Source organism: Peromyscus eremicus, chromosome 2 (genome assembly GCF_949786415.1).
Source record: "Peromyscus eremicus chromosome 2, PerEre_H2_v1, whole genome shotgun sequence".
In the NCBI taxonomy this organism is placed as follows: Eukaryota; Metazoa; Chordata; class Mammalia; order Rodentia; family Cricetidae; genus Peromyscus; species Peromyscus eremicus.
The window spans coordinates 128463645-128525781 of NC_081417.1; the positions used below are offsets into that span (position 1 = coordinate 128463645).

Sequence of the window (62137 nt, forward strand, 5' to 3'; positions counted from 1 at the left end):
AAGATTCTTGGCAGGAGGCTCTAATGGCCCCAAGATGAGTTGCAAGTGTGTGGATGGGAGCCTGAGGGTGAAGGGGAGCCCAGGGCCAAGCCTGGGTGTTCCTCCTGAGGCTGTGGCCTTTGTGGGAAAAGGCAACATTGGAGAAACCTACACACAGAGGCAGTATTCCCAGGAAGTAGGGTTCAGAAGGCTTCAAAAGCAGAAACCAAGAGCTGAACAATGTCCATTAAGCTCAGTGACAAGGGGTCACTGATGACGTTGTGAATAGTGAGGCAGGAACATGGTGGGACAGATATCAGACGGGAGTGGGTGACTTGGGAAGGAAGTGAATTGTGGAGTATAAACCATGCATTCAAAAAGAGGAGAGACTGCTACCTCAAGACCATGATTGGGTTGGATTGAAGATGGGACAGGCGACAGTTCCGGGAGGAGGTAAGGTCCCCTGAGGGGGTTGGTGAACTCAGGCCAGAGAGGGGAGTTGTGAAGATGCAGTCACAGGTATACAGCGGGCTGGTGTGGCCCAGTGGGGTTTCCTCTCATCTCCCAGGCTTCAGACTTGGGGGAAGACTTGAGAAGGCAGGAAGATGGACTGAGACGGGGTTGAGCCTTGCTGGTCAGTACTGGCGGGACAAAGAGATGAGACAAAATCACAAGAGTGACTGAAGTAAAGTGTGGGTCACAGATGGACACAAAGAAGCAGAGACTTAGGGACCATGACAAAGAGGTAGGGCTCTGGGGATTGCATGCCATCAAAGAACAGTTACAGACTCACAGTTACAGCAGGGCAGTGTGCCATCCCGGAACTGCACTGCTTAGGTACGGACATACAGTTACAGCAGGACAGTGTGCCATCCCAGAACTGCACTGCTTAGGTACAGACTCACAGTTACAGCAGGACAGTGTGCAGTCCCGGAACTGCACTGTACAGACTCACAGTTACAGCAGGGCAGTGTGCAGTCCCGGAACTGCACTGTACAGACTCACAGTTAGTTACAGCAAGGCAGTGTGCAGTCCCAGAACTGCACTGGTTTAGGTACAGACAGACAGTTACAGCAGGGTAGTGTGCCATCCCGGAACTGCACTGGCTTAGGTACAGACAGACAGTTACAGCAGGGTAGTGTGCAGTCCCAGAACTGCACTGGTTTAGGTACAGACAGACAGTTACAGCAGGGCAGTTTGCAGTCCCGGAACTGCATTGGTTTAGGTACAGACAGACAGTTACAGCAGGGCAGTGTGCAGTCCCGGAACTGCACTGGTTTAGGTACAGACAGACAGTTACAGCAGGGCAGTGTGCAGTCCCGGAACAGCATTGGTTTAGGTACAGACAGTTACAGCAGGGCAGTGTGCAGTCCCGGAACTGCACTGACTTAGGTACAGACTCACAGTTACAGCAGGGCAGTGTGCAGTCCCAGAACTGCACTGGTTTAGGTACAGACAGACAGTTACAGCAGGGCAGTGTGCAGTCCCGGAACAGCATTGGTTTAGGTACAGACTCACAGTTACAGCAGGGCAGTGTGCAGTCCCGGAACTGCATTGGTTTAGGTACAGACTCACAGTTACAGCAGGGCAGTGTGCAGTCCCAGAACTGCATTGGTTTAGGTACAGACAGACAGTTACAGCAGGGCAGTGTGCAGTCCCGGAACAGCACTGGTTTAGGTACAGACTGAGGAGAGAGAACCTAGACTTTAGACCTGGCTCTACCATGTGTTACCACCAGGTTTATGTCCTTAAATAATTAATTTAACCTGAATCTGTATATTCTTATTTGTCAAAAACGGATGATAATATGTTTACTTCTTAGGATTGTCATGGAATTAAATGAATTAATATATATTAAGGGCTTACATCACTGTCCATTTTCCATTGCTATACAGAATACCTAAGACTGTATCTTACAGTAACTTACACTGTTCTGGAAACTGGGAAGTTCAAGAGAAGGGTGCTGGCCTACAGTCCCTAATCACTTTTTTTCTTATTGAGACAGAGTCTCACTCTATATACCAGGCTGGTCCCTGCCTCCTGAGTACTGGGATTAAAGGCAAGTTCCTCCTTGCCCAACTCCTAATCTCTTTTTAAAGCGATGGGCCTTACATCCCAGCCCCACCACTAAGAAATCTGATTTCTTCATGAGTTTGGGAGGGACAAGCCATACCGGAACCATAACAGCTTGGAACATTGTTGAGCACACAGTAAGTGCTATCAAAGAGTTTGTACAGCGATGGAAGTGGGGGTATAGTGGAGAGCTGGATGTCAGGCTCCTCCAAGGTGGGCTGATTCAGGGTGATGCCAGGGATGATAAAGTCCTGGAGGGCACAGCGGGGGTGCAGAGTAGCTGAAGTGGGGTGAAGTAACTGGGCAATGGGGATAAGAAGTCAAGGAACTAATGGAGCAAGGGCCAGGAGGACTGCAGGCCCCCGGCAAGATAGTAGAGAGGAGCGGGGAGTGGAGCTAGTCACAGCGCCTTAGGACTTGAAGGAAGGGCAGCTCCACTCCAGCGGTGGAAAGCCCCCATCGACCAACCCCCTGCTGCTCCAGGTAGCTCAATTACTGTTGTGGAGGCAAAGCCTGACTGTCTGCCCACACGTCCCCTGGCTCGGGACTAGGAATGCATCAGAGAGCATCAGGAAGAACTGAGAACAAACAAAAGACCCGGGCAGCAGAGCCACTGTTGTCTGGATGGGGACAAAGGTTGGTCCAATGGACACAGGGCTGTGACTGATGCAGAATCCTGTGTCCCTTGGGCCATCCACTGTTAGAAGGAGAGCCTGTGAAGCCTGTGGAGGCCTTCCAAATGGGATTCCTGCCTCATAGGTAGGGGGAGTGTGGCAGTGGAATAGCCCACGGGAGCTCTGGGACTGCTTGCTGGCTAGAGGCACGAAGACCCACTGTAAACAGGACGGCATCGCAGGAACACATGACGCAGAGCTTCCTCCCCCATCACCTCTCCTGAGGCCACAGCTCTCAAGCACCTCACTCCCCTCCACACCACGATGACACAGGACGTATCTAGAGATACAGCTGCTAAGCAGAAGCTCACCTCCACCAGATAGGAACGTGTCAGCCTATGTCTGCAGTTCTGGGTATGCGGCAGCATTGTGGGTATGTTTGGCTCCTGAGTGTGCATGTAGTGAGTTAGGGGGTGGTGGGTGTCACACCCTGGGAGACCAGATCAGAAAGCCCAGAAGTCACACACACAGACTAGGAAGCCAGGCTTTCCAAAATTCCTCCTCAAACATTTCTAGGTTTGTGTGTGTGTGTGTGTGTGTGTGCGTGCGTGCGTGCGTGCGTGTGTGTGTGTGTGTGTGTGTGTGTGTGTGTGTGTGTGATTGCATATGTCAGAGGGTGGGGAAGGTTCTGGCCATTAACTGGAGAGGGATGATGGTTCTCTCTGGGCCCTGGGGAGGCACAATCCATTTGGCAAGAGCAGAGAACTTGCCGTGTAATGAATAAGCCCCAGCAGGCAATGAGTAACAGTGATGTAGGAGGCTCTCTGAGGATGGGGTAGAGTTGAGGATAGAGTGACCATTAATCTGGGGTCCCAGAGGAGAGGCCTTGCCCAAACTTTAGGGACTAGTTAAGGAACAACAAAAGGCTTTGACTGAGCAAGAAGTCTGGAACACACATGGAGGACAAGGCTAGGGGCAGAGGCTAATATCTTTACCAAAGTCCCTGGGCTCTTACCCAGAGGCTCTTGGAGCAGGAGCCAGGGTTGGGAGGCCTAGCAGCTGCTGCTGGCCAGGCAATTGCTTTTATTCAACACAGAAGTCTTAGAATCATGGTCTGGGACAGGTTGATACAGAGGCTTCAGGCAGAAACATCCACCCCCACAAGGAGCTCTTAGCTCTACCTACTGATGACCACCCCAAGCTTGTTGATGGTTACCTGGGTAATTATAATCAACAGCTACAGTCTTTAAGAAAAAGTGTGTGTGTATGTGTGTGTATCTGTTTGTCTGTGTAGCTTCTGAAGAATTTGAGGTTTCCTCTGACCTAAACACACGTGCACAAGTACACACACACACACACACACACACACACACACACACATACACGGAGAGGGAGAGAGAGTGTGTGTGTCAGAACCTGGGTGCAGCAATGACTTATTTGGGAAACAGCTTAACTCAACCCAAAACAAAGAATTTGGAGAAATGTACAAGTACAGTCATATTACTGATCAGTGTGATCCTTTTATGATACCTTGCGATATTTTGATAGAGACTTCTAAATAGGCCCCTATTTCTACCTTCACAAACCTCAGGTAGTTAAGCAAGAGGCATCAGGTTGACAAAAGACCTCAGTTCAGAGATAACCATCCCCCTTATATCCCTCCCTTCATGTTCAGACAGCTGAGGTACTAGGAGAGGCCCCAGTTAGTCCAAGTTGCCTATCAGCTAAAATCCAAACTTATGGTCACCTCTAAGGCCCACTCCCAAGTTCCTGCCCCTGCCTCTGTCCCAAACTGCTTCTATACTAGACTCCCAAATAGAGATCACAAGGCCTTCCTGGCCAGAGGCAGGACAGCAGCGGGGGAACAGCTTAGCCAGGCTCATGGGCAGCAGACATCAGTGGTCAGAGCCCTATCTGAAAATAAAAATAAAAGCTGTGTTCTGGCTTGGCACAGCTCCATGACCTCTCTCATTCTAAGCCTCAGTTTCTCCCATCTATAGAGGACTTGGTTATGGAGTGTGGTAGTACATGCCTGTAATTTCACCTCCTCAGGGCAGAAGGATCACAAGTTCAAGGCCAACCTGGGCAGCTTGGCGATTTAGCAAGACCCAGTTTCCAAAAAACGTCTAAGGATGTGGCTCAGTGGTAGAGAGCTTGACTTCCATATATGAAGCCCTGGGTTTACTCCCCAGCACAGGGCTCAGTCTAGGTGGTCTCCACGGACTCACTAAAGCAAGGTTCTTTTAGTTCTCACAACTCAACATTCAGAGCAATGGTCTTTCCTGTGCTCAAGTGCTGGGCTTGAGGGCTTTCAGGGTTTACAGCAACAGAATAAAGTCGAGAGGGTCTAGCTTCCGAATTCAGTAGTTTGGCTTAGTAATGACTCATCACAGATCTTTGCCCGGGTGGGACAGGCTGCTTTAATGGGTGCTCAGAAGAGGGGCAGTTCAGCTGGACCTGGTAGGACAGGTCTGTGATCCAAGCTACTAAGGAGGATTGAAAGTTCAAGGCCAGCCTGGGTAACTCAGTGAGCCTGGGTCTCAAAGAGTGAAGGGGGAGGGGAATAAATGGCTCAGTTGTAAGGCTCACCTAAGCCTAAATTCGATCTCCACCACTACCAAAAGAAAAACAAAATGAAACAAATCAGTAAGATCTGAAATACCTAGTGAACAGCTTGAACACCCCCACGACATTGCTAACCAGAGTCCTCACAACAAAATAGAACCAGGGGCATCTGGGGTCCTCAGATCCTATATAGGCAAAGAAATGAGATCCTCAGGCCTTTCGGCCATCCAAGGCTCCCTTGTCCAATGTCAGCTTTCAAAGCTGGGGTGAGTGAGGGACCAAAATCCATCAGTTCTGCCTGAGGCACCATCACTCAGCCTCCAACTGAACCTTCACTGCAAGAAAAAAGACTTTGCCTTTGCCAGAGAATGTCAGATACTGATAATTGTGGGGAGGGGAACAGGCACGGATAGGAAAGAGGAAGAAGAATTGGACCTCCCGAGGCTAAAACTCTGAAATATAACAAAGGCTGTGCACAGTGGGCACCTCGTTGTCTGTTCTCGACCTCTGCTATCAGGTATTTTTTCCTTTTAGTCCACAAAGCTCCCATCCACTTCCCTGTGTGGGCCTCTGTTTCCCCGGCTGTAAAATGTTGGTTATTAAGTGTCAAGTGGCTGTAGGAGTTCAGTGATGATGTGGGTGTGAATGCCCTTACAAATTCAACAGCTGCGCACTTTTAGTGACAGTCTGGAATCTGATTGGGCCACAGGGTTGGAAGCTTCCTTGAAGCAGCTTAGATGCCCTCAACAATCTTTGTCAGGAGTTTGGGCAAGGAAACTGCTGTTTCCAAACTTGACATGATCCACCTCTCAGAGCTGAGAGTTCATATCTACCTTCTTCATCGTGCTTCATGTTCATTGCTTATCTTTTAGGCATTTTACTTAGCTTAAAGCATTCAACTATCATTACAACTTATGAGGTATCTATTAGCCCTGACAGAACCTCATGGTACCCTGTGAGGTTGGTTCTATTAGCCCCACACAGGTGAGCACAGTGTTAGGCTACCTTTTCCAGCGCCCCCCCCCCATTCCTCACCCTGCATCCCCATCTATGGAGCTATCTAATTTCTCCTTTCACTGCTGAGGACCTTTTTCTGACATTGCTCCACAATTTCAACACAGTTCACAAACTATGCTTTCCCGGGCCTTGGTGCCTGTGACCTCATATTGTAAGTCAGAATTCCCAGATAGAAGTCATAAATGCTGGAGTTTGGTTTGCGGTTTTTGGTTTTGGTTTTGTTGATTTGAGACAGTCTCACTATGTAGGCTGGGCTGGCCTGGAACTCACAAAGATACACCTGTCTCTGCCTCTCAAGTGCTGGGATTAATGGCATGTCCACTCTTGTGGGACAGTGAATATGTTGCTCTTGCTTCTGCATAGATTTCCAGAATTTTACCAATCCAGTTCCCAGAACCAGACACATCTAGAAATCCCAAGAAAGGGATTATAACATCCATAGATTGGATTTTTATTCTTAATTTATTTTGTGTGGACATGTGTAATTGTGGGCGCATGCATGCATGCATGCGTGTGTATGGAAGTCAGAGGACAACTTTTCAGTTGGTTCTTTTTCCCCCTGCTTTACGATGTAGACTCTCCTATTTCTGCCACTGTGCTGTGTACTCCAGGTTAGCTGGGCAGTGAGCTTCCAGTCGATTCTCCTGCCCCACCTCCCATCTTGTAATCAGGGTGTGGGATTACAGAGGCTGGCCCACCACATCTGGCGTTCTGCTTGTTTCAGGGCCATTTTACTTATGTTCCAGGGATCAGATTCAGGTTGCCAGGCTTGATGAACAAGCAGTTTTACCTTCTGAGCCATTGCCCCATAGATGAGGCTTTTGAAGCTGGATCCAACTGCAGAATCCTGGGTGGTGGAATGGAGGTAGACCTGGAATTTACTAGAGCGCACTGTCTAGAAAGGGCTCAGGAGTTGGGTCATGGGAAAACCGCCCCTTCAGTGGACAGCTGAACATCAAAAGCTTCATCACTGTCACAGAGCCTCATCTAATATTTAAGAAAGTTAATATTATTGTTATGCCAACCAGAGAATAATGTGAAGCAGCAGCCAGTCTCATAGGTCTTGGGTCTGCGTCTGGGTAAACTGCTAGACATCTCCATACTTCATTTTCTTTACCCAAGCAAGAAGAAACTAGACCAGATTATCCCCAGGTCTCCACCACTTGGAGGTCAGGGGGTGGGGGTGGAGGACTGTGTAAAACCCCAAAGCTGCCCTCTGATTAGGACTATGGAATAGGGGGAGGAAAGAAGGATCATTTGACCAGCAAAACCTGCCAAGCACTTTATAGCCTGAAGGCTTCCTGGAGGAGAGGTGAGGGTAAGATTTGCAGAAGCGGACTCCAGGGACTGACTGGGTGGGAAAACAATCTGCAGATTCTTCACATTGGATGAGTTGTTTCCCAGGGCTGTTCAAGATGACCTGGGCAACTTGCAGACAGTGCAGACAGCCACAGACCTGAGCCCAGGTTGGAAATTGATAACCTGCCTCCCCTCTGACTCGCCCTCTTGCTGTGTGCCCGCAGGACCACCACGAGCTTGCCCTGACATGTGTGCTATTCTGGGCAGGCAGCCAGACAGAGCTTGAGGCGTGCAGGGCGTGAGCGTGCAGATGCCTCAAGCAAAGAAGAAAAGCACAGCGCCCCTGACCCCAGCGGCCCCAGGCCGTGTCCAAGGCCGACTGCGGAGCCTGCTGTCTCCCGCGCTGTGCTGCGCCTGTGGCTTGTGCGTGCTGCTGGCCGGCCTGAACGTGACCCTGGTGGGAGCTTTCGCAGCCTCCCTGCCTGGGCACAGCGCGCCACTGGTGGTGGGGCCGGCGCTGCTCGTGCTGGCGCTTGGATTCTTCGCTGCCTGCTGCGTCTGCAGCCGCCGGAGGCCCGTGTCCCGGGCGCGTTCCTCAGCCACCGCCGGCCAGGGTGGCAGGAGCGCAGGGACCGTGGCACTGGAAATGGAGAGCAGCGAGCGCACAGCGCAAGACACCACCGCAGTGCAGCTCAGTCCTGCCGCCTCGGCCGCGTCCTCTGGCCACTCCAGCCCAGGGCGCGGTGATCTCTTCGCCCTGGATCCTCCTGTGCCAGCAACCTCGGCCAGCTACTTGCCGCACACCGAAGGGACCCAGCTCAACTTCCCTAGGGACCTGGTTGCCTCGTAATGGGCCAGGAGAAGTGGGGAGAGGTAATGAGCATAAGTGGCCTCATCTGTCCCATCTCTAGAGCTTCCAAAAGGGAAAGTGTAGTAATGGCATTGGCTCTCAAACCCCTAAGAAGACGCCAGACTTTGACCTCTTAGGTGGGGGTCTCTAAGCTCTACTTCATCCTCCCTTCTCCTCTCCACATTGATCAGGTACCCTGTCCCTCCCCATGGTGTTTGAGCACTGTGGAGGAAGCCTCCTCCAACTGAGAGGCTCTAGTCAGGCCCTCGGGGTGGAAAGAGGGATGAAGGTTGAACTAGCAATACCAGACCCTGTGCATTGTGACCGGCATCTAGCCCTTCTTTCTGCCCTTTGGGTTTGTTTGGGGAACAAAGGCTCTGACGCCAGGATGGTCCCTGGGAAAATCTGGATGGCGCATACCTACCCAAAGGTCGGGAGACAAAGGGACAAAGGTCAGGAGAGCTGAGGCTGGGGTCCTCAGTGGTGAGGAGGCTTTCCAATCCTGAAGGGCCCAATGTGATTTTCACTGCCAGCAACACCCATCACCATGGCTGTGCCACACTGTGCATTCTAGCTGTGCCTCGCTCCTCAATAAAGCACCTTCTGAGTCAGTACTCTGTGGTGCGCAGGTGGAGGGAGGTGTTGACTGGGACCCTCTGAGTGCCTGGGAAGATTCTGTGACTCTGAGCCAGCCTCTCCTCTCATTTAAGGGATCCAGTGCTGGCCCACCATCCCTGGACAGCGGTAACTCCTTGCCCATCCACTCTGGGCTTCATAAGCCTTCTTTCTCTTTCCATGGTGGGCTCTGATGCTCTTCTGCCATGGACCAGGTACTTCCCAACAGCTCTGAGGCCCTTTCTTCCTCCATCTACTGCCTTGTCCTACACTCCTCTCCTCCTGTCTCCCCATTCCAGGGACATAAAGGAAAGCAAATTTACCAGCAGGTGTTGAGTAAGTCATCCTCATTAGTTCACATGGGTCAGTAGCCCCTAATCTTTGAAGCACTCAGCACTTGGAAACACATGGCCTCTTCTTACAGCATCTTGTCACCTCTATTGAGTATCTGTTTGTATGCATGTGTGTATGTACATGTGTGGGTGTATGTTTGGTCATTCCCAGGCTCATACTCTTGTGGATCAGTGCGCTGCAGTCCCAAACACCATCTGCTTCCACTTCCTTGAAAGTAGCCAAAGAGAGGGGCCCCCAGTGATGCTGCCTTAGGTGTCATCTGGACCCCCTTTCTCCCAGCACCTTATAAGGAGACACCCCATACACTCTACAATGCTAGGCCCAGTCCAAAACCCTCCCAGTTGACAGATGCCCCAAATTACACCCTCAGGACTCTTTCCTCCACCACCACCCCGCCCCCTCCCACACACACAAGACTTTCTGATCTTGTTGCGTAGCTGGCTACTGGAGAGGAGAAATGGACTTCAGATAAGGATTCTGATCAGTGGATCAATAGCTCAAAAAATCAGTGCTGTGCCAGGTGGTGGTGGCCCACACCTTTAATCCCAGCACTTAGGAGGCAGAGGCAGGTGAATCTCTATGAGTTCAAAGACAGCATGGTCTACAGAGTGAGTTATAGGACAGCCAGGGCTACACAGAGAAACCCTGTTTAAAAAAAAAAAAAACCAGTCGTGTGAGGAGACTGAGGTGGACATATGGACTCCCTAGAGTCCCTTCCTGCCACCCCCCAGCTGAAGATGAACTCAGCTCCATCTCCTCCCTCCATCTCCTCAGTCACACAAGTGCCCTGGGGCCCACTTCCCAATCAGTGTCAGCAAAGAACCCTCAGGTCTCCAGACCTGCTACGCCAGGGTCTCCTCCCTTCATACGGTTTCTCTAGTGACAGCTAAGGGACAGACCCTTTCAGGGCAGTATGGCCAGTAAGAACTTGGAGCAGCCCCACTCCGTAGACACAGTAGAGCCAAAGATAAGCTCTGCTCTCACATCTCTGCAGGCCTCTCCCAGGCAGGCCACTGGGAGACTGTTTCTGTCAAGGTGAGGATGGGATTCTAAAAGCAAGTTCCCTGACTGTGAGGAGTCCTTGAAGACTATGTAACACCTGCAAGGGGCACTGTAGAGGACCAAACCCTCTAACCTGACCCTCTTGGTCCCCCAGAGGTCCAGGGCTGCAGTGAGGACACAGAGCTGATCCTTCTGAATGCATAGTGCTACCCAGGACTTGCCATGGGGGAGCTTTGGGGTGGTCCAGGGAATCCTGCCTCTCAGAGGAAGCTGCTGCTGGCCCAGACTAGGGAACCCATAAGGGGTCAGAAACTGGGGTTTCTTCCTGCCAGTCCCTTTGGAAGAAATGAGGGTGGCCACTGGGAGCTACTTTTTACCAATGAATCCAACCATTAATTTCTGAACCTTGCCGTGTGCCCAGTGCTGAGAGTATACATTCTACTTGGGGAAGCAGACAGTAAACAGGACCGGAGATATGGCTCCATAGGTAACAGTGCTTGCTACAGCAGCATGAGGACCTAAGACCAGGTTCCTGCACCCACGGAGAAAGCTGGGTCTGGCCACGCTTATGAACCTGTAACACAGGGCACTGCTAGGGGGCATGGAGTGTTATTGAGGCTGGCTGGCCACCAACCGAGCTTCAGATTCAGCTTGAGATGTCCTGTCTCAAGAGAATGGGCAGAGAGTGACAGCGCAGGACATCTGATATTCTCTTCTGGCCACTGCACTTGTGCACACATGCATGGGCACCCATGTCCACACATGCACATATGTCACATTCACACACACACACACAAGACCAAGAGACACCCGTAAACAGTCCTCTGCTGGAAATCACAATAGGAAGGTGTGTGTCTTAGGGACCTGGGTAGTTTGGGAGGTCTTCTCTGAGAGAAGCTAAGTTCTGAATGGAATGGCAAGAGTCAGCCATGCTAATGTCTAGAGAAAGAACATTTCAAGTTCAGGAAAATGGCCATTGAGAAAGCCCTGAAATAAGTATAAACTTGTGTGTCAAAACAGAGAGAAGGGCTATAGAGGTTGGAGGGAGTGAATTTAGAGCAGTGTGGAGGGGTTATTGCTCAGCCCGTGGCAAGCTTCGTAAGGCTGGGGTGAGAAGTCAGGATTGTATTCTCGGTGAGATGAGAGTCACTGGAGGGCTATAAGCAGGGAAGTGGCATGGGCTGATTTATGATTGTAACGACTGCCCTGCCTGCTGTGTGGGAGACAGTACTGAGGGGAGAGCCGTGGTAAAGACGGGGCAGGTTAGGAGGTGGCTGCGAAGTTGAGTGGGAGTGGGGGCTGAGCAGTCACTGTGAACAACTGCACCTGTCTCTGAGGTAAAATGGGACAGTCACCTGCTGGATTTCCTGGGAAGGGAAAGAAAGGGCTCTAGGAGGAAGTACTAATATTTGGCACAATCCCTGGGGTATAGGTTAGGGGCCATATTCTGGGAGAAACATAGGAGTTGTCAGCCCAGAAGAGCAGTCCTGAAGGAGCAGGTCTACAGGCCTGGATTCTGGAGAAAAGGGCCCTGGTATGTAGACCTAGGAGCCTCTGGCCTATGAGTTGTAGTGTGTGAGGAGAGGTAGAAATAGAGACCTCCAACCTAGTTTAGTCTAACCTGTAAACCTGGTGGAGAAGGACCCTAGGATGTTCTGAACCTCTGTCAACCTTCAGCCGATGCCAGTGAGTTTCTGTGAGGATGGTGGCCAGGAGTTAGGGATTAAGAAGAGGAATGAGAACCAGGAAGTGGAGATCTTCATCATGTTCACTGCTACACGTGACACAGGTAGGTGAACGATCGGACCTGTCAAGCCAGTGAATAAAAGATGCGACTCTCATCACACAGCTGAGATGTAGGTCCCTGACAACAGAGATTATGGATGCCAACTGGCCGGGAAGGTAGGAAAGCTGTGGGGTATCCACTGCCCACTTGCAGATTCCTGTGTGTCTACTCCTCTGTTGGTGTGGTGCGCCGGGATGCAAGAGCATATAGATGGCCAGATGGGCTTCCGTGGCTATTCCAGAGGAGCAGGCTTCCCAAAGCAAAAGAAGGCTAGGCCTGAGAAAATCAATACTATTAGAGACTGCCACCAGAGGGCACCCTGAGTACATGACAGGGAATTCCAGCCTCCGGAACAATTTCGACTTTTTCTCTTCTGAAGGCCAAAGACCTGGAGGAACTGGGAAATCGAGGGAACAGGGGGTGGGGGTTAGTCACCTAACTGTATTAAGTAAATCATCCATTTCTACGACTAGATGATATTGAGGAAGCCTTGACCTGGAAATAGAACTCATCAAGGTCACAAATAAGTCCTGAGTCTATCATAGACTGAATCCTAATGTTGATCTTGAGCGCTCACCCTGGTCCATACTGAGCCCTGGTCCTTGATTATAAAATGAACTTGAGTCTGGTCACACTCTGAGCCCTGATCCTGCTTTGTTCTGAACCTGGTCTTTATTACCAAGTTCTCTGATCCTGTTCCATAGGCCTTTATTATATACCCTGGTCCCCCTGACCTTCATTATATATTGAACTGGGACCTAGATACAAACTGAGTTTTGCTCATGAACACATATCAGCTTTTGTTTTGTGTGGGAGCCCGTTCTCGGGTTCCTCGTGGCTTTACCCAGCAGGTCCTCATAGAGGATGATTAGACCACGGGCCTGAGTGCAGGTGTCTGAGATGGTCTGCACTTGGCTGTGCTGGGGGAGGAGGTCTTTTGCTCCACCCCTTGGCGTCTCTATAAAAACCCTGGGGCAGAGACAGTCAGGGGCCCGTTGGAATAGGTTCCAGGCCCTCTCGAGGCTATCCTTTATTTTCTATCTGTTTATCTCCGCGATATTCTCCGCAATAAATCCTTCTATCTAATATTTCCTGCTGCTCGCACTCAAGAAAACTCTGGGGAACTGTGGGGGTGGTTGGGTAAACGCCCCACAGAATGGCGCCATGAACAGGGACTAAAGAAAAAAGAAAAAAGGGACTAAAGAAAAAAAGGGGGGACTGAAAAAGAAGGGGGGACTAAAGACAAATGAACAGGGACTAAAGATAAAGGAAAATAATAGTTTCATTACAGAGTTTTTGGCGAAAGTGCTGAGTTCAGCCCTGCCAGTGGATGAGGCATGCCGGTGTTATGGAAAATATATATATTTATATATATATATATTTTTGAGAGGCAGGGGTTTTATCCTCGAGAGAAAAGGAAAGCGGACTGGAAGGATGTCCGATGCTGCAGCGAAATTCTCTTCTGTCAAAATTTTCTATCTTCTATCCCTTTCTCAATTTCTATCTGTGAAAAATAAGTATAAGGTATAGGGTAGTAAAATAGTGTAGGAAAAACTTAGAAGTGTAAGATTGTGTAGGAAAAAATAAGTAAGGCAACTAGACAGAAAAACTCTTCAATTTTCTAACTTTGGGGGCTCTGAATGCAAACTGGGGGAAAAAATCTTTCTTTGGGCTATTTGGGTAGTAAAAAAAGCTCTTCTTCGAGCTTATGGGGAAGAATAGGTTTCCTATGGAAGCTTTTGACCTGGGACAGCTGAAATGCTAAGTCCAAGCGGCAGGAGAAAGTGATTTCTCCCTGAGGCAAAAATGGGTGTAAAAAGCCAAAGTTTAAAGTTGGGAAGTTTTGGGAAAAGTTGGTCTTTCTCCTGGGGGAAAAATCTTTCTCTTAAACTAAAAAGCTTTTCTTGAAAAATTTGGGGGGGAAAAAAACTCTAAAAAGTCAATCTTTCTCAAACTAAAAGCTCTCAAACTTAAAAACTAAAGCCTTTAACTTTCTCTCAGAAGGACAAAAATTAGAATCACCTGAAGATATTAGTATGGGGACCACCTGTGATTAGCTCTAAGGGAAAAACAACAAACCTCTTAAGACAGCAAAACCTCTAAGTTCTGTTTTTCAAGCCTTAAAAATTGTCCCTGCAATGCAGGAGGCAGGGACAAGTTCCTAAAAACCTCTTCTAAGCTCTGTCTCTTCAAGCTAGTAAAAGACAGTGGGTCAGAGTACCCTGAAGGAAACGCTTGGGAGAGTGTGGGTAAAGAGCTACAGAGAGCCCAAAAGGGCAGGAAACTTTACCTGAGAAAAGAAAAAAAGCCAAGCTTTTCAGTTACAGCCGAGCTGAGGCATCAAGGGTTTTGTTTCTGAGTGAGCGTCTTTGAAAAGGTGCTCCTAATTGTCCTAACGCAAAGATCCCCTGAAGCATTGTATCCTCACTTCTGACCAAAAACCCAGAGGCGACTGGCCAGCGTCTCTGAGTTGGGGTGCATTTCTGGGATACTAGGGTACTAGGGTTCCTGCAGTGGTAAACTTCCTGGAGCACAGAGCTGAGGCAGGAAGGTGCAGGACCCAGGGAAAAACTGCTAATGAACAAAAAAAGCTAAAGCCAGTGGGTACGGCACAGTTGTCTGCTTTCATACAAGTCCCGGGTTGGTAGGTCCACAGCTGCAAAAAGAAATCTGAGAAAAGCTTTCCTATCAGAATAAGGACCTTTCTGGGAAAACTACTGTAAAGCTGAACTGTGTCTGAAGCAGTTGTGCTGCTGAGTCAGAACGCTGTCTGGGGAAAGAGCCCAGCCAGGGCAGAACAGAACTATTCAGGAGTAAAGCTTTCTTTTCTGTCAGAGAAAACACCTCTTTGAGAAAAGCTTTGTTTCAACTGACTCCCCTGAGATGAGGGAGTGTAGCCCTGAGGGGTGATTGCCTCTGGCATAAGCTCTGTCCTTGAGCACCCAGACAAGCAAATGCAACCCACTGGGGGACTGGGCCAGGTGAAGGTCTGATAAGGCAAAACACCTGTCCTAATGGGAGTTTAGAAATGGCAAAAACCTCCCTTGTTAGATTTTCAGTCTGTACGCAAACCACACAGACCCAGAAAACAGAAACGGAAAAAAAAACTCCTACCTTCAGTAGCAGGGAAAGCTGCCACTGTAGTGTCGAGGGGATAAACCCAAACTGGGAACTGTCTGGGAGAAAGACTCTGAAGAAACAGAAGAGACCGATTCCTCCCCAGAAAAATATGACCTGAAAAAGCTGCTAGAATTTGAGGCAGATTCGGGGGGAGAAAAAAAAGCCCCTACTTCCAAGGGCAGCTAGCAGAGGTACAGAGCCGCAGATACTTGAAGCTCTGCATCTGGGGAAGGAAGGAACAAGCAAAATGAGAGAGATCAGTGGGAGAAAATCTCTCTGAAAGAGCTATGAAAAAACTGTGTTGTGAATGTTTTTCACTGACTGGCTAAGACAAACACAAGCCCTGAGGAAAGTTGCTATCAGAAATTGCCCACCTCAATGCGCGCTAACGAGGCAGGTGCGGTTCTGATTTGGGGGCCAGTGTCAATTAAAGGAGAGACACCTGTTAAAGCCAGCTGAGGAGAGACCAGAAACCTCCCAATGTCCCATAATTGAAAATGTAAAATGCCTGTTCAAATCTCCCGTTGTAAAAGCAAAAAACTTTGTTCAAACCTCCCGGGCAAGAATTTGTAAGCAAGTCTGGTAAAAAGAGAACCAGTTGACTCTCAGACCCGAAAAGAACTATGGGAAATGACTGATATAAGGGAAATGATATAAAGGACTGATATAAGGGACTGATATTATTATGGACTGATGTAAGGGAAATGCATTCTGGGAAAGGTAGTTTTTCCGCTAAAGATGGCGACATTGCCCTGAAACACTTTTGTCAGCTCGAAAATACGTTCATGGTAAACTTAAAATACAGCTTTTAAAAGAATAAGGGGGAAAATCATCTAAGAGTTTAAGTGTCCGTTCCAATGAAAAATTGAAAGGATACGGAACTAGGTGCTTCGCGGTTTGGGGCTCCTTGGTAAAATGCCTTATTTACCCTAATAGCTGTGCAAAGTTTTTACGGTAGTTGGATGACAAAAAGCTACCTTTAAGAGCAAACAAGCCACTTTAAAATCCTTAAAACAAGGGAAAGCAGTTTATACACTGAACGTTGTCTTAGATATGAAAAAACTTATGTGAAATTAAAAGTTATTTACCTCTTGAACAAAGAACCTGCAATGAGTGATTCCTTTGCAAATCTAATTAAGGGGATAAGAAACAGGCATTCAAAAAAATGACTGCTTTATAGATGGGAAACAAACTTCAGAAAAGCTGTCTTACAAGAGTTGCTTCACCTGAAAGTTCCTTATAAGAAATCAATGCTAAATATTACAGCTGCTAATAACATCAGTAGTTAAAGCTAATAAAATGAAAATGCTAAATCCTGAAAATGCTTTTTCTCAAAGTAAGCTAATGAAGGATATGTTTCATGAAAGAACATCTATGTTCTTGACTCCTTTGAATAGTAACAGTTTTGGTGAAAATATTGGAACTAACAACAATCCAGTCAAAATGTTTCAATAAATTCAAGATGCTATTCCACAAAAGCAAGCTGCCATGCTTTGTGGGCCATATTAGAGTTCACGCCAATCTTCCTGGTCCTTTAGCTGAGGGTAATGAGAAATAGAAAGAACCCTGCTTGGGATTATGGAAGGGTACCGATCCTGTGTTAATATGGGGTCGAGGACATGTTTGTGTTTTTTCACAAGAGGAGAATGAAGCTCGGTCGTTACCGGAGCATTTCCTAAGGAGAGTAGAACTAAGAAAGGTCAGCTCCAATGACGTTCCTATAAAGGAACCAGAATGAAAGTGGCTCGATTAGTGTTTCTGAGGTTTTGTCATTGGTTAATGCAAACAGTGAGGAAATAGAGTTCGGAGCTGTGCCGCTTTTGGCTTTACTAGCTCCTTTGGAAAAATACTTTATATCACCTAATAGCTGTGCGGTATTTGGCAAAGACCTTACAGCAGCTAAATATGGTAATTTCACCCTCAGTATGAAATGAAGTTTTTTCGGTAGAGCAAACCAAGAGTACTGCTATAATAGAAATGTTTGTCTGAATTGAAGTACTTAGGGGAACTATTATGAATTTGGGTGAAGGGACAGCCTCTAGTTAAACACCGTCTACCGCTGACAGTGCATCTCTGCCGGTCCGGAACGGCTGAGAGAACTGGCAACTTTGGAGTGTGGCGTCATCCTGGGAAGGTTACAGTCCCCTAGCAACAACTATCACAATTCTATAACAACAACACTCACTAAATCCCAGTGTTTTATAACAAAGCTGACTATAAACTCTAAACTTTAGCAATGATGTATGTACTTCCTGTCTAGTTAAGAATCTTTTTAATTGAGATAGTGATAATAATTAAGAGTAAGAAATAGAAGAAGATGAAAATAAGATATGTAAGTTTATAAAAATTCTCTTGTTAGATCTGTGTTAAAAAATCTTTAGGTGTTTGCTAAGTTAAATATATGCTAATGGTAGCCCTATATAAGTTTGTAAAATAGATCTATAGATCCTTTAAGAATATAAGCTTGCAAGAAGTATCTAAGATAGTCTTAAGACATGTAGTGATAAGCTTGTAAGAAAAGATGTTAGCTGTAAATGTAAGTTTAAATAAGAATAAGATGGAATGAATATAAGAAATATATAAGTAATAAGAAATATATTTGCTAAAGTAGTTCTATAGTTTCCTTAAGGAGTATAAATAAGTAGATGTTAATACGTTATGTGAGTCTGTAAAATGTAGATGTTGAATGTGAGTCTAAATGCTTTGCAAGGCAAAAGGTTATATGTGAGTTTGTGAAAAAGTGTAAATGCTAAGTGAGTCTATGCTTAATGTATATGATGAAAAAACCTGAGATACAGAGTTAGTGTCCTAGGAGACTGCAAAGCAGGCAGTCTGAGTGGTTTTTCAAAAGCTCCAGAAGCCACTAAGAAGCTAAGAACGGCGGACGCCAGAACTAGCACAAGGCATCCGCAGCTGAGATTCATGGAAAATCAACGCAACACAGAAAAACCTGAGCTAACATCAAAAACGGTGCGGTTTAGACTACTACTGTACCTAAAAAGGTCTGTCTGTGAGAACAAAAGTTGCAGAGACGCTTGTTTGAAATAAAATTGTTAACAAAAAAAAGTTTTAGTTGAAAACCATCTCTTCATATTTGGAAGTGAAAGCCTGATACTAGAATTTATTTCTTGTTTGAACTTTTTGAACTTAAAATGAGATAAAACTACAAAGATTTTGGTTATGGATTTCTTCATATTTGGAAGACTTGTACCAGAATTTATCATTTGATTTTTGGGACTTAAGAAATGAAATGAACAGTAGAGATTTCATTGCAATGGGACAATTTTGAGTTTACTTACAGTAATGACCTAGGAACTGTTTTCTGGAATTGGGTTAAAAATGGAACTGTTTAAATGAAGAAATTTATTTCTACCTAGAATCAAGATGCAGTTTTGTGTATGCATATATGCTTTATTAACTGGTGATTCATGAATTGTTTGGAACTGTTTATGTAAAATGGAATTACTTATGGAACTGGTTTGTGTTACAAACGGAACTGTTTAAACAGAAGTTTGGGTTTTCTAACTAGGCTTGAGATTTTGCTTAAATTATAAAGAAAAGGGGGAGAGTTAATATTCCTTAGTCTAATTTCAAAAGTTGTTTGAGTGGATTAATGTCATGTTTTTGTTAGTAAGAAATGCAAATGGGGTATACTAAGAGACTACTTTAAAAGTGTGTAAAGAGTTTTATTAAGAAACTGCTTTTGGATGTTTTACTAAAAGTTTTCAAAGTGTTCATGGTTAGACTGAAAATATTGCTTTTCAATATGGGTTTGTAGGAATTGTATAAGTTTGGGTTCCTCTAACTAGGTTTGAGATTTTGTTTAAAAAATTATAAAGAAAAGGAGGAGTTATGAGATTGAATTATGTTTGCAGAAACCTATTGATAATAATGCACCCTGGTTTTGTGGAGTTAAGGAAATATTTAAGTTTGATGTGAATACATTGAAGTTTTTCCTATGTTCTGTTAGCAAGAAAATTCAAATGATTGAGTTAAAGTTGTAAGACGGAGAAAATTGTTAACTATGTTTAGCACCATATATGCTAATTCAAATGGTTCTGTTATGAGTTTGCTTTGAGTTGTAAGATTGAGAGAATTGTGATTATGTATAGCAATATTTATGTTAACCTGTTAATGATAATGATGAAGCTAAGGGATTCTTTAAGTTTGTAGTTGCCTTAAGAGTTTTTGGCTTAGAAAGGGCTTGAGGCAGCTAAGACTGCTGTAGTCACCTTGGACCTAATTCAAAAGAGAAATGCCATCTATATCATCCTCTACTCCCATACTGGGAGGTGTAATAGCTATGGAGATTGCTGTAAGCCATTATTAGTTCTTTTTTTATATATTAAGAAAGGGGGACCTGTGGGAGCCCGTTCTCGGGTTCCTCGTGGCTTTACCCAGCAGGTCCTCATAGAGGATGATTAGACCACGGGCCTGAGTGCAGGTGTCTGAGATGGTCTGCACTTGGCTGTGCTGGGGGAGGAGGTCTTTTGCTCCACCCCTTGGCGTCTCTATAAAAACCCTGGGGCAGAGACAGTCAGGGGCCCGTTGGAATAGGTTCCAGGCCCTCTCGAGGCTATCCTTTATTTTCTATCTGTTTATCTCCGCGATATTCTCCGCAATAAATCCTTCTATCTAATATTTCCTGCTGCTCGCACTCAAGAAAACTCTGGGGAACTGTGGGGGTGGTTGGGTAAACGCCCCACAGTTTTGGCTATAGACTGAGCTCTGGCCCTGATTTAAAAAAAACAAAAAACAAAAAACAAAATAACAGCTCTGACCCCGGTCCATATACTGAGCCCTGACTGACAAAACCCCAATCCTGACTCTGGTCATGGACCTCCACACTTGACAAAGATGGGACTTTTATCATGCTCACACTCAGTCTTGATCACAATGCCTTGCTCTCCTGACACTCCACTGACATGAAGATACGCGGAGACTCCTATCAGGTCAAGCTTCCTCCCCCAAAGTAAGTACCGCCTAAAGCACTTCTGCGGGGACAAAAAAGAAGTCTAGGTCTCTGGTTTGCCCAGAAGCTTCAGGTCCTGGCAGGGTCTCTGGCAGGGTAATCAGAGAAAGACTGGTTCTAGAACATCTGGGATACAAAGGAAGAGGGAGAGGCAGCTAGGATTCTCAAGGTATCCCAAGTGCAAGTGCTGGTGGGAAGCCACATAGGAGCCTCTTCTCTCTGCACCTATGGCTGCCTTGGAGCCTCAGACAAGTCCCTGCTGCTTCCTGGGCTCCACTCTCTGCTACCTGTCATAGAAAATGTGAGGTGACATTCCATGTAAAGAAGAAATCCAGGCCATAATGAAGACCCCAGATCCCCACCACGTGCCCTTGCAGAAAGAGAAATCTCCTCATTCTGGAAGCCCCCTTTGGCTGGTCACTCCAAGCAGGCAAGAAAGAAGTGAGGCATGAGCAAGGTCTCTGTTTCTGGGGTCTGATGTGTGTTAGGGATGGGAGGCCCACAAAGGGACACTGACAGATTTCATTTCTACCCTTCCCAGGGACTGGTATGGGTGCTCTGCCCCTGCAGGGCCACACCAGGCTCTGCCAGGCACACAGGACTTTGGGTTCACCTAGGGAGGTACTAAGGGTGAGGGTGGGGGCTGAGCCAGGCAAGAGCTGGGGCTGAGAAGGGGGGCAGCATGAGTCAAAAAACGCTGACGCTGAAGACAATGAGCTCTCCAAGGCTGAGGCAACTCATTTGGTCCCGGCCACGCTTTATTAAATTCTCATAAACCTGTCAGGGGGGACAGGGCTCGCTTCAGTTTACCTCATTAGCCCGACACAATGACAGTGGGGGAGGGATGGGAGGGGTGGTAAGGGGAGGCTAGTGCTCAGTGCTGAGAACCGAGCCAGCCGGGAAGATAATTGAATTAAGTGGCTTTTGTTAATGGTTTTTAAGACTCCGAAGTGTAAATAACATTTAGGGGCTTTCTTTTAATGGGGCTGGGGTTTTAGAGACCCAGGGAGCTTAAAAAACACCAAGTCTGGCCCCTGCCCTTCTCCCCGAGCTAAGGGAGCGGCCCTGGCTATGTTGAAGTTAGCCTGGGAAGGGTGCAAGGACACACAGAGGTAAAGGTGAGACCACTTCCTGGTGCGTCTTTGAACAGAGACATAAAGAGGAGATCATCAGTAAAAGGGGACCTAAATGCAGGAGGCTGACTGTGATGGTCTACTTAGTCCTGGAATGTCACTGTTGGAAAAAGTGGCCAGGGGTGTCTCCGGGATGGTACTGACACATGGCCTGTGAGTGTTCAGAGGGCTTGACCTCAAGGGTCAATGGAACTCATTGGGAGTAGAAGATTCTGGCTTTACTGCCTGGGAGATAGTGAGCTGCGCAGTGCAAGGTGTGTGGGAAGGCTGTGGACTTGAGTTTCCAGTCTTTGAGTAAGGCAGAGGAGGAAACTGGACTCCCGACTTCCTGAAGGCGTGTGGACTGGACTGAGCCATTAGAGGCACCTAGGAGGCCAATGAGATGGCTTAGTGGGTACAAGGGTTTGCCATGAAGCCTGATAACCTGAGTTTGATCCCCAAAGTCCACATGGTGGGAAGACAAACTGTCCTTTGGCCTCCACATGTGCACTGTGGCATGCGTGTACACCCACACACATGCACACTAAATACATTGAAATGTAATAAATGGAGGGCCCTGCAGATGGGGTGGCCAGCTTGCTGGTCTAAGGTAATGGCAGGCAGAGGAAGCTGGGTGCCGCAGAACAGGCACATGGACAGAAACTGTTTAGAATCCACCCCCTGGACTTACTCAGTCCTTGCTTACTCAAGGAGCTTCATCCTTCCTACACACACATACAAGACCAGATCCAGGAGATGGCTAGGCTAGAAGCAAAGAAGGGCTCTGGGCTAGGTCCCCGGGAGGCAACATGGGGCAGAACTGGCCGTGAGCCAGCCTACAAAGGGTTAAGGCGCTAATCGCCCTGCATGCGACAAAGGGAAGTAGGTTTTCTGATCCAGAAAGGATCAGTCCATGGGATGCCCCATCAGGCCCTTCAGCGTGAAATTACACCCCAGCAGGGGTTTCTCCCCTCCCCCTACACACACTGCCCTCGTGGGCCTGGCACAGGATTAGGGCCTGGAGTCATCAGCTTAATAGACCCTGCCTCCCTTCTCCATTCTTTCTGCCCCTGAAGCCTCCATCCTGCTGCAGGCCTGGACCAGCCTCTTTCCCCACTGTCTGTTTACCTGGCTGTTGATCTGTCTATTCATCTCTAATTATTGGTCTAATCATTCTGCCTGTCTCTTGGGCTAAAGCCTGACCTCACGTTCTGTTTTAATATATTAATATATATACTAATATATTTATACTCTTGTGTTTTCACGTTGAGACAAGGTCTCACTGTGTAGCCCGGGCTGATTTCAAACTCAATCCTCATGCCTCCATCTCCCAAGTCCTTATAGCCTTCAATCAGCACCCCAAATGTATATATTTCATTGCTCATCTATTTGCTGTTTGGATCCTCTTTAATACAAAAGCACATTAGTATCAGGGACTCCAACCCGTTCACTGCTGACTCATCAGTGCATGGAATGCATCTGGCCAGTGAATGAATGATGCTCCATAACTATTAGTTCACTGAGCCCACTCCCATTTACCTTGCAGGCTGACATGTGGTCTGTAAACACCAGACATTGATGTTTAGGACTGAAAGGAGAAAGCTGAAGCCTATGCTAGGATAAGGCCATGTCCTGAGAAGGAGATGGGGACTGTGATATGATCTCTGCCTTAGGCCCAGCCTCATCACTTAAGAATGCTATTACTGAGGCAGGCCAGAAAAAAGACAGACAGACTCGCTTGTCCTCGAGTGCCATCCCTTGCGACTCCTTTGACCTGCTTTATCAAGCCACTACTGGGCCTTTGCCACGTATGGACCTCTAAGCCCCATTTATATACACACCTGGGAGTACCCAGCACAGGCAGAGATCCTCGCTAGAACAATGAAGGAGATTGGAGGTGATTATCATACAGAAGGAAAAAAGATCCAGCAAGATACTTGGAAACTAAGTCTGTCTGAGGCAGGTGGAGAGCACTCTGTCGAACTTCTACCCAAAAGCCAGAGGCCCAGTAAAAGTCAGGACTTGCCCAAGGCCGTATTGCAAAGCCAGGACAGGAACCAGGTTCACCAGGGGACTGGCAAGATTATCTGTCCCATGATTGTTCCAATTTAGTTCAACAAGTTTGGTATTGGCTGGACACCAGCTCTGAGCCAGGACCTGTGCCAAGCCAAGTGCTGCTCATGGAGTTTCACCTGGGTAATGGGCAAGAACTGCACACAAGTAGCCAAGAAGGGCAGGAGAAGGAGGGGACACCATCTCTCACCATGGGCAGTATTTCCTGGAGTGGATGATCTGAAGAGTGAATATGATTTCCCCAGGAGGAGAAAATCAGCAGAATCAAAGACACATGGGGAAGGATGCGGTAAGTATGAAGACACCGCCTAGTACAGTCCAGTGGCATATTCCAAAACAGTTTACATAGGCACGTTCTACATGGTCCTTGGACTGGACCAGGTCAAGCCCAGTAAGGAGACTGCTAGGTGGGTAGACTTCGGCTCAGTGTAAAGAAATTTCCTGAAGCAGGCTGTCCAGGAAGGGGAGGGTGGAAGATGATCCCCACTCCTCTAGGTCTGTGGTTAGGGTATTGGTGACTCTTGCCCTGGATTAGGGCTGAAGAGAGCCCTGAAGATATCAGTTCTGAAGATCTGACTTAGCATTCCCCAGACTACCAACAGACCTGACCCTCTAGCAGGCAACCTCAGCCCCATCTGTTCATCTTCAGGTGGCTGATGGGAGGGAAAAGAAGAAAAGAGGCAAGCCAAGCCACTGTATGGACAGTTCTAGCCACTCTCTGAGTCCAGGGAACTTAAGCAAGGGTCACAAAGCTGTTCAAGTCCACGCCAGACTTACAATAGACAAGAGCCCATAGAAGGCTTTTCCCTGGCAGCCCTCAGTCCTGGAGCCAGGCTAGACTCTCAGCTGCATAGTCTTTCTCCACATAGCTCATCAAGGGCAGGCTGAAGGTAAAACTAAATGAAGGGAGCCATCCAGTCCTGGTGGGCCCTGCCACAAGAGGTCGGTGTGTGCTGGGAAGAGGCCCAGGACTGAGGCGTGCCCTGCCCCTTCTGAAAGAATGAAATCACTCTTTCATCTCTCCCTGTAGTCAGTCATTCATCCACCTCGGCTAACCTGGCTTCTTTCTGAAGCACTGTGGCTCCAGTTTCCAGTTGTCCTCTTCTGGAGACTCTTAGGTGAGAAAGAACGCTTCCTCTCCCTCCTGGCTGCCCAGCACATGCTGAGAGGAATCCCCAAGATGATCGGGATGACCTGCGAAGGACCCAAACTTGCAGATCTATCAGCCCATTCAGGTAGGAACGGCAACAATGAGCAGCTTTGTGCACACACGCTCAGGCTCACACGCACCCACACACACGCCCCACACGAGCTCTTTCCATGAACAGCTCTTCAGCTTTCTTGCCAAGATAAAGGAGCCACCGGGCGGTCAGCCCTCAGGAGGAAATAGGGCTCCTGTGGCCTTTGTTGTTCCAGACTTGTCTTGGAAAGGATCCCAGGCTGAGGTGGCAGTTTCCCCGCAGCTGGAGGCAGGGTAGAGGGGCTGCACAACTTCCCTGGAAGGGGGAGGAAACCCAAAGTGAGGCTTAGAATCATTAGTGACAGCAGGCAGCTTAATCCTTCATTCCCATGCTCAGCTCTCTGGGTTCTCACCAGCCAGGGAGGGCAGTAGAGAACTCCCCATTTTACAGGCCATGCAACAAATTCCCAGAAACCTGGCAGCTTCCTTTTAATTAGTCTTTATTTTATTTTATGGGTAGGTGTTTTACCTGCGTGCATGTTTGTGCACCACACGCATTTCTGGTGCCTGCAGAAACCGAAAAAGGCTCGCATCTCTGGAGACAGAGTTAGAGACAGTTGTAAACCATCATGCTAGTGCCGGGAATCAAACCCCGGGCCTCCAAACTGCTGAGCCATCTCTCCCCGTGAAGCGTCTTAAACGGTCCACAGACCATCTACTAGAAATGAAATAACCTTGGCAAAAACCCTAGTGTTTGGCATTATTATTAGCCCCATTTTACAGATGAGGACCCTGAGCCCCAAGTGACTCTTTGTATAGTAGGCCCTTAGTGGTTCCCGTCTCATTAGACTCCGTTGTCTGGTAAGGTGTGGGAGTAGAGAAGGAAGCCCCAGCTAGAAGGGAGAATGGAGGAATTTGGGTAACAGAGAGAAGCCAAGGGTTCCTAAAAGCCTAGTGAGTCAGCTGAGGGAGGCAGCGAGGAGGAAGCTGTGGGGAAACTACATGATCTGTGGCGCCATTATACAATGAAGATGCAGGGTGCTGTCACACGCCTTTAGTCCTAGCACTTGGGAGGCAGAGGCAGGAGGGGCTCCATAAGTTCAAGGCTAGATGGTCTACATGGTGATTGCCAGCCAAGGCTGCATAGTAAGATCTTGTCTGTAACAAGGGGAGGGAGACAGGAGATGCCTCAGGGGGCAAACCGCGCAAGCTTGACGGCCTGCGTCCTGAGTTCAATCCCTGGATATGGTGGCTCTTGTCTGTAATCCCAGCACTCCTTGACAAGATGGAAGACAGAGACAAGGGGATCACATATGCTTCCGCTCACAGTAGCAGAAACAAGAGACCCTGCTTCAGAAAAAGAAAAAACAGGTGGGAGAAGACAAGCAACTCCTAAAAGCTCGTGACCGGACGTCCACCTGTACACCGGGGCACGTGTGCATTCTCTTTCACACACAAACAATAAGCAAGAGAAATCTCTGAAAGCAAATTAATAAATAAGGAATTCAAAGACAGCCACATCTGAATGTCATGAGGCCTCTGAGCCCAGGGTCCTTTGTGACCCCTCACTGGGTCCGTGAAAACAGCCCCAAGCGGGGAGGCTGCTGTGTGTGAAGGGGTGGGTTCTGGGAAGCCCCTTGGATGGGTGTGTGGGAGTGGCTGTGGGTGTACAAATGGCAACAGGGCTGGTGTAGACCCTCACATGGGCCCCAGGACACCATCTTCACAAGCACAGGGCAACAATCACCAAGGAACTGTTGGGCCCAAGCTGGCCTCTCGCTCAAGAGGCCTGTCTAGAGAGGGGGCCTTACAACTACCTCTGAGCATTCAGTGGGCTGTCTGGATGTGAGTAAACCAGGAAGAATGTGTTTCTAGGGGTGGAGCAGGTGTGGGGGCGGGAGTGTCTAGATGGCAGACAGCAGGCTGTGTCTGATATTTGCAGAGAGTATGCATACATGAGCATGGGACACAGAGAGTTACCCAGAAAGTTGTGGCTCAATTTGGAAGTCAGCATATGGGTGCATGGGGGGGGGGTGCGGGGGGCCTAGTATGTGTGTAATTGGAAGTGTGTATGAGAATGCATGCCTTCCCTGACTGCTTGCCTAGGTACGGGCTGCCCCCTGCTGTCTCCCTCCTTATGAGGGGTTCTCAGGTGAAGAGCCCCACCCCCACCGCAGCCCCCAGGCCTTTGTGGGGCCACGGCCCCTTGGAGGCACATTCTTGCACACCACAGGGTGGGCAGAGCCACAGTGCAACCTGCTAGGCTGCTGGGGTGATCCCAGGCCAGTGGTGTCAGGTTCCCTGTGCCCCGGCCCTCCCTCTTCAGCCCTCTAAGAGCCTTTGTTGGAAGTTCAGACAAACTTGTCAGGGGGGCGGGCAGGAGGCCGCCTCCTAATCGGCTTTCCCAGAAGCGAAAGGAGAATGAAAGATTAGGGGTGGGGGCTCGAGCCCAGGGCAGCTCTGTGGGAAAGAGATGGGGAAGGGTTCCCCAGCCCTAAAGGGATCCATCCCAGGCCCTGTCAGCAGGTGTCCCTTCCACCTGGGCTAAGGAACCAGACTCCTACTCGGAAGGAACATGGGCCAAGCCTTAAGAAAAAGGGAGACTGCGAGTTCCACTTCGAGGAAAACTCTTGCCCACTCCCTCCCTATTAACACTATGGTGGGGCACACCGTTGCTCAGCTTCTGTCTCCTCAAATGCCTTCTTACTCTTTACCTCATCTGAGTCTCCTATGAAGCAGGCTAGACACAGTTAACGGTTCCCATTCAACAGACCAAGGAGGCTGAGGGCTGGAGAAGGGCCCACAGTAAACAGCAAGTTGTAATGAGCTTTCCCTGACTCTGTCCTGGAGGACCTGACCTCAGACTTCTCTGGGTCATTTCATTTGATCACGTGACTCCCATGGCCATCTCTGTGTTGACAACCACCAAGGTTAAGAGTATGGATGTCGGCTGGGTCCTGACCTCAGGTAGGCATTGCTGCCTGGTGGGCCTGGATAAGCTATGGAATCACATTGTACCTCGGTTTCTCCATATGTCAAATGGGCATGATAGTAAACTCTGCCTCACAGTTGTGCCAGGAGTAAGTGGCCGCACGAAGAACATGTCAAATCAAGTTCGGTCCAACAGCAGGGCCCACACTACCATCTTCCCGTAAGCATGTGGAAAGCCCCTCCTTCATGCCAACAAGAGCCAACAGTCATCCATCTCCGGTACAGTAGGGCACTCATCTACCCTGTAGCTGAGCCAAAGGCCTGGGAGCACCCTTGGGCCTTCCCAACCTGCTGTCACCATGGTGATTTTACCTCCCACATCTCTCACTAATCAGCCTTTCTCCTCCCAGCTCTTATAGACCAGACTGATGCTACTGTCCCTCATCAGGACATAGCAGTGGCCTCCTCTCTGGTCTTGCTCCATCTAGCTCCTTGTTATGACTCATCATGCAAACGATGAGGAACATGTAATTGCTAAAATACAAGTCTGATCACTCCACTTATGCAGTTTTTGAAGTCCCAGGCTCTAGCCTGGGCTAGACTCTAAATTCAGTTTCCTTTTGTTGTTTGTCTTCTAGATTATTTTTTTTTTTTTGAGACAGGGTCTCACTGTAGCCCAGGCTGGCCTGGAACCTACTATGTATCGTAGGCTGGTCTCCAACTTAGGATGCTCTTTGGCCTCATCCTCCCATGTGCTAAGATTACAGGTGTGCATCACACCACACATTTCCAGTTTCCCTTTCCGGCTTCATCTAGTGGCACAGCCCCACGGTCCTCCAGTGCCACCCTGGCTTCTTCTGAACTCAGGACCTAGTCCTGAATCTTGGATGGACTGTGCCTCTCGCAGGACCCTTCCTTCAGGTTATGTCTCTCTCCTAAAGCACCTTTCTGACCTCCCCCATGCTAAGACAAGGGCTCTCTTTTCTGTGTCCACAGTTGCTTGTTTTTTGAACTCTGGATCACCCCATGCTGTGATTGTCAGGGCACAGCATCTTTCTCATACTTGTTTCTCTGTACCCAGCATCCAGCATGGGACTAGGCACAGAGCAGGTGCTCAGTCAATGCTGAGAGAGTGAACGAGGGATTTGAACTGCAGTCTTACCAGACAGCCTCTGTGCCAGGGAAGATGTGTCTCTCAATGCTGAGGTATGTAAGAAGCACTGGGTGGCTCAAGGCCCTGGTGGGAGCTGTGGGAGATTTGGGGCAACATTTGATCTGTCAAGGCAGTAGAGTGGGATGCTTCCCATCCTAATCCTCAGCCCCACTCCGGAGAGGAATGCAACTCCTGGGGTCACAGTGACCTGGGAAGTAGGGAGGTCAGGACCCACCTTGGAAAATCCAGTAGATAGCCTGCCTGCATACGCTTCAGGCCTGCTGGGGTTCTACCAAGAAGGCCTGATAGAGGGAGCTCTCAACTCCCAGCCCCAAGCTCCAGGTAGCACAACTCCTCCTGGTCAAGGGTCCTGTGCAGACACTCTGGAGCCCAGAGAAGGAAGGGAGAGCCAGTATGATGAGGGCCCCAGGGCAGGTATCTCTCATTCTCTTTTGTTGTTTTTGAGACAGGATCTCTGTGGTCCTGATGTCCTGGAGCTCACTCTGTAGTCCAGGCTGGCCTCAAACTCATAGAGATCCTCCTGCCTCTGCCTCCAGAGTGCTGGAATTAAAGGCATGTACCACCATAACCTGGATTTTTTTTCTTGAAATGAAGTAGGAGAAACCAAGATTTCCCAACACAAATTTCTGAATTGTGTGTTTTTTCTGCAATTATTGCCTGTATATCCTGTCCCCTGGATATATCACTATTTCCTTCTCAATCCAAAGTACATAAATGCCAGCAGGCCCTTGAGCTCATGGCACACAGGTTCTCATTCCTATACATGGACTTCCAACAATATATATACACATAACTTTACCACTGCAGCAACACCCTCTCCATCTCTTGCATGCCTTGCATACTTCTTGCTTGCCTCTGATGACAAAGAACTCACTCCACTCAAAGGCCCCTGTTCCACTGGAGAGCAGCTCTGGCTTTTTTATTTTATTTTATTAACTTTATTATTTAAAAAAAATCAAAAACAAAAACTCTTGCAAATAAATAAAAACATCACACACCAAAATTAACCAGACTCAAAGTCGATTTTTTTTTTTTAGACCAGGTCTCAAGTAGCCTGTATAGCTGGCCTTGAACTCAGAATCCTCCTGCCTCCATATATCAAGTGCTGGGATGACACATGTATGCCACCGTGCCTAGAAATTCAAATGTGCATTCCTAGTATTCAGCTTTGGCTCCAGCTTGCCGGAGGCTTCACATATTATTCTGGTCTCTCCACCCTGCAGAACCATCCCCCAGGCTACTCCAAACAGCAGTAAGTGTGTCCTGCCCCACACTGCCCTGCCACCTGTCCTTGGGTGAGACCCCCAAAAAGGCCAGAGAAAATAGAACTGTACCATACTCCCTGCTCCCGATGACTTCTCCAAAGTGACACACGAGCTATGGACAAGTAAGAGTCATGGAGATTGTTGTAAGAGCAGCAGAGAAGCCACCTGTCACAAGGCAAACCTGCATCGTGTCCCTCCAGTCACTGTGAGACTCTGAAACGCCACCTACTCAGCCCACTGTAGGCATCTCTGGGAATGAATATGGGTCAAGGGCTGTGCTGCCAGGTTGTCTTTTATTAGCCAATTAGGACAAAGAACAGGTCACAAAGTCACAGGAAGTAAGACCAAAAGACTGACAGACAGATACACAGGACAGAGCATCATGCTGTGCTACGCAGGGGGCAGGATAAGGGAGGGAGAGTGGTTTGCGTTTTGTGTCTTCAACTAACAGAATAAATAAATACAACACACGGTGTTTTTGCCACGGGCTGGTACAACCTCTAAGCACAAATGGTCACAAAACAGCTGGTTTGAAAAGCAGTCTATATTGCTCATCAGCCTCTGCTTAGAGGTGGGGACCCAGGCCCCTGGACCATGCTCAGGGAAGTGAGGAAGCAAGGCAAAGGAGACCTCAAACAGGAAGGAGGAGAAAGGTGCAAGACTCTTTTATAGAGGGGCTTGGAAGGGTTCGATCCTCAGGCTCTCTGCCCTGAGTGACCAGAAGGCTTGGGAGAGAGTCCACCAATAGTGTCACGTGGGCCCAACCCAAGCTTGTACCCTCTAACCTTCCCAAGGAGGCATAGTTAGCTCTCTCTACCAACCCCTTCTCTTTCAGTTGCTTTAAGTACCTGACTCTGGTACCTTAAACTACCTAGAGATCCTCGAGGATAAACTCTGCATGTGTCTTCCCTTTCTTCTCTGGCCTGTGGGCTCGTGTCAGCACAGTGGGAGAACTACCAGCAAAATCTGAGAGAGCTCTGAAAAGCCTAGGAAGCCCTGGCTTCTGCCATGACAGAATACAACTCCAGATGGCCTTCCTCCTTCTGGGTATGAATGCCTAGAAATGTTGCGTACCAAGTCCCAGCGACAGTCCTTTGCACCCAGGAATAGACAAACTGTTTCAGCCTTGTGCCTTTAGAAACACAACTTCCTGAAGCTCACCACAATCTGTTAGTCATGGCCCACGGAACCCTCCTCAGCCCAGAACCCCTTCTCTCTCGCTGGCCAAGTCTCTCCTTCTCTGATGTTCCCATGGCTTTGGACTCCCCTTCAAGATTCCAGATCCCAGGGAGACATCCCTTGTTCAGAAACCCTCAACTGCCTGCCTTTTGTGCTTGCTGCCAGGAAGTGGGACATTAGGCCTTTCTGCCCCACCTCTCACGAGGCCAGTCCCCTCCTGTTCAACGGTCCACTCATGCCCACCTCTCCTATCCGCTTTTGTGCTTTTCCCAGCTCAGGCTACTGACCTCCCTGCTTTTTACTGGCTGAAGCCTTTTCCTCCTACCCAAGTCCAGACTGACCTTACTAAGGTGGGCACTGTTGGCTCTGTAGGCCAGTCATGCCAGGCCACCCTCTAAGCCTGGGATTCAGGGTTCAGTGGCGAGGCAAAGGACTGGGGAATCATAACTGGGGATCTAAGCCATCTTGCCCACCCCCACCATGGGCATGAAAATGGAGTAGCCCCCAAGGCTAGCACTGGAATCCAAGAAAAATAGGCTCAAATCCAGATTATCTAACCTAGAAAGGACCCATTACACTTACAGAGAAACTGAGGCAGTATCCACAGAGAGCTTCATGTATGCAGGTTGCATTGTTCCTCAGTAAACAGCAGTAATGTTCTAACTTACACGTCAAGCTTTTCCAAGTGGTTGTGCTGCGTCGTCATTGTTAAATTAAATAAAAAGCCCCTGCCCTCCAAACCTGTGGGCACAGAATGCTGGGTGGTTGGAAAGGGACAGAATCTTCTAAGTCATCTTATCCAAGATCATCCCAGGAAGCACTGTGCTTGCCCAAGGTCACACCACCCTGAAAGGGAGTCTGCAAAGCAGTGATGCCTAGACATGTAAGAACACCCCTTACCGTGCCAGTGATAACTAGACAGAACGCCTTCTCCCACAACTGCCTCTGAGACAGAAAGGCAACAAATCCTGAGACCATGTGTTTCACTCACCGACAAGGACCTCTAGGGCCCTGCAATGATGTCAGCTGTTCTACTACCAGCCTGGCCAATGCCGCCACATGCCCCTCTACAGTGTGGGGAGCTGGTACTTCCAAGACAAGAAGTAAGAGAAGAAAAGGTGACTTGAGCCCTTCCTAATATCTGGGAGACACTGTGGGGCTGGGGTTACCTCCTGCCTGTTGCTCCAGGGCCTCCAGGTAGGACTTGGTTGAATCTTGGGGCATAGAGTGGAAGAGCTGCCTAGAGAGGGTTCAGGTTAAGCGGGGAGATAGGCAGGCAGGGCAGAAGAGAAACAGGAAGAAACGAAATGACTAAAACCAAAAGCCACAACCCCCAAACTGTTTGAGAATACAGGACACTAACACAGCCAGCACCAACAGAAGAAACCAGAGGTGGAGGGATGGCATAGCAGTTAGATCCAGGTAGGCAGGGAGACAGGATCGAGACAGAGGCAGTGGGACTGGGGGGAAATCAAGGGGGGGGAGAGAGAGGGAAAAATGGAGGGAGGGAAGGAGAGAGAGAGAGAGAGAGCTGGAGTGAATTTCAGAGGCAAGGGTAGCAATGGCAATGTGTTGGGAGCAGGGAAAGGGGCCTGGGGTAGGCAATGCCTGAAAATATAGTTTTATATATTTATATTTATATCTCACATTCCACACATCAACTTACTAGTGGGGAGGGCCAGGAGGGAGGAGGCAATACTGAGGAGGGGATCTAGCCAGTTGCTCACCTCCTCCCGGTTTGACCTCCACGGGGTCCAAGCAGGGTCATGCAGAGGGTGTGTGGGTTTCACCTGGGGCTGGGACTCTGAAGAAGGGGCACGGGGTGAGAGGACTCCAGGCCCCGACATCCCTGAGCTCTCAAGATTAGTTCTTGGAGAGCCTTCTGGGAATAACTATGGGTCTGAGACGGGGGAACACACAAGACCACGGCTGGGTTGGAAGCCAGTCAGTTGGGAAGTGTGTCGAGTCCCAGGGAGGCTGCGTGCTGCTTGGCCCGGAGGCGAAGGTTTTCAATGCTCGTGGTTTTACTGTTCAGGGCAGCTGAGGCAGGTGCCAGGCCTGTAGGGGGCGCCGGCAGCAATGGGGCCCCCCACACACCCTGGTGGGCAGCCGCAGCTGCTGACAGGGACTGGTAGTACGACTGGCAGTGCAGTGAGCTCAGTGGGGCCATGTTGACACCTAGGTAGGGTACCGCAGCAGCTGCAGCTGCAGCGGCAGCAGGCGCCGGACCTCCCACTTCAAAAGACGAGTAGTGGACCAAGTTGTTGGTGGCTGCCATGTGCTGGCGAAACTGCTCCTGCAGACGGAAGAGGCTGAGCGGAGACGACGAGTAGGAATGGGAAGGACCCAGGAGGCCTCCCCCTGCTGCTGCGGGAGTTATGGGCAGGCTCCCTGGGGAATCTGCAAGGACAGAACAAGAACCAAGGACTCAGAACAAGGGGATTGGCCTTGACCGAGAGGGTCCCTTGGCTTCCTATTCCCTTGGTCCTGCAGTGAAGATAGACTTTGACTGATACCATCATCACCGCGTATCAGCCAGGGCATCCTCTGAAGTGGCCCTCAGAATTTGGTTGGGAGGGAGTTAATGAAGCTCCAGGATTCCTACCTGGGCACCCATGCCTGAGTTCCCGGGGAGCCCCTTAATCTTTTCAAGGAATATCCAGAACTCTCATCTCCTCCCTCCATCCCTCAGCTTACAGTCCCTATACCCTCCTCGCCTAGCTTAGGGTTTGTGTCTGAATATACAGAGTTCGTGCCAGAGCTCTGGTCCTTCTTAACCACGGCTATGGATGGGGTCTCCAGCCCAGAGCAGCTTTGTGGATGGATATGCCTAGCCCTAAAAAGAACTATCCCCAGCCTAGAGTGATCGTGTACACCTTTAATCCCAGCGCTCAGGAGGTAGAGGCAGGTGGACCTCTGTGAGTTCAAGGCTAGCCTGGTCTACACAGGAAGTTCCAGGTCAGCTGGAGCTACATAGTGAGACCCTAGCTTTTAAAAAGGGGGGGGGGGCATCTAGACCAGAGGTTCTCAAGCTTCCTAACACTGTGACCCTTTAATCCAGTTCCTCATGTTGTGGTGACCCCCAACTATAAAATTACTTTTGTTGCTACTTCCTAACTGTAATTTTGCTGCTGTTATGAATCATAATGTAAATATCTGTATTTTCTGATGATCTTAGGCGACCCCTGGGAAAGGGTCTTCCAACCACCCGCCAGTGGGTTGTGACCCACAGGTTGAGAACCACTGCTTTAGACCTCTCAGGAGATGCCTCTTCTACAAGATTCCTAGTGAACTACACCCCTGGGATGAAAAAGCGTGTGCCAAGTCCTAAGGGAAGTCTGAATCAGGGTGAAATCTGCTGTACATGGGAATCCCAAGTACCAGTATGGTATTACCCAGCACACACCGGTACATCTGTACCGGCTGTTAAAATATTGGAATAGCTGAAATAATTGCTAAATGGCTAAGTGGATCTAGTCAGCCCCTCACCTGCTCCCTCCTGAGCTTCCCTGCCGCCCAGGCCTTCTGCTGGAACCATCTATCTAGACCTTCCAATGACTCAGCAACTAAAGGGTGGACAAGGGTCACAGGTCAGCTATAGCCTGTCATACCTAACTGGTCATGCTCCGGAATGCCAGTGGTTGACTATCCTGCTCTGATTCACATCACATACTCAGGCCCATCAGCTGGACTTGGCTGCTTTCCCTGACCTGTGGGTGACCTCCCACCCAAACCTCACCTGCCTTGGGGCTGCCCCTCTTGCAGCCCAGCACCTTGCTCTCAGATCCAGGGCTCTTTTCAGCTTTGGGCTCCTCGGCCCCAGCCCGGGAGTCCTCCTCACGGTCCAGCTGATCTTCAGGGGCAGACTCACTGGCTGATTGCTCCGACAGGCTCAATTGAAGCTCAGCAGGGGGGTCACCGCTGGGCAGACTGGGAGGCTGTTCTGCCTCCAGCTGGGTGTCTGAGGCTGGGGCCTCCAGCTTGCCTTCTCCCTGGGAACCCTCGGCCTCCTTCTGCTTCTGGAGCTGTTCCTTCTGCAGGCTGCGCTGCTTCTTTCGAAACTTGGCCCTGCGGTTCTTGAACCAGACCTGGTGGACCACAGAGAGGAGCAGTCAGGGGAGGACAGACTGTACTCTGGATACTCCAGGAGAGGGTGTCGACGATAATCCTCCACTCAACCCCATCTCTCCCCCATTCCAAATAGGCATGAGGGAAGTAGGTGTGTATCTCTGCACCACCCAAGCCAATGCTAGCTCCTGGACAACTGGACACCAGACAGATGGCTAGCACTCATCCACAAGGTACAGTTGGGAGAGCTGGACCCTACCTGCACACGGGCCTCAGGCAGATTGGTACACATGGCCAGCCTCTCGCGCATCACCACATCTGGGTAATGAGTCTTCTGGAAGGTCTTCTCCAGGGCCTCAAGCTGCTGGGCTGTGAATGCCGTGCGACTACGACGCTGTTTGCGGTGCTGGGAGCCATAGCGGGCCTCCAAGATGATGTCTTGAAATGTACAGCCGTTGGAGGGCAAACAGAGGGGGCCCATTTAATTATGGGAAATAAGTTTTGAATCTGATCCTGCTCTGACCCACTTTGGACACCCAAACAACCGTCAGAGCTGACCCCTGGCCCTTGGAAATCACCTAGCCTCTTTCTACTGGTTGGTATTGAAAATCTTTCCCTCCTATCAACCTCCACTCTCAGAATTACAGAGGACTAATTCAACCCCAAGCATGGCTGTCAGGCACGTGAGTGTTGGGGCAGGGGCGTGTCCTCTTGATCTAAATGGCAGATCAGGTGTGTAGCTAGGTTAATACTCCAAGATCCTTAGAGTCTCAACATAGTAGGCCAAGAATGAAAACTTGCAATCCTAGCACTCAGGAGGCTGAGGTAAGAAGGCTTGCAAGTTTAAGACTAGCCTGAACTATACAGTAGAACCATATCTCAAAAAGAAAAAAAAAAGCCCCAAGATGCTATAATATTCTAAAATGACATGATTCAAATGATCTATAAAAAACATGTCTCAATGATTCCGATACCCTGTGGACCTTAGGTTCTGGCTATTAAGATTTCCTAGCACCAGAATACTGACCCTTAGCCATGAAAAGCCAGCTTGTCAACTGGTGCTGATCCCAAGGATTGTTTAGGGGAAGTCTCACTGGGCATACTGGTTCTGTCTTTTACACTAACTCTTATTCTCTTCCTTGGTCTATATGTCTCTGATGGAAAAACATGAGATTCCTGGCCTCATTTCCTAAGCAGAAAGCTTAGCCCTGGCAGGGCTCTCAGCAAAGGGAAAGGCTTCTTACACCCAGTCTTGACCCTCTCTGGCTGCTTCTTCAAGGAAGAGAACAAACCCCCACACTGCAAGCTTGGAGGGGAGTGGTAAAGATGGTGAACCACTGATTTGGCAGGCTTGTCTTTGTGTTTGGTAACATGAAACCCAGCCAGGATGGTATCTCTCTTGGGCTAGGGTCTGGTCTTTTCACCTTCTGCCTGACTGGCACCTGGGCTATAAGTTCCAATCACACAAAAATGGACCCTGTCGATGCTGGAGGGAACTCAAGTCGGTTTTGCCTCTGAACTCATCCTCTTGTATCCCAGACTCATCCTCTTGTATCCCAGGGCTTGGGAAGCTTTCTACAAAACCCTAAATGGGACATGTACAGCAAACCCTAGACTTTGGATACTTCTTCAATTAAAGGGGGAACCTTTATAACTTGTTCCAATCCTAGCCCAGGCAGACCTGAGGTCATATGTTTTACTCTCGGGCAGAAGAGGCAATGGGGACCACTTAGTCACATCCATTCTGGTGGAGAGACAGCAGCTCAGCATCCTACTGCTAGCTCCAGGGACTTCAAGAACTGGGGTTGCTGTGGATATCGCTATATGTAAATAAACTCTGATTGGCCAATAGCCAGACAGGAAGTATAGGCGGGACTAACAGAGAAGAGAATTGAGGGAACAGGAAGGGAGGAGAGAGACTGCCTGGAGCCGCCGCCAGGACAAGGAAGATGTAAGGTACCAGTAAGCCATGAGCCATGAGGCAAAGTAAAGATTAATAGAAATGGGCTAAATATAAGAGTAAGAGCTAGACAATGACAGGCCTACGCTAATGGCCAAGCAGTTTAAATAATGTAAGAGTTTGTGTGTTTATTTTATAAGTGGGCTCTGGGACTGGCGGGACTTGGTGGCGGGAGCTGGAGAAAAGTTCTCCAGCTACATGGGGTAGTTTAGGGGAGACCAGCTCCCTAGCGCAGCACCTGCCATGGAAGGTAAGATCTCCATAAGAATGTCCTAGTAGGGCTCATTGCCTCCTTAATTTTGACGATTTGAAAGTGGGCTAAATACCCCAGTTCCTCTGTTCCTATCCATGGGCATGAGCCTCTGTCCTGAATCCTCTCTGTGCTATAGTCCTTGAGGTAGATGTCACATTGGGCAAAGAGAATTCACTCCAAACTAGGGAAACAGCCATAGCTGGAACAGGTCTGCACTGACCACTACCACACTGGACACTCGTGTCTACACTGATCTAAGAAAGATGACTAGGGACTCAGTTGCTAAAGGAGCAGGACTGGCTGCCATATCCTCCCTGCCAGTCTGGTACCCAAGGCAGGCATGGTCCTCAGACCCTCTCCCATTCCTGTGCCTTTTCTCATGCCAATCCTCCCCTTTGCATCACCTTTAGAACGTGTCTGCCTCCTGGCCTGCCAACAGCTTTCCTTTCTTCACTAGTCCATCATGTTTCCCTGAGCTGTCCACCAGTGGCTCTGGTCACCATGCTCTCTCATGATCTGTGGGCTCTTGGTCTTCCAAGGAGTTCTATGAAGTCCGTTACCACTGCCTGGCATGGACATTGGCCCACCTGCACCAGGATGGGCTTGGACTGGAACATCATGAACTAGGTGGCATCATTTCCCAGGAAATCTAGCCTGCCATGATGTCATTAACTCCTTCTCATTCCCATTGATATTATTTGGATATAAAATAGCCTGAAGGCTTGTGTGTTAAAGACTTTGTCCCTGGCTGTGGCACCAGTAAAAGGTGATTTGATCATGAAATTGGTGACCTTATCAATGGATTAACCCATTGTGGAATTCATGGCTGAATGGACTGCTAAGAGACAAGGCTAAGGTGGAGGAAGTGGGCCTCTGAGGGTTTATCTTATCCTTGACCCATCTTCTCCTCTCTGCTTTCTGCCTTCCATGAGGTAAACAGCTTTACTATGCCATGCACTCTCTGACAGGATACCTTGATACAATCTCACAGCCAATGGAGCCAGTCAACCATGGCCGAGAGACTTGTAAGACTGACCCAAAATAAGTCTTTCCTCCTTTTAAATCGTTTCTCTCTGATATTTCATCACAGCCACAGAAGCGCTGGGACTGAAACCAGCGGAGAGGCAATCAGGACCGGGCTACAGCTAGCTCTCGCTCTCTCTCTCTTGGATGCTTGGGACTTGCTTTGGGCATTGAGTACTAGCGACTGTAAGCACAGCCAGGCTTTGCTGACCAATTCACACCGCCTGCCAGCTGTCCTAGCCCTACTGCTGTCTGAAATGAAACCTGGGTTCAGAGAGGAGAGGTGAATGGGCAGACAACTAACTACAAGTCTGACTCTAGAGTTTCATCCATACTGCCATGTTCCGACCCCCAACCTCTCCAGCCCTTAGTCTCTCTGAGCTTCAGTTTCTTTGTCTATGAAGTGAAGTAGTAACCTTCTCATGGGGCTTGAAGACTGGGAGGGAGAAAAGGAGAAAGGCGGGGGGCAGGGGGGGGGATCCACACAGCGGCCCGGCATTTAACCAGTACTCAAACCAATAAAGCCAACATTATTTGTATCTCCCCCCATGTCCAGTCTCCTCCTGAGGCACTCCAGCTGTCTTCCAGCTACTCCCCAGGGAGAGTTCCCTGGGCTGGTCCTGTACCCGCTGCCCCAGTCTCTGAAACTATGAGACAGGGCTAATGAACACCTTCTCTGTAGGTCTGTCATAGGAAACGGAAGGCTGAGGCAGCGCCAGGCCCCAGCACTGTGCTCGCAAGCAAACAGTATTCGGCAGGTACTTTGCACAGATGTTGTATAAATGTGCTGTATAAATGTGCTGCCAAAGCCAGCACAGCACAGATTTTGACTCGTCATCTATGTTACTAAGTGACCTAAGGCTTTCTAAGATACCTAGAATAAGCTGCTCCTCTTTTTGCTCCTATAGCCTCCTTTTTCACTCCCCAACGTCTTGTCCCATGGCTAAGTCCCCAGGGCTCTTACCAGCTAGGCGCTCAGCCAGTGTAAGCGCGTGCACTGATGGCCGGTAGTCGGGGGCATGCTGGGCCTGCTGGGCTGCCTGCTGGTGCAGGTTGTACATGGCGCTGAGTGAGTTCATAGCATGTAGGGAATAGCCATTCACCCCATAGTGCTGCATGGCGGCATCCGCCTGCAGATGGAAAGAGAGAGAAGAATCATGAGGTGTGGCTGTCGAATTCCATCTTGGGAGAGACATCAACCCCAGCCCAGAGCCTCAATGCCCACTTTATCCCGAGGACTTCTACACCAGATGAGAAGGTGGCCTTGCCTTGCCCACAGAATGCCCCGGGACTCCTCTTTCATTTACTCACTCATCTCCAGGACTCTGCAGGACCTGGGACGCACAGTTAGATGGCTCGGGCTGGAATCACAGCTTTGACCCTTTGGAGCTTTGTGACTTTGGACAATTTGCCTAACTTCTCTGACCCTCAGTTTCTGTATCCAGAAAAGGGCACTAACAGTAGGACTAACCTCCTGGGGTTACTGAGGACTAAGAAACACTTATGATATGGCCTGGGGTACTACATGCTCAAAAGTGTTAGTATTAGCTAAGCATGAGGCCCATTTTTTAAATCACACCACTTGGGCATGAAGACAGGGAGATCAAAGTTCAAGATTATCGTCAGCTACAGAGCTAGTTCAAGGCCAGCCCGGACTACATGAGATCCTGTCTCAAAATAAAACAAACAAGTTAGTCTTTGTGACTGCCCAATCCATTTGCTGCATTATATAACCCTCTCTTCACTGAATTCCCCAGCACTTCCTCATGTGTACACGCATTGACTTATTCGCACATGTATCTATTCAACCAACACCACTGCATTTCCCTGGAGCAAAGTCCAGAGCTGGATTCCCCACTGAGGCATTTGCTCTGATGAGAGAGTAATTTAAAACCCTAATATGCTTCACAGACATAAAACTATTGCTCTTACTGTTACACATTCACCGCCATTACCTCCTTTATTCTCACAAATCTCCAGAAAGCAAGCAAGCCAAGAACCACAAACCCCATTTGCAGGCTTTGGAAAAGAAGAGAGCCGTATTAAGGCATACAGCCAACCCAAGGCCGGCCCTGCTACAAGTCACTGAGGTTGTGTTCTTTTACAGTCAATTGCTTCAAGAAGGGTGTATCAAAGAACATATCTCCTAGTGAGATGTCTTGTATGAGAAAGAGGCTGTCCAGGCCCTATCAGCCCTAGTTCACCTGGACCTTGCAATCTTTATCTGCAAACACCCACCCTGCATCAACTTGAAATGTCTGTTGTGGAAAGTGACTCCACGTTTTCGGCCACTCAAAAGACACAAAGGTGTTTTTATTGCCTGGATACAGGAGGTAGAAAGGGAAGGCCGAGGTAATGCAGGTTCTTTTCCTAGGGGACACATCCAGACATCTCAGCTCCCCATTCTTATTGAAATAGACATATGTACATACAACCAAACATCCACAACATGCAAACACATACAATCACAGACAGCCCGCACAGACATATATACAAAGGCATTGTTGGCAAAGCATTCACAGAAAGCCATCTTACCTACACAGAATGTCATCTTTCCAAGTTCCACATACATTTTCATAGGTGTCTATTCATGCAGCAGATTCATCTATACACAGACATTATACCACACACATTGTACATTTATTTAATAACTACTTATTAAATACCCACCTACCAAGTAAAAAAGCCCCTAGCTCCACAGAATTTACATTTCAAAGAAGGATAAAATAAAAAATATAAATGTACTAGATCTGATGTCACAGGCCTGTTATCTCAGCTATCTAGACACTCAGGCCTGAGATCATGAGGTCAAGGTCAGCCTTGGCAACTTAGAGAAACCTTGTATGAAATAAAAAAAAATAAAGAGCTGGGCATATAGTTCATTGGTAGGACACTTGCTCAAGATGAGTACCCATAATGCCTTCAATTCAATCCCCAGTGTGGAGCGCTCTCTCTCTCTCTCTCTCTCTCTCTCTCTCTCTCTCTCTCTCTCTCTCTCTGTGTGTGTGTGTGTGTGTGTGTGTGTGTGTGTGTGTGTGTGTGTGTGTATGTGTGTGTGTGTAGGTCATAATCTGTGGGTCATTCTCTTGTTCCACCATCTGGGATCTGAGATCAAACTCAGACTGCCAGGCTTAGTGGCAATCACCTTTACCCACTGAGCCATCCCACCAGCCCTGGGAGGTTGCTTTTTGGTTTTTTTGTTTGTTTGTTTGCTTGCTTGCTTGTTTGTTTGTTTAAAGCTCATTGTAAGCCAAGGCATAGTATCATATGCCTTTAATACCAACACTCAGGAAGCAGAGACAGGCCAATCTCTGTGAGTTACAGGCCAGCCAGGACTAAATAGTGAGACCCTGTCTCAAAAAAAAGCAAAAAAGCCCCTCCACCTCACTGTGTTACTGTACGCAGAACAGACTGAAGGGGCAAGAAGGAAAGCCGGACAATTGCTGCAGAGTCCCAGGTGTTATCCACGGGAGGGAGGTGTCAGGAAGTGAGCTTCTAGATACAGTTTGAAAGTAGCATGACATGATTGCTGATAGGTTAGTTACAAGAGGTGAGGAAAGGAGAGCACAGCGGGGGGTGGGGAGTAGCTTTAACTTTGGGCCCTAGCATCTGAGTGAAGCTGTCTTGGCAGAATCAGAAGCATTGAGGAAGGAACGAAGATCGGGAGAAGTCACGGCAAATGTGAAATGTGAATCTAACTTCCAAGTAAGAATGGACTGGCAGCTGGGTGTAGTAGTCTGGGGCTGGTGGCTGACATCATCCAATAGTTACAGAAGCCCACTGAGCCATCAACGTGGCTACGTGCCACAAACGTGAGCAGAAATCTAAGAGAAGAGAAGGAAAGACATGGTGATAGGATGTGTTTAAACATTAGTATTGCCGGGCAGTAGTGGTACACGCCTTTAATCCTAGCACTGAGGAGGCAGAGGCAGGTGGATCTCTGGGTTTGAGGCCAGCCTGGTCTACAGAGAGAGTTCCAAGGACAGCCAGGGCAACACATAGAGAACCTGTCTTGAAAAGAAAAAAAGTAAATATGATAGGCTAAGCCACAAAGCTCAACAAACTTAGAAAATTGCTAAACATATCAATGACATAGCAAATAGAAAATTAAAAAGAATATTCCAGCTGAGCAGTGGTGGTGCATGCCTTTAATCCCAGCACTCAGGAGGCAGAGTCAGGTGGATCTCTGTGAGTTCGAAGACAGCCTGGTTTACAGAGCAAGATCTAGAACAGGCACCAAAACAACACAGAGAAACCCTGTCTGTAAAAAAACAAAAAACAACAAAAAAAAATATTCCAAAACTATTGTTTTGTTTTGTTTTGTTTGAGACAAGGTAGCCTCAAATTCACTCTGTAATCCTTAATTGCTGGTCCTCTTGCCTCAACCTGCTCAGTGCAGTTGAACTTGAACCCAGAGCCTTGGGCATGCTAGGCAAGCACTCTACCAACTGAGTTGTCTCCAGCCCTAATGTACGGAGTTTTAGTATTGACGTAAGATACCTAAGAAAAGTCAAGTTAAGGAGATGAAGAAATAACTCCTTAAGGAAACAACGGGAGGAGCCACAACTGACATAGACAAAACCCTTAGCGACAACTACAGAAAGAACAGAAGAGCAGTAATTTATTTTTCACCAGTTAGATTATCAAACACAGAGAACAATTATTATCCAGGGCTACTCCACAGGGAAGTGGTAAATGGTCCTTCTCCTACCTCAGTGATGGAAAAACTCTTTATTCTCTGCATCCAAAGCCTTCAGAGAGTCTATCATCTTTCCTTTAACGATCCCATTTCTAGAAATTTATCCTTCAAGTATGCAGAGATATGTGTACAGGAATATTTATCACATCACTGCTTATGATGGCAAACAATTGGAAAACTAACTGTCCATCGAGAAAGGATTAGTTCAGCAAATGAGGGTATGGTCACGGCCCACAATGAAATACAGCGCACAGTTTAAAACAACGATATGTATCTATATGTGCTGATGTTCGCAATATATGGCTGGGTGGAAGAAATAGGTAACAAACTGGATGCCTGATGCAATCTCATTTTTTGTAATGTATGAATACATATGCATAGGAAAAAGTCTAGAAGGTTATGCCCTGAAATGTTGACAGAGGTTATCTCTAAGAGATAGTAAATGGGATTACAGGAAATTTCCATATTTATATATTTATTATATTTATAATCTTCTTCTTCTTGTTGGGGAGGGGTGTGAGTGAGTGGAGGGTTATTATATGTTCCCATGGATGTAGAGATGGAACTAGGCTTCAAAGGGTGTCACAAGCTCCAGATGAGGCAAGGGAACAAAATTTGAAAAAAAAAAAAAAGATTTTATCCCTTCTCTTCCTCAGCCTGTGACTGCAATGTTACTCCCCCACAAAACTCAGGGCTAAAAGCATACTATTGTAAGCAGCATTTTAATTCACTTAATGATTTCTGGTCTCGAGGTTTTTGACGCACAAAGAGTCAGGGTTTTTGTTGTCATTTTGTTTTTTTGAGCTGGGGTCTTTCTGTATAGTCCTGGCTGGTCTGGAACTCCTCATGTAGTCCAAACTGCCCTCAAACTCAGAAATGCATCTGCCTCTGCTTCCCAAGTGCTGAGGTTAAAGGCGTGCGCTCTCATCCCAGCACAAAGCATCTGCAGGAAGTAAGCCAAGAGAGACATGACTCAGCCCCATAAATGCCTCAACATGGCAGCCTTTGGTCCCCAAGACTTTCCCGGTCTGCCCATCCACCTCTCTGTCCAGCTTGATGCTCGGCCTCTTCCTCAGCACCCAGCAATGCCTCACTACCTGCCACTCCTTGTCAATTTCCTATAGGCCTCTACCGGAAATGCAGACTTTTCCTCCCATTCAACTGACAAATGCCTACTTCTTCAGGAATCCTAGCTCAAGGACTCCTCTCTGGAAAAGGCTGTCCCTGCAGCCTATGAGGAGGCATCTTTTCCTTCTCCAGGCTCCAGACAAGAACACCTGAGGCACAAAACTTGTGACAAGGACAACAGCAGCTCCCATTTACATAACACACTTTCTATACCAAGTACAATACTATGCACCTCACGTGGATTTTTTTTTCTCTGCTGGGGATGTAACTGTAGACCTTGTTCATGCTAGTGTGGCTCTACCACTAAGCCACACACCCAGCCTTACACAGCTTTTCTGAATTCTATCTCCCACATCAGAATATGATAAGGATACTTCTAGCTCCCCCACTAGACAGAGCCTTTGTAGCAGAGACTATACCTCATGCATTTCAGGACACCCCAACTCTAGCCCAGATTACCAGGTCTCACACAATACCAGGACTCAGGAGATTAAGATTTGATGAATGAATTAATGACAACTATTTATTAAGTAGCTCTGAAACACAGACATTACCATCAATCCTTCCAACACCATATGAAGTAGAAACTGCTATTATCCCTATCTTATATATATGGAAATGGGAGATAAGAATGATCAGATAATTTGCTGAAGTCCAAGCACCCAGAAAGCAATGGCATGTTCCCACAGGTGAAGTCTCTCTCACCAGCCAGGCTCTCCCATCCCCGGCGTGCAGGATTTCACCTCAGCATATGCCACTCTTCAACTTCTATCATCTCTGATTGGATCCAAGGAAGACAGTCATAAAATGCTATTCCCCACCATCACATATGCTCGTGTGTGTGTGTGTGTGTGTGTGTGTGTGTGTGTGTGTGTGTGTACACATAAGTATGTACATGTGCACTTTGAGATGAGGCCATGTGTAAGCCAGGTCTTCCAGATGAGCTCCTGTCTCTGCAGTCTCATAACTTTTAGATTTATTTATCTTATGTATATATTTGTACCTGCATGTATGTATGTGTGCCTTGTTCATGCAATGCCTGTGGAGATGAGAAGAGGATGTTGGATCCCCTGGAACTGGAATTATGGATGGTTGTGAATCACTATGTAAGGTGCTGAGAACTAAGTCTGGGTCCTCTGCAAGAGCAGAAAATGCTCTTAACCACTTCACCACCTCTCCAGCCCCTAATCTCATATTCTTTTCCTCACTCGAACTGAACATCAGGGATTCAGCCTCCTCTCAGGCCCCAGAGGGATCCTTTTCTAGGAATGCTAGTTCCCATCCAAGCTGCATACATACTCACAGTTTATGTCAGTATCTACGTGTGTCCACACATAGGAATCTACCACAGGACTGTATGTGCATCTGTCTGTGTTTATGTATCTGTTGTTCTTTTACATGCCTCTGCAGCTAAGTATGTCTGTGAGCCTCCATACATAAATGTGTGTGTGTGTGTGTGTGTGTGTGTGTGTGTGTGTAAAACTAGAGGAATGTACTGTAAATGTCACTCTAGGAAATCATGTGGGCCGCATCTCCTGCTTCTGAGCCAATGTATCACAGTTCTTCCTGTCTTGAACAGGGTATGAGAGAGATCAGGAGAGAAAGAAAAGAAAAGAAAAAGAAATCTAGGAGGTAGAAGGTTCAATGTAGAGAAAACACACAGGTTTACTTTTTTTTCTTTTCTGCAATATCTAATACAGAGCCTGGTAGGTATCTTGTACTTTGTAAATAATAAGTATTAAATAGGTGAGAGTTTTAGATCAAGATATGATGGGGGAAGCAAAGCCACCATGGCACACTATGGGTCACAGGAAGGGATTGATGATTCGGAATTCCAGCCCTACTGCCTTCCCTGTCTCTGTGAACGTGGTTAATGGATAAAGGTTCATGCTATGTGGGCCCTTCCCCGCAACACTGACAGCCTGGACCTGCTTGGACTCTTCAGCCACGCCCAGCAGCTAGAATCCCTTCCACACCCAGTGCTGAGAGCCACCTAAGTGGAAGCTCTGCAGGGCCTGGCAGGGTCTGGTGGAGTCTCTAAACCGGGGCCTGCACTCTCAGCCCCAGGCTGGGCCTTGCCTGGGCTCAGCCCACTGCACACTCCAAACAGAATCAATTATATATTTAAAAGGTGCCGCCCTGCAATTCCTGGCGAGCCAGGAGAGCCATCCATCATGGTGCGGGCGCGTTTCACAAGCTGTCGAATTGTGCTTACATTGGTTAAAAGAATCTTTATATTTCATTAAGCAAGCAGATCGGCGGATCTCCCGCCACAGGCGCCATATAGATGGCTTTAATTTTCCAAATCTGCAAATGCATCCGTTATGTCCCCGCGTCGCTGCTGGCTGCGGCCTAATGCCCAGCCAATCGAAGAATCAAGCAGAATTTTATTAGGGGGCATTTTTTATAAATTAACAGCAGCACTCCCAGGAAACCACATGTGAAGCGTCTTTGATTAAAAGGAAAGTGGCCCCTTCCTTTGGTCACACCCTGCTCAGCCACCCCAAAGGCCGGCTCCATCACTCCCTGCGTCTCTTTCTCAGCATGTTTAATTCTCCCTCAGTTTCTTCTTCTTCCCACACATGGTGGAGAACAGAGCAGAAAAACTTTGTTTCAAGGAAAGAAAGCAAAACATGTGGAAATCAACACTTTAAGCATCCCTTCTCCTCCACTGTTCCAGGCATCCTGAGGCATGCCACCTCAATAACAATGATAATTATCTTTCACTGGGCTTCACTCTGAGCCAAGTTCTGTTTTAGTACTATGGGTCTCTCACTGAACAAACTTCAAAACAAGCCTTGTTCAGTAGGTACTACCATCCCCATTACATTGGTGAGAAATTTACTGTCCCCATTACATCAGTGAGAAAATGAGACTTAGGGAGATAAATGTCCACTGCCCAGGATCTCACAGCTAGCAAGTGGTAGTGGCAGGACAGGAGCCTGAGTCTCTGAGGAGCTATCTAGCATTAATTTCTAGTATGGGACCAAGAGTCAGGTAGGGCCCCGGTGAGAACCAGCCCTGGGTATCAATGATGGAGGAACTCAGTGGAGCCTACTGCCAGGGAATTCTTTCTCTGAGAAATGCTGCTGTCCTGTTAGCCCTGGAGGTTCTAGAAGAACCCCTCTGCAGCTACCTTTCCTACCTAGCAGTTTGAATTCCCAAAGGACTTTTGCACCAGGGGGTAGAAAAATATAAATACATGAATACAGAACATGTGGCCAGAGCTCCACATACACACCCACTATGACCTGCTTTGTGACCTTGGCTCCTGTTACTTGTTCTGATATGACATTGACTCATTGGGTTACCCCAGCAGAGAAAGACCTTTATCATGAAAAGTATGATCAAGCCAGGCATGGTGGCCCATGCCTGTAACGCCAGCACTTGAGAGACTGCAAAAGGAAGACTGAGACCAGCACTTGAGAGACTGCAAAAGGAAGACTGAGACGAAAGTATTTTAACTCAGTCTGGCCAGAGGTCTATAAGGGAGGCCAAAGAAGAGAGATTCTTTCCTGGGTGCGTGCCTAAGTGCATTTTCACTGTGGAGTAACTAACTGTACAAGGTAAGCTCTACATCTTCCATCTGGGAGTCACTTGGTCCACGATTTTTAGAGTTTTCTGCCTGACACCTGCCAGACACTTGGCTTCAGGAACCTCATTAATTTCTTTCCCTGTTCAACTAGGTGGGTACTTTTATTATTCCCACGCTGCAGATGAAGAACTGTGGCTAAGAAAGAATTCACAGCTTAGAAGCTGGAAAAGCTGAGTCTGACCCCAGTAAGTGCCCCGATTCCCACATCTGTCCTGAGTTCTCAGTTCTGAGGAAGCAGCAGTGAGCAGATGATATGCGGGATGTGGAGCCCCCTGCCTACCCAACCCCAAAACCCTCAGGCACAACATCTGGGCATAGGCTTGGCATAGAGACATTCCAGTTACTCCTTCTTAGATATTGTTTGCTTTGTAGGAGTTCAGTGATTCCCCGGGGTCTGTCATTGCAAACCTTCCCTGCTCCCCAAATTTTTAATCTAAATCAGGTACTCAAAGGTGGTGAAAGCCCCAAGGCCAGCCTCATCCTCTCCTCGCCAGGCACCTGATCTCCCCCGCCATGTTCCCCACCGGGACACGGGATAAATGCGTGCTCCAACGTGGCTACGATCACAGGAAGTGGACAAGGAGACGTTCTAAAAACAGAAGTAAGAGCTAATGGCTAGAAACATGGCACCATTTGTTTCTGTTGTCTAAGAACTGAGAAGTCTGGGGCATGGTCACTTCCCTCAGACCCTCACTCCCTGTGAAACCAGCCTTTGAGCCACTAAATCTTTAGTGTACATTTAATGCTATTCTATCGTTCACCTCTCAGTCATCTCTGGTACCCGTCAAAGCCAAATTTTCTTGAATGGCATACTCAAACTCATCTCCTTTGCTCCTCTGCTGCTCCTTGCTAACGCACTGAACCTTCACCCTACCACCAGCCAAGAAGGCATTGTTCCCCAAAGCCACTCTGCCACTGCCTCCTCCTCTGGGGATATTGTCCCCAGACTGTCCACATTACTTGGAGAACTCATGATTCTTCATACTAGGCTTAGCCACCCGCCTTCTCCAAGAAGCCTCCCCCAATCCCCTTGGTAGAGTCAGATGCTTTCTTTAAATTTCAGTCACAACTTTACTTCACCAAATTGTATAGTGACCCATTTGCCTGTCCTCTACCAAAGATGCGACAATTTTTACCAACCATGCTTGTAGATACCTGACAAGTAGGGAGAGCTGTGGGTTGGGGAGTGGTTAGGTCTTAGAACAACCTGACCTGCCACCCCCTGGAGGAGCTCAGAAGCTCAAAGCTCACATAAACCCACTTGGAATCCTCACCACAACATTGTAATTCCCACTTAACTGATAAAGATGCCAAGATACGGGGAGGTAAAATCACCTGCCCAAAGCCACATAACTAAGCAGCTTAAGCAGTGTGGAATCCAGGAAATTTGACTCCAAAGTATGAACTAAATATCTACCAGAGTTCTAAGTCCTGGCCAGTCTGAGGTTCCCTCTCCAGCAAGGTCTGAATTCCCAGCTGGCACTCGGCACCCAGAATGCAACACATGGAGTATCTGGCATTGATTCCACAAATAAACATGGAGCCACTGTTTGGCCTACAGTGAACTTCGGTGTAATGAGTTCCAGTGAGAGGGTTCAGAGCACACAGGAATTATAGACGGACAGATGCTCTGGGTGAAAGAAAACCAGCTGAGATGTGAGAAGAGCCTGAAACCCAGAACAGTTAGCTGGTGGCCCGACTCTTCTCCACTCTACTTTCTCTGTCTCAGCCCAGCAGGGAAAATCCGGCCGGGCGGTGGTGGCGCACGCCTTTAATCCCAGCAGAGCCAGGCGGATCTCTGTGAGTTCGAGGCCAGCCTGGGCTACCAAGTGAGTTCCAGGAAAGGCGCAAAGCTACACAGAGAAACCCTGTCTCGAAAAAACCAAAAAAAAAAAAAAAAAAAACCAGCAGGGAAAATCCACTGTCCCCACCAGATAGGCATCAAGCCGCCTTCTGGCCATTGCTGTTGAGGTAGTGGCATCCCAGTTACCCTCCCTGCAGGCCAGCCTCCGGAGTGGTCCTGGAGTTGAAGCCAAAAAAAAAGCAGACAGGTGGGCATGAGGTGTGGCTTTACCAGGGCAGGGCAGGAGAGGTGCAGGACTCCACAGGCACCCAGCATGGGCACACTGCTCACACAAGACTCTGACTATCTCTCTTTGCTCAGGGGTGGAAGCAGGAGAAGTCTGGGAGTTGGGGTGGGGGGGTGTCTCAGGTTGACCTAGCTTGCTGTCCCCATGAGAAGCTCAGACTCTTAAAGTTCCCTACCCACACTGTTATCCATTAACATCCAATTACTCCTCGGTCCGAGCCATTAATTATAAATCAGCCGCTAATTGGGGTAATTAGCCCCCCACAGGCTAATGGGCCAAGACTGAGGGAGGCCCTTTTGCCTACAGTCCTCGATTTTCCGAGGTCCTTAATGTTGGGGGGGTGGTGCTAAGAATTCAGTCGGCTGAAATAAAAATAAAATAAAACAGCGAAATGCGACCGCGGGAGGAAAAGGTCGGAGAGACTGTTGTTTCGTTTATTTCTCAAGTCTGGTCAAGTGTCCGCTCTGGAGGGCTGTGGGACGAACGTGACCGCGGTCTCTGCGTAACTGCTTGATTCTCCGCTTCCCACGTCCTCTCCCAAAGAGGCAGCGAGCGCTGGAGACCAAGAGCAATGAGACTTGGGTGCAGCTGTGACGGAGGAGGAAACCCGGTCAGACATCCTGGTGTTCCGGGAAGGCGGCTGGGTTCGGCGGGTTTGCCCTGACCCGGAGTCCCGCAGGCATGAGCCGGGAGGCTCTGTAGTTGGGCAGACTCCAGCTGCAGACCTGGAGCAGTCATTGTAGAGTTCCCCTGTGGAGAAGGTTGTCCTGACTGTAGAGTGCCCCGTGGAGAAGGTTTCTCCAGAAAGCTAGTGGGGGTCCGCGGCAAGGGCCTGCGGTCCTGGCGCCCAGCGCGCCATTCGCGCACTGCACGCAGATCGTTGTTCCGACGGAGTGGTCGGTCGCCAACACCCTGATAGCTGGAGCGGTGACGCTTAGATGGGGCTAGGAGACAGAGTGGGCTCCCAGGACCTAGGGGCACGCGGTGGTCGCGCGCATAGAGGTGTTAAGCGGAGACGGGAGTGATCGCGACAGGCAAAGGCCAAGTGTGCGTGTCGGGGATCCAGAGGCTCTTCATTTGCTTACGGAAACAGACTAAAGCTGGGATCAGGGTTCTGCGAGCTGGGATAGTGACCACCAAGCAGGACCCGGGCCTAACCAAATGAGGTGGGGGGGGCGGGGGGGGAGACGGGGAAAACCGAAAGAAAACCAGTAGGACTACGGGAGGAGTAGACCAGCTTTAGGAGAGCCCAGCACGGTGCCCTTTCACAGAAGGGGAAACTGAGACTCGTTCAAGGTCAGAGATGAGGGGTACTCAAGGCAGGATGAATGTGTAGGCCAGAACTCAGCCCCGCCCAAGGCTCACCATCACCCCACTACCCCTCCCACTTCGCCAGCCTGCCCGCTCGTAATGGGCTTTGGCGGGCCGCGGCGTCGCCCGCGGCCTTGATTAGATATTTATTGCTGTCATTTACATGGGCACCGCGGGGCGGCCGAGCGGGACGTGGGGAAGGGGCTGAACCAGGGAGGAGGGGTGTGGAATGGGAACGTGGGGGAGGTGGAGAACGCCTCCTCCTCCAGGACTATCCCTGGGTAGAGGGGTAGAAGGGTAGAGAGTGCTTCAGCTAGGCTCCAGAGAGAGGAAGAAATAGGGGAGTGGAGGTTGGGCAAAGGGTAGGCGCGTTGTCCTTGGGCTGTCAGGGCGAGGTCACTAGTCCAGGCTGTCTTGCCGTGCCCGGTCGCCCTAAGGGTTACCTGCCAGTGAGTGTCTGTGAGAGTTTTACCTGGGAGCCTGTAATGGTGTCTCTCAGGGGACTCTGAGAATTTGTGTCCAAAAGATCTTTCCTCTTGTGTGACCTGAGTGTGTCAGTGTGTTATCCATAGCCCAGATGACGGTAAACTAGAAGGTCCCACTCCGTGCGGCAGTCAACGTGGACCACCACCTTTCAAAGGCGGGGAAGCGGAGGCAAGCTCTATATTATTTTCGTGGGAGGAGCGTGCTGCAGTAACTGGAGTGCTCTTGCTCTCAAGGCCCACAGGCTGCTCTAGGAGGGAGCTCCATCGATCCTACCATCTCCGTGCCTCCCCAGCAACCCAGCCACCAGAACATCCCCCAGCAAAAGCCAGGGTCCATTCCCCTTTTCAGACCTAGCGATCATCTAGCCAGCAGTTCGGTGGAAACCTCCTCCCAGCTCAGTCTCTGTGTGTTCAGACCACATGCCTAACTCATGTTGTTTATTTTAACCGGAAAAACGCCTCCGAATTTCGCCATCACGCGAAATCATCGTAATTTGAAATGTCAGAGAGGATGGTGGAGGGGGTCCCACAAGCACTCACCCGCAGCCCCAGGAAACTGACCCTGGAACCAACAGAGTCCACCCTAAAACCCAGACCAGCGAGCTCACTTTCCTGTGCCCTTCGCCCGGGGCGGGTTTCCAATCTTCGCACCTTTGCCCTTCAGATCCACTTTCGGACTGCGCAACCAAGTCCCTGCGTCCTTGCAGGAGTCGGTGCCCCTGGGATCTGAAGGGATGAGGTAAGGTGATCATCCCCGTCCTGAGTTGCGATGCTTTTGCTTCTTATCCAAAGACCCGGACACAGAGGAGAGAAATTGGAGCCAATTATCTGGATAATTTGCTCTCACTAGGCAGCAAATTCCAGCTTTCTTCCCCCCTGACCGCGTACACACATACATGAGCACAGCTGTTAGCAGAGAAGGGGTAATAGGAACTTCTGTTTAGGCGAGAGTGCCTTTCTCCTTCTAAGACCTGAAGCTGCAGGTAAGTGAAGCGGGGATCCACCGCAAAACTGAAAACAACGTTCACTGCCACCCACCTAAAACTGATAGGCCACAGAATTTCCTTAGACGACGCTCGGTAGAGCCAACCCGCCTGCGACGCACGCACGGGATCCCTGGCGCAAGAGAAGGGAAAAAACATTTCTCTAACTCCCACTTTCGCGACCACGGACCAGGAGCTCCTACAATTTCCTCAGCTAGGCCTGCAACCTCCGTGGTACGAACAGACTGTTTGCCCCAAGGCCTATCCAAAAAGTAAAGCCCTCCGCACTCCGCGACGTCCCTAAACCGGAGTTGCTATCAGAAACCCAATACTAGCCCAGCGGACCCCTGGCCTCCGCTCGCTTTTCTAAAACGAAAAAGTCCTTCTAGTGCCCCAGGCAGAACCCGCGCTGAGGCTGCGCTGGAGGCCCCGCTGGTTCCCAGCTTTGGAATGCTTCCAACTCGGAAAGGGCGAAAGGCTCGGCTTCAGGATACAATCCTTCCCGAGACCAGCATTCCTTTCTACGGCAAGTCGCCGAGAGCCCTCAGTCCCTACCTGGATTTGGGTCTCCAGATAGGAATTTGAGAGCGAAGATGCTCGTTTTTTCAAGTGCTGTAAATGCACCATCCAGGCCTTCGCGGCCCCCGAGCAACGTCTGGGAACTTCTGAAAGTTCAGCCAAGATCCAGAACGGTCCATTAGAGCCCCTAGCTTGTTGCCGTCCAAGATTGGGTTATGGCCACCGGAATGAGAGGCCCAGAGAGGAGACACCCTGGCAGAGCCCCTCATTTTTCTGATCCCCGCCCCCCCCAAGCGCCGCCCTAGCCCTCATTCCCTACTGGAGTTCGCCCGACTCACGCCAGAATAGGCCGTGGGAGGCCAAACGAATTCCAGAAAACTAAGGCCACTGCCGACCAAAAACCCACCTGAAAGATCCTAACCTGAGGTCGCGTCTAGAAGGACAGAAGTTAACTGAGCGCCGAACCGCCCCCAGCTGAAGAATTCGTATAAAGTCGCAATCCCAGGAGAAAAGGAGCCCTCGGCAGCCACGGAGGATGAGATATGAGCTAGATCCCAGCACTGCAGGGTATGCGGGAACAGGGAAACTGGGAGCTGTAGGTGGCCCGGGCGACCGGGGGAGATCTAGGCGGATGACTGCGCCCCCTCCCCAGCCCCGGCCGCGGGCTGCGCGACGCCTCGGGGCGCATCTGCTCTGCATTACCCCGGCCATCCCCCCCGCCGCCGCCCCCTTCCAAACTGAAAAGGATTTGTCTCCGCTTAATATCCAAACCTTTTTTGTATTTATTTTTTTTCAGGGGCGAAGTAATATCTTCCAAATGAGGCAAAACCGTGACGGATCCGAAGCGTTCTCTGCGGGTGCCTGAGTCTCGACGCCGAGGCTTCCGTCTCCGCCTCGGCGCTTTTACCCACGACTAGCCCTTCCCTCAGCCTCGGAATTTCTAGTTCTTTCCTTCTGTCTCCCTGGGTTGCTAGCTCTAGCTTCACGTTCAGCCTTGGGGGTCCACCTCCCTTTTCTCCCCCTGCGGCTCCCTCCGCCTCCCTCGGATCTCGTCTCCCCTTCCGCTCGAGAGTCTGTAGCCTTCCAAGTCTCTCGCCCTCTGCAAACTTTCCGATCCTCCCACCCGGTCCCAAACCGAAGGACCGCAAAAGGGCAAGAGGTCCCCGGAGCTGACCGTCAGAGCCCTCCCCGCCCCGCCAGGCCCCGGGCCCCTCCCGGCTGCATCCCGCCAGCCCCGCCCGCTCGCACCTGGTCTCCCCGGCCCGCGCCGCCGCCGCTGCTGCCATCTACGCGCGTCGCGGCAGGAGCTGGAGTTTTAAACAGCGTTTCCCGGGCGCAAGGCGCGGGCTGCGCGCTCCCTACTGGCCCCCGTGGCTGCCAATCACACGCCACTTTCGCCCCGGCCCCGCCCAGCCCCTCTGGAGCTGCTGCGCAGCTTTGGGCCTAGGCAGCCAGGGTCAAACATTTAGAGGGTCTGGGGACCCCCGCCCGCGTTCATCATTTCCCCAGAACACCGGTCGGTCATTGCTGGCTCCCAGTCTCGGGATCTTGGGCGGGCGAAGCAGCAAGTCAATTCCTGTGGATTTGAGAGACCCTGAGAATCCTTCACCTAAGTCTTCTTGGTTTCCTTGGAGATTGACCCCTGGGGTGCGCTGCAATGGGTTAAGGGTCGCTCTGTCTCCCACCCTCGCTGCCACATCGAGGTTGAGCTGGGCAAGCGCGCGTGTGTGTGTGCTCACACGAATACACACACACACACACACACACACACACACACACACCCCTCTGGCACCACCACACCTGCACACAACCCGCGCTCAGTACTCACCACGTGAGAGAGGCTGGGAGGCCTAGTACGTGGGCCTCACTTCTTCATGCACATACATGCATCTGTCTCAGGTAGGAAGAGGACACACACACACACACACACACACACACACACACACCAATGATTCACAGGGGGGAAATCCCTGGATAGGGTCTGAGGTTCTTGTCAGCATCCTTCTTCCAGGTGCAACTGATTCATAGGAAGAGGACGTTCTGGAGCAGGCTATGGGACCAGGCAAGGCCTTGTGTGTCTGAAGTGTGCACCAAGGGGTCAGGTTAGTGTCCACACTAGCAGTGGGCACCTGGAATGTGAGGTTGGCTGTTGTGGCTGTTGACTGTGAAGCTCTGGGAGGCTGTGTCTATGTGGTTGTTTGGTGGTGGTAGCTGGAGAGATCCTTGGCCAGATCAGTGGAAGGATGTGTGTTGTATCCCTGCGTGGCTGGTACTCCGTGCAACGTAACGTTGGCCTCAGTGGCTGTGACCAGAGTGTGTTGTGTCTTTGTGACTGGTGCTCCCGCAACCCAGTCCATGTGTAACTATGGGGTTTCTTGTGTGTTGGTAAAGAAGCCTTGTGTAATTTTCAGATCAAGTGCACTGTCATCCAGGTGGCTGGACAGAATAGGCACTTCCCTTGGAAGTAGGCAGCTGGATCCAAGACCTGGCATTGCTCCAGTCTACCAGCAAAGCTCTCTGTTCTATCCCGGAGGAACTGGGCTGTTTTCTCAGGGGCTAAGGCATGGGGATGCGAATTTTGGTCATACTAACAGTAGATTTTAGAATCCTAGGTTGAGTGGAGAGGGTCAGAATTTTTGGCCTTGGTGGAACAGAAGGAGTGGCAGATTTAAGGGTTGGATCGATCTTCAGCCCAGAGTTAGAGGCAGGGTGCCTGAGGGGAGAAGGGGGGGGAGGCTCCAAAGAAAGGGAAGGGGAGGGATAAGAGGATTAGGCTGCTTAGGCCCTTCTCTCCCACCAGGACCCCCCACCCCCACCCCAATGCTCCAGAAAAGGTTTCTTCTGCCAAAGCAAAACCGTTTAGGCTCGATTTAAAAGGACAAAAACAGCAGAGGCGGGACTTTAAATAACCTTTTAATTTCTCTTCAGGGATCTCGGTCCAGTGCAGAAAGGGGGGTTGGGGGGAGTGAAGGCTGCCTCTTTGGCTTAGATAATCAAGACTGCCACTGGAGCTCCACATTGTACCTCTACCCAACTGCCCTTCACACACAGCATGCACACAGATCATCCCGGAGAAAATCTAGACCTTTGCACACACACACACACACACACACACACACACACACACACACAGAGAGAGTTATTCTGCCATACAACTCTGAGCACCAGTGCATATGCAGAGAGACGTGTAAGCCCTTTCCAAGGTAATACAGATGTGGAGTCCTCCCATCTAGCAAGCCTTACTTGATAATGCCAGGAATGGAGCTTTCCCTCCCCCATCCAATGTGAAATCGTGTTCCAGTGAAGCAAGTATCTACTTGCTTTACTCAGTGACCCAACTGTACCTTAGTTCCCCACCTTGGACAGGACCAAGGACCACTGGGCAAGCTGGGGGCAATAGCTTCTAGGCTGAAGAGGCCAGAGTGGTTAAGGCTAGGACAGATTCTATGCTGGGGGCTGCAGATGATAAGCACCGGGCACAACCGAGCATCTACTTTGGGTGCTATCTGTCTGCCACATACCCTGAGTTCCTCTTCTATTCCTCATATCCCAGGCTGCCAAGACCCCCATGCCCTCAGCTGTCCCAGGTCTGGAGATGGTGGCTAAGTGGCCAGTATGCTTCATTCTCATTAAACAAGGCAAGCCTCATACAACTCAAAATTCCAGCTGCCTGGAGAAGCCCACACTGCCAGGCTAGACTTACCTCCAAAAGGCTTTCGTATAAGGAGATAGCGGGGACAGAGGGAGCTGCTGTCACTCCGTCACATCCCTACCCTTCACCCTGGTTTCTATAGATGATGCAGCCCGGTTACTGGCTCCTAAGTTTACCATGGATCAGAGAGGGGAGGCACAAAATTCCTGACGAGCTCAGTTGTTTGGATGGGGCAAGGAAAGGGGACTGTGCCTTTTGGGGAGACCTGCAGTGGCAGGAAACTTGGCATGTCACAATGTGGGGGGTCCTACTGCTTTAACAAAACCACTTTGAAAATGCCACTGTCTAGACAGAAGCTAAGAAATAAAAAAATGGTTCGGGACCTTCCTCCCAAGATTGTTCCTACAGCATCCTCACCCACCTGCCCCAGGCTGTGGCTGATACCTTCAAAGAGCTTAAGAGAAAGGCATCCCCAGAAGAACTAGGACCCACCCCCAATAAACTGCCCTGCCTTCAGGGGTGGGGGTGGGGTGGAGACAGAGACAGGTGAGTGTTGCATTTCTGGATGTGCCTGTAGGTTTGCTCAATTCATGAACCTGTTATGTGTTATGAATATATACACATTTATATGTGATGTGTGTTTAAATATGTACATATGCAAACTTGTAGACTCTGCTCAGGTATGCATGTATGTAATGTTTCTAAATTGAACCAAGAAGGAGTGGTCAAGGATGAGCCCGTTTAGGAACGTGGGAGAAGTGAGTACCCACAGGTTCCCATGGACTCTAGGGGTCCCAGGAATCTTTACTGATATATCTGGAAAGTGAGGGGCTTAAATGCCCCTAAACTCTGCCATCTATGGTCTCTGGGCTGCTGGATGTAGAGTAGCAACGCCAAACGCCAAACCTGCCGCCCCCCAAGGCCATCCCAATACAACAACAACAACAACAACAAAACACACACACACACACACACACACACACACACACACACACACACACACACTGAAAGAGAACTCCAACTCACACCTTCCCCCATTCCTCATCTGCTCCACTACGTTGGGGTTTGGGACATACAAAATGGTACATGGGAGTGGGACCGAGCTGGTTAGCAAAGGATATCCTAAGAAAGCCAAGCACAGGGCTGCAATGGAGGCAGACTTGCCTACAGGAGGTCCTGTCCCTTTCAGGGTGCTCAGGGGAATCCCCAGGCATCCAGAGGAGCCGGAATTCTGTAGGCCAGGGTCCAGGTTCAGGGTGTGCGAGCAAGCCGCCTCTGCATCCCGGGCTCGCTCCCGCCCCTGCGGCCGGCCGGCGCTCCCCAGGGCAGTGGCTGGGTGGTGGGCGGCTTAGAGCTAATTCGGGAGTTAATGGCGGTGGCCCGGCCCCCTGCGGCCCCCTCCACAGCCCACCCCTACCCCGGGGCCCAGCCGCCGGCCGCCCGCATCTGCGCCATCCACGGCGATTCATCATCTTGATCCATGGCGCACGCTGACGGCGGCCCTGGCCGCGCTGACAAGACTAACAAAGCAATTTGCCACGAGCCATCTCCTGGACAGGTTATTAGCGCGGCCGCCGCTTAAACAGCCCTCCCCACCCCTTTAAACCACACACACACACACACACACCTACCAATCCCAGCACGGGGCAGCTACCTGCTCTGTCCCCTCCTTTTGACCGGCTACTGCCCCTGGTGCTAAAGATTCTCCTATGTTTTCCACCCAATAACACACCCTCAAAATACCCAGTTAGTTGCCAGTGCCTTCCTCCCTAGTTCAAACTGCTGCCTGCTCCACCACTCCCACTCCCAGAGCGCTGCAAACCCCCAGGAGCTCCTGTCCACTCCTGACCTCCAATACTACCTAACATCTCCTCCCCTCCTCTGGAACTCCTTAAACCTAGCAGTCTCCCTAATTCTGTCTTTGTTCCTCCAGCCTCCATCGGCAAGGGTTAGGAACTTCTATATATTCCCATGTTGGAGTACCCTGTAGTGCTTCTGAGTACCAAGTTTCTTCTGCCTACTTCGCCCCACATAACCTTACTGTGGGGGTGGTGGGGTGACCCCTAACCTCTCCGTCTATGGAGCAGACACTTCTGAGTGTTCCAGGCAGAAGACATATAAGAACTCACAGGGGCGGGAAGGTGGGGAGATTCCTGGCTTCTCTAAGCTGCTGTCATCCAGAAGATGGCAAAAATGGATGAGCCTTCTCTGAGGGGAGACTACTCTGCCAGGAGAAGATGGTGGACTTAATGAAAACTGAGGCTTGCAGAAATGCTGAGACCTGCTCTAATATACCCATCAGGCTGGGGCAAAAGAAGGAGTCATGCCAAGTGTGTGGCCTCCCAGTTTAGGCTGCATCTCTTGCTGCCTCCCCTCTGGGAAGCAAAGAGGACAAAGAGGCCAGATTGCCTCACTGAGCAATTTCCTTTCACTGGTAAGGAAGGCTGGGAGGGATGGGCGTGTGACAGGTGTATGTGTGGCTGCTCTTCCCATCTACTTAGAGGCAGAAGAGTGTGGACACATTCCAGACCCCAAACTAAACTAACTATTTGATCTTTGATCGTTTCAGACAGAAGTCTAATGCGCCGAGGAATCCCAGGTGAGTGTGGAAGTAGCCTGGTGCCTTAGATGAGTGTCAGATCTATATGAAGGGACTGGATGAGTCCAATGTGTCTGAATGAATGCATAAAGCCAAGTGTGGTACATGTGCCATGTACATGTCCAAAGTGTCAAGTGTGTCCCTCTGAATGTATGCAGGAGTTATTCTGTACAAGTGTGTATTGGGAGCCAAGTATATCCCTTTATGCAAACACAGAGGCTTGGAAAAGACCGAACCATGACACATGTGTGAACAACGTGACTGAGCAAACCTAGGACAATATTCTTTAACACACACACACACACACACACACAATTTATTCTCATAAATCCAGCCTCCACATCCCCAAACTATCAGCTTCCACAGCTGAGTGGTACGGAGAAACAGCTACTTGTTTGGAGAAAATGGGGGAGCTCTTTTTGTGACAGCGAGATGTAAGAGAAGTGACCTGTCTGCTACAAGCCTCCATCATGGCCCATGGTACTGAGGGCCCAGGGCAGAGGCGGGGAAAGGGGGAGACTGTGTGTGCGCTTTTTTTCTTTTCTTCCAGCCAACCAGGCCATGTCTTCACCCGAGGGAGGCCCAGCTCTGTTGCTGCCTGCGCCACCACTGTGTCCCTGACGTGAAATATGGGGGGCGCAGGCCGCACTGGGGAGATTTGTCATCTGTGCTCAGCGGGTGACTCTATCTGCAGACTATTAGAGTATAAAATATATTTTACAAGAGTTTTAGCTACAGGTGACTTGCTCTTTATTACTAGATGTGGGCAAAATCAATACTTCTGTAACTAAAAGATCATTTATTTTGCTTTTTGAAACATTTTTCAACAGGGGCACTGGCTAAGCTTGCAAAGCTATGATTAAGAGTTATGGTGCCCTGTTTCCTTTAACCCTTTGAGGACCACAGCTCAGGTTCCTCAAATGCTTGCCTGTGAAAATCCAGACATACATCCCAGAATTAACAAACACAGACACATCAATAAAGTACACAGGTCCCCACCCTGGGCCCTCTGATACAGCTATCCTGCAGACAGCCATGTTCTCTCCCAAATAATACAGAAATATAGCTGAACACATTTAAAACTCACAGATCAAACCCATGCTACATGAAGGCCACTAACGCACACTGCACACATCTCTCCTGCTACACATACACATACACACACACACACACACACACACACACACACACACACACCCCATAACATGAGACACAGTCATGTGTGAACTTTTGGGTGGGGACTCTAAAGGGAGGCTGAAAATTGCTGAGGGATCCCACAAATGCAGCTGTGGGCATTACAGAGCAGGAAAAGGAGGCGTCCCAGGATCAGAAGGGGCTCATAATAGGATCATAATAGGATCCATGGAGACTGGACCCTGTTCAAACCTCTCAAAGAACTCAACTCTCCTCCAGGACAGTTATGACTAAACATGGTGATACAAGCTTATAATTCAGCAGTTAGGGGGTGCTGAGGCAGGAGGTTCTCCTTGAGCTCCAGGTCAGTCTAAGCTTTATTACATTTAACCTCAAGAAAGCAAGAACAAGATTGCATAGAAACCTACAACAAACATTTATTAAATCAGTTTCTGAGAGCCGAGAATCCAAGAGAAGCTTAGCTAGGTGGTTCTGGCTCAGGAGCTTGTGAGGCTGTAGTCAGGCTGTTAGCCTGGGCTATTTTGCCCCCAAGCCCTCCATTGGGGCAGGACCGTCCTCTTCCAGGAAGGCTCATCCATATGGCTGTGGCTAGTGGCTGGTGCTGGCTATCAGCTAATGCTGTCAGCTGTGATGCTCAGTCTGTCTTCCAAGGACTATATATATATATATATATATATATATATATATATATATATATATATATATATACACACACACACACACATATATATATATATATATATATATATATAGAGAGAGAGAGAGAGAGAGAGAGAGAGAGAGAGAATGTGAAGTTAACAAACTGTTCTCAAATGTGATCTATTGGGCCAGTGGGATAGCTCAGTGGTAAGAGCACTCGTCGCTAAGCCTGACCACCTGAGTTTGATCCCTGGGACCCACATGGTGGAAGGAGAGAACCAGTTTCTGTAAATTGTCCTCTGACCTTCACACATACCATGGCACACATGCACACACGGACACACACACAATATAATGTAATTTTTTAATTTTTTAATTTTAATTTCTTTGGCCCAATTATGTTCATTATAAGCAAGTAATTAAGTCTAGTCTATACATGGAGGAAATAAAATTAAGCTCCACCTCTCAAAAGACGTTACAGATTTATGGACATGAGACATGCCTCCAGGGCTGAAGGAAAGTGTCCGAACCCCCATCTGTAGGTGAGGAACTGGAGGTATGGTCAATGGCTGCTAAGGGAAGGAGAATCAGTTTTCTCCAAGCACAAATCCCCTGATAAAGTTATCCAGTCCCAAGTGGTCTGTCCTAAACATGTGTACACATGGCAACACAGGATGGACTCAGTTCACACGTGTGCACAAGTTTGTGTTTGTGGCGGGGGGGGGGGGGGGGGGGGGACGGTGTTAAGAACAGAAAGGAAGGGTTGGAGGTGGGAGAGAGAGAGATGGGTAGGAATTATGCAAATACAGTGTGCTCAT

The 62137-nt window shown here is 49.2% G+C and overlaps 2 protein-coding genes across 3 annotated transcripts; one reads left to right on the plus strand and one right to left on the minus strand.

Moving 5' to 3' along the window:
- Window positions 1-7857: 7857 nt before the first annotated feature.
- Tmem275 (transmembrane protein 275) lies at window positions 7858-8397 on the plus strand. Its single transcript, XM_059256052.1, has one exon. The coding sequence runs from the start codon at window positions 7858-7860 to the stop codon at window positions 8395-8397; it is 540 nt and encodes a 179-aa protein (XP_059112035.1).
- A 24708-nt stretch (window positions 8398-33105) lies between these two features.
- Window positions 33106-39591, minus strand: Dmbx1 (diencephalon/mesencephalon homeobox 1). Of its 2 annotated transcripts, none has more exons than XM_059256054.1 (4): window positions 39429-39591; window positions 35488-35666; window positions 34900-35248; window positions 33106-33560 (listed from the first exon to the last, which is right to left on the minus strand). In XM_059256054.1, the coding sequence occupies exons 1-4, from the start codon at window positions 39580-39582 to the stop codon at window positions 33106-33108; spliced, it is 1137 nt and encodes a 378-aa protein (XP_059112037.1). In that variant the 5' UTR covers window positions 39583-39591. The 2 variants fall into 2 exon arrangements, with proteins under 2 accessions (XP_059112037.1, XP_059112036.1); XM_059256053.1 differs by having other exon boundaries at window positions 35488-35683; window positions 39431-39582.
- Window positions 39592-62137: the final 22546 nt, after the last annotated feature.

Excerpts from the sequence above, each read along its gene's own strand:
- Tmem275 (XM_059256052.1), top strand. The coding sequence starts at position 7,858 with ATGCCTCAAGCAAAGAAGAAAAGCACAGCGCCCCTGACCCCAGCGGCC.
- Dmbx1 (XM_059256053.1), bottom strand. The coding sequence starts at position 39,582 with ATGCAGCACTATGGGGTGAATGGCTATTCCCTACATGCTATGAACTCA. Across the intron at positions 35,684-39,430 it reads ACACTGGCTGAGCGCCTAGC|CGGCTGTACATTTCAAGACA; the intron begins TGGTAAGAGCCC and ends TTTGCCCTCCAA. Across the intron at positions 33,561-34,899 it reads GAGGGGCAGCCCCAAGGCAG|ATTCCCCAGGGAGCCTGCCC; the intron begins GTGAGGTTTGGG and ends CTGTCCTTGCAG.